This window comes from Sebastes fasciatus, chromosome 11 (genome assembly GCF_043250625.1).
Source record: "Sebastes fasciatus isolate fSebFas1 chromosome 11, fSebFas1.pri, whole genome shotgun sequence".
NCBI lineage: Eukaryota > Metazoa > Chordata > Actinopteri > Perciformes > Sebastidae > Sebastes > Sebastes fasciatus.
Genome location: NC_133805.1, coordinates 13593964 through 13664739, shown reverse-complemented (window position 1 = coordinate 13664739; position 70776 = coordinate 13593964). Strand labels below are relative to the sequence as shown.

Here is a 70776-nt window from a genome sequence, read left to right as displayed (position 1 = left end):
CACAAGCCAACATGACCATGGACATGAACACGGTGAGCAGTCTGCCTGCACCACATCAGTGTATCACAGTGATGATTGGTTCACATTTCTTACCTGAAAATGTGTCTTCAGATGGCATCAGTGTGTTTTGTCAAAGTACTCAGACTCCTTGACGTTGTGCACATTGTGTTGCAGTTATCGTGGAAAGTCTGAGTTGTATAGCAACATCAAAAATAAATATGACTAATGTTTTTTATTTGAAGTCATAACATTAGGGCTGTTAATCGATACAAATATTTAATCGCGATTAATCACATGATTGTCCATTGAACAATCACAATTAATCGCACACTTTTTATTTGTTCAAAATGTACCTTAAAGGGAGATTTGTAAAGTATTTAATATTCCCATTAACATGGGAGTGGGCAAATATGCTTGCTTTATGCAAATATATGTGTATATTTATTATTGGAAATCAATTACCAACACAAAACAATGACAAATATTGTCCAGAAACCCTCCCAGGTACTGCGTTTAGCATAAAAAATATGCTCAAATCATAACATGGCAAACTGCAGCCCAACAGGAAACAACAGCTGTCAGTGTGTCAGTGTGCTGACTTGACTATGACTTGCCCCAAACTGCATGTGATTATCATAAAGTGGGCATGTCTGTAAAGGGGAGACTCGTGGGTACCCACAGAACCCATTTACATTCATATATTTTGAGGTCAGAGGTTAAGGGACCCCTTTGAAAATGGCCATGACAGTTTTTCCTTGCCAAAATTTAGCGCAAGTTTGGAGCGTTATTTAGCCTCCTTCAGGACAAGCTAGTATGACATGTTTTTTTTAGTTTCATATGATGCCAGTATCGTCACTCTATCTTTAAAACTGAGCCCGCTACAACCTAAAAATCGCAAGTTTTATCTTTAAAGAAATTAGTGGCGTTAAAACGAATTTGCGTTAACTCGTTATTATTAACTTTGACAGAATTTTTACAAAGACAAAAGACCAAAACAAAAAGCATAACAAAATGTGCAGAACATCAAGGAGTCTAAATGCTTTTTGCGAGGCACTGCGCGTCCTTCAGATCTCGGCTCTCGCTGCCCTTCTTCTGCTGCAGTGGGAATGTGTTCGGATAACTGCAGAAACGAAGTGCCCTACATTCACTCGGTCTCAGTTATTGCAGTGTCGGGTCAAGTGAAACATTGCGAGGAGGAAACACAGCACGACACTAGCGTAGACCTAACTGTTCTGTTCATTTTAAAGATGATTTTTTTTAGGGCATTTATTGCCTTTTGTTAGTGTAGCTTGAGAATGACAGGAAAGGGGGTAGAGAGAGAGAGAGAGGGGATGAAACGCAGCAGATGGCCACAGGTCAGCAGCATCAAACCCGGGCTGCTGAGATGAGGTTTTGGATGTTTGCTTCCGTTTCTAAGCTGTAGATTTTAGGTCCGAAGCAAATCCAGTTACAGCAAAGAAAATGGAAAATCTTCTAGTGGATCATTCAGTTTATATCTGAATCCTGAGACCTTGAACTGCTTTATCACTTCTCTATCTCATGCTACCAATATTTTGATATCTTATCTCATAGATTAGGAACGTGGAGGTTTGAACTCCTGTTGAGTGATAAGAGATTATCAGTCTTGTTTGATAAACCTATAAATCTGAGTGACTTTATCTGTTATTTACTATGATATTATTTTCCTTTCACACAGTTATGGTCATGTATTGCTCGAGTCAAGTTGATATTGTGATCACAATAAATTTTTTTAGTATGTGCAAATATTCTTTTTGATTTTGTTGGATGAGCAGATTGAAAAGAGCAGATACGACAGAACTTAACAAAAGAGAGTCGCTTCTCTCTGATCCTCCCGTTTTTACAATATTCAGTCGCTTAGCTTTGGATTGCTGGCAGCATTTTTTCCTCTCCTAATTAATCCCCTGTAGCTTTCTCTGTTTCTCCCAGATCTGTTCCAGTATTATTAATGCATTGATGTGACATGTGGTACACGGTGTTCACTACTGTATTGGTTTTATTTCAGCACTAGATGTTAGGATGCTGGGTTACAACCATGAGTCAGTATTTTAGTGATTCCTCTGTCAGGGTACCTGGCTGCTTTTTATAACTTCCAGTCAAAAGGTAAACTGGATAATAACCCTACAAGCACCAGACATACATGGGTGTTTCTGCAACTACGGTCACTTTTGAGTCTCCCAAATTAAAAAAATATCAACCTCTATGAATTTAAATTTTAAGTACAAAAAAATGACATATAGTAGTTAAGATCTTAAGCTGTAATGTGTTTATTTCTTTATGATTTTCATCACTACCGCAACATTAGCCTACAATAATGTTCATTTTATACATTTTGCTTTTTAAATAAAAAAAAAATAAAAAAATTAGAATACAATAATAAAAAACATTAAATATTTTTAATTCATTCAAATTAATTTTCATCAAGCTTTGTTCATCATTGTAAATAAATAAATAATAAAACTTTTCCGCAACACCTCAAGCTGTTGCGGAAATGACAAATTGCTGATATTGCAGATAAATGGCAGCTAGCAAGGTCTGCTATGTTAATTTTGACTCATAGCATCTCATATACATGAATTCAATATTAATTTTGTTTTTTTATTTTATTTTATTTAACCTTTATTTAACCAGGTAGTAATCATTGAGATTAAGACTCTCTTTTTGCAAGAGATACCTGTGGAAGACAGCAGCATTTAAACATACATTAAAGTTTCAGACGCCACAACATAAAACAAATGCAAAATAAATACATAGCATAATATCATACAAAACACATTAAAATCAAGTTTTTGAATTTTGATTAATATTAAGTTATTTTTTTAAATGTCGTTCAAAATACACAATTACTAAGCTGTATGGTAATGACACAACGTAAATACTTCAGAAGAAAAGGGTGATCTTAACCTTGTTTTTCTTGATCTTGAGGGTCACCTATGTGGGCGGCCTAAACTTGCTAACTTCTGTTTCCATGGAAACTAGATTTGTTTGGATTTGTATAAAACTTCTACTATGGTATTTGTTCAGGTAAGGTCTCAGAAGTTTGGGACAGGCACATTTAGATGAAAAAAATCATATAAATGATTTGTAAACAACAAAAATGCTTTAATATGGTGTAAAGTAATATGTATGTGAAACAATAACATTTGAAATAATGATAATTTTACGTATCTCATTGAGAACCACAGTTGTGGGGCATGAAGAAAAAGTGGCGTTTGGACCCATAAAATGCTTCATAATTACATTATTTAGTAATTATTTTTATGTCAAGATGGGTAATAACACTGTGTATATTTATCAAGCATTGCACTGCTAATTTTAACATAAATCCAAAATGTCATTACTGGGACTTAAAAATGCCCGTAGTTGCAGAAACCTCCACATATAACAAAGCTCCATATCCAGTATACATTGACACACACAGACGCCAATAAAGAGCATCCTCCAATGTGAATAACTCCAACGTATCCTCTTGTATCAGGCCTCCTCCATCCATCAGTACCGCAGTAGGGTCGGATCCTCGGCCAATCAGTCTCCAACCTCCCCCGTCTCCAATCAAGGCTTCTCACCCGGAGGCTCGCCTCAAGTAAGGGCGTGTGAACCAGCGAGCTGCTGGCTCGCTCTGTATAAACGTCACCGTCCCCCTGCATCGTAGTCCTGTGGTTATCGTTGCCGAGTAGGACTCTGTGGCTGCCCCCCCTACAGCTGCTTGTATTGTGTTGACATTAGCAGATCTGGGCAAAGAAAAGTCTGTTTATTAATCAAAACAGGCTACTAGTAAATAGTTATTGATTTACTTACTTACTTTGCTTCTATAAATATAGAAGGGGAAAAAGGACAAAAATCTATCAGTATGCTGTACAGTAGACCTTTTTTCATAGCTGACATTTAAACGTGTCACAGCAGGAGATTCACAGGTGTTCTCTCTCAGTGGAACGCCATAATTATTGTTATTGTTAACACCTGTGGTTTCCATGCTATGACATAGCTAAACATTGGGCCTCATGCAGGAAGTGATATAGAACAAATTTCCTCTTATTATTGTTTGTATCCAGGATTTGTTCTTGTTTTGTTAGTTCCCATTGATTTTTGGGATTCACCAATGTTTCCTTAAAGTGTTTAAGGGGCATTACCTGTGTTAACACCCGCGCTTATATCGCGCTTAGGGGCGTTACTTATGCTAACACCTGCGCTTATATCGTGCTTAGGGGGCATTACGTTACCTAAGCTCGTAATAAACAATCAGCCACACGCCTCCAATTTATGATTAAGTGGGCATTATCATTCAGCACACCTGGGTAAGAGCAGATTTAGATGGTTAAGAACGTTCGATGCATTTGGAGTTGACTACTCCAAACGTTTTTTCTATTAACAGAAAATGATAAGAGAAATTAAAGAGAATGTCGCTGCATGAGGCCCAATGTCAAGTATTTCAGGAAACTCATATATCACAATATACTATTTTTCAAATGATGTGATAATATGATTACAGTACTAATAGCAGAAGCACTAGAAGTAGTCCCTGTTTTGCCCAGATCTGACCACCAGTCTCTCTAAACACTCAGTGTCATTGATGTGTTGTTATGTAGCTGTGTCCCTGACCTTCCTTCTCTGCTGCTTTTGTGGTATTTGCGTTGCATCTCCACTGTTTCCTCCCCAGTCTTGCTACAGTATAAGACTCCGTACCGGAGTTTGTTTTCTTTATGTTCATCAGATCTTTGTGTTTATTATGGTTTTTGCACCAGCATGGGGATTTAAGGTAACCCGGGAGGGGAGATGGTAATCCTACTCCCTCAAAAGGAGAAGCTGCTAATCATTCCCATGGTTGAATCTCAACAAACTGAACCTTGCCTGCAGGGTGGTGCTTTAAGATAAACACACCCAAGGTAAACATGGATCAGGGTTGTTAATATGTGTCAGACTCAGTGTAAGCATTTGAGATTTCAAACCCCGGCAACTCGTTTACTGCTAGTGTTTGTAGAAAACATTCCCTAAATTAAACCTTGAGTTAAGGTCGCATTTTCAATGAGCATTTGCTTCTGCTGTATTGTGACTTTGTGTGTGTTTGAGATACAGATAAAGAGAAAATTCTTTTTTTACATTTTTGTTCTGCTGTTTGCTTCCCCAGCTCAGTTGCGTCCTGCTGAAGTGGCTCACTCGTAGCGCCGAGGTTATCCACGGGCTAAACCACAGCTGACAGGCTGTGTGCTCTATTATCCCGCTCTGCCCTGTGGGGACATCTGCAGCACACACAGATAATTTGGTTTTGAACTAGGAGGAGCACGGGCTGAGAATATGATCCAATTACTTATACATTAAGAGGCCGCGATGAAATAGGAGAATTTCTGTCGCTGGTTCAATGAGGACATTCAAATGAGGAGGAACTTGAAGAGAATTAGCTTGTACTGGATGAGTCAGAGGAGGGAGAATCAAGTCACAAAGGGGATTATATTTTCAATGATTCCCTTTATTTCATGATGTGAATTTCTCTCCATTTGGTTCGTGTTAATTAAAACACCAAGGCCAGGAGGCAGCAGAGGAAGCTCATATGGAAGGAAGTAAGGCATCCCTGTCCGTCCTTATCTTTAGCTGACTGAGTTTTGACATTTAATAGTCACTGGTTAGTGACCTTTAGGATGATGGAATGATTCTTATTCATGTAATTAATCAATTTGTTTGCTTATTCGTTCATTGAGTCAGTCATTTATTTATTTAGTTATTACTCGCCAAAGACTTTTTTTGTGTGAGTGCAGGTTTTCAATAATTTCCATGTCATATTTTAGTGTTCTTGAGATAGGAGAATGCCGCCAAAGTGGCACTTGATTTGTAAGTATCTCTCTTTATGAAATATGCATGCATTATTTCTTGTGATAGTGGATGCCCACTGATATCACAGCAAAGTCTGTAAATACCGCAAGGTTTTTGCAAATATTGCAGGGACTGGTTTAGTTTTCATTTATTATTGAAACTACAAATACCTCAGTGGGTCGTCACATGTTTGGTGTCTCTGTGACTTAAAACGTCTGTTGAGAATGAAGAAGTTACTTCAGAATTAGGTGTTAATTACATGATTGTTATTACTGCTTCTTCTGTGTGTTGCCATCCCTTTCACATTGATGTTAATGTTTGAGTTACAGAATCATTAATGAGTGAGTGCACAGCTTTATCCTCTCTGCGATATATACACAAATATTATACCACGCATGTACAGAAGACGCATTAGCACACGGAAAATGACTGTGAGTTACTCAACCCAAAGATTTCCAGATGTTGTGAGGTGATATTAAGCATTGTTGTGTCTTTTTCATATTCCACATTTTATGTTAAATGTATAACGTCGGCAGCCTGGCTGAAGTACGTTCATCGTTGATGGTCCACACTAGGAGTTTTTATTTTTTTTATTTATTTTTTTAGTCTAAATAAACAGATTTGGTTTGTTGTTGCAGCATAACTCCATACTGGGCAGCGTGTTTGCAGACTTCTACGACCAGCAGCTCCCGTCCATTCAAGCCAGTGCTCTCTCACAACAGGTACAGACAAAAGCCTAAATGTCCATGTTTACTGTTTGCTCTCAACCTGCTCTTGCTTTACACGTTCGGTACAAACAGCAGCGACAGTTGTGATATTTCTCTCTGTTGTGGTCGCCAGTTGGAGCAGTTCAACATGATTGAAACCCCCATCAGCTCTGACAGCCTGTATAACCAGACCTCCACCCTCAACTACTCCCAGGCACTCATGATGGGTTTGACTGGTGGCCACTGCAGCCTTCAGGACTCGCAGCAGATGGGCTACAGTAGCCATGGCAACATCCCAAACATCATTCTCACAGGTGCTGCTGTTTCGACGTATCATGTAGCCCACTTAAGGCTTACAGCAAGTGGCACGCCGCTGCTTGTGTTAAAATCCCGCATCAGAATAAAGCTTGTGCTTCACGCTTGTATATCTTGATATAGTGACACTGTGGCAACAAAAACAAAACCTTATAAGATATGATTCATTGCAGGGCTGTTATAATACATTAGATTGCACCAGTATACCCAATAAACTGGCATTAAATTGCCTGTTGCTTATCTGCCACTCATGCAATGGGCGAATAATATATTTGAAGGTGGTGAGAACGCTTACATATCCCACGATGCATTCATGAGCTTTCTTTCAAGTAGGAAAGTTATTTTCCAAATCTATAGGACTGCACATGAACCGTCCTGAAAGAGCTTTCACTCAATCCACAATCAGCCGGAAGTCTATAAGAGCATAAAACACATTTTGGTGAGGGGAAAATTATCATGAGTGACAGTTACAGAAACAAAAAGCAACAATAAGCCTATTAAAATTGTATGCAACTGGATTTTTCAGCCCCACTGAGTCAGTTGTTTGTGAAAATTAGCAGTGTCTGTAGTTAACGGAAATGTGTGATTAAGATGTCAAGCGTCCTAAAAGAAAGTTCTTATCAAATCATAACCCAGACTTGTCAACATCCTGTCTCTTCTTGCTGCCATTGATTTCTTTTCTAAATTTAATCATCCCTCTCCCCTTTAAAAACCTCACAGAGATAAATATAATAATAACGTATGTTTTTTCTTTCTTCTGCTCAGTGAGCGGTGAGTCTCCCCCCGGCCTGCCCAAGGACCTTGGCTCGCTGTCCACAGACATCAGCTTCGATGTCGACTCCCAGTTCCCGCTGGACGATCTGAAAATCGACCCGCTGACGCTTGACGGCCTGCACATGCTTAATGACCCAGACATGATCCTCACTGACCCCGCCACAGAGGACGCGTTTCGCCTCGACCGGCTCTAACCACCCGCATGCTCATGCACAGGTGTGTGAATGCTGCTGCCCTGGGGGTGAGCGGAGGGGGGGGGGGGTTTGCATCTGAGAGGATAAAAACCAAGGGGAGCAGATTTCTGGAGTGTGCTGCTGGTCGAGACCTCGTCCGTGGCAGAGCATCGATTCCACACCAACCAACCCAATCAGACCCCACGAGAGAGCTTTTAATAGAAACATCATGCATTTCAATGTTTTTTGAAGACTGGAAACCGGAAAGATGGCTTACGACTGATGACACTCAAGTTTATGGTATGAATGATCTTCACGGTTCTGTCACCACTTTTTTTGGACACATTCAATTTTGATTTCCTTAGCTTTCATTCGAGGGTGCTTGATGAAAATATCACGAGGGCAGAAGGATGCTAGTCTCTTATTCTCAATGACTGACTAAACCCTTAACAATCTACAGTATACCTATCACACACCTGCTGACACAGAGTAGCTGGATGACTCAGAGGAAACACCTCCCTCCGTGCCGACCTGGTTGCTCTCAGTAGTACGTTCATTCTGGATATTAATTTAGTGCTATTCCCTGGGTAGTTTCTCATAGAAGCCAAAGTCAGGCCTGGTTTGATTTTTCCCAAATTTCCTCTAAAGTCTTGAGTGACAATGAGTCATTATTTTATTTTCAGGAGATGCTGAATTTTTGATTTTACCATAGTAAATAATCATCAGTTATGCATGAAATCACAGATCACTGTGCATACTTGTTTTGCCTTAATAGCTTGACATTTTGGTTTTCATGCAAAGATGACTATTATGTAAATGAGAAGAAAAAAATCAAGTCAGTTTTACTGTTTTCGAAGTGGTTTGGCCTACATTATTCACAGTTGCATTAGCTGTATTTTTGAGGTGTGCTGATTTTTATCCATCACTCCATCCACTGTCACTACTATATCATTTTTCATGCATCAGTCAAATCTAAAAATGGATTCATGAGTTCTTTGCTATGAATTAGATGTTTACAGGCTTGTTTATACTTTACATGTACAGAATGTGATTAGATTTTGCGTAATGGTATCTATGCAAAACTACAGCGATTGGTTTAGGACTGTAAAACGAAACGGATAAAAATGAACCCTTACGAAAGGAAGCCAACGTGCGAGGTTCTCATAGGATGCACAGCGATGGTGCCATGTTGTATTTCTTTTGATACTTTTGAAACATTTTCCTTTCAGACTGGTACGGTGTAGAGAGAGAAGAAGATGCTCGGTGTGTGTGCGTGTGTGCGTGTGTGTCGTACAGTAGAAACTCTCCTGGATTACTCCCAAAGATGTGACCTCAGTGTAGTTGAAATATATATATTTTTCCAGACAATTGAACTGCCTCTATACTAGAACAGCATCGTTGATGCAATGAGAATGTATTTCGGTCACATCTGTACAGTTGTGTTGTTGCCATCTTGTCATCCTCATTGCCTCTCATATCTAGCCTTTATGTACTGTAGGACCAAATGTTTTTCACCTGGTATTTTTTTTCTCTCCCTGCAAAGGAGATATGGCATACTGTTTTAAGTTTTATATATTTTGTTTCCTTGGCACTACAGTGACACTGAATATCCGTTTCCTCATCATGCTCGTCGTGTTGCCTGAGCCCTTTATCGATTTGTTCCATATCTCTCCGGGCTTTGGCTCTGCATTTATAAGGCTTCATGCATTTGCTCTTTAAAAAAAAAAAAAAAACTCTGTGTTTCTCAGTGAGTGTGTCCCGTCTCTCATATTGCACTTTATGCATTTATTTAAAACACTGATTTATGAGAGTTTATATACCAAACCCCCCTCTTGTGACTGTTATGTGCACTGGACCTGTTTGCCCTGTCCTTGATTAAAACTTGCCTTCTTGTTTAAAAAAAAAAAAAAAAGAAAGAAATATGAAAAAAAGCTAAATTAAATTGTAGTTATTTTTGAAAATAGTCTATTTAAAAGAGCTGTTTTTACTTAATCAGTGAGTATTTTGTTAGCTGTCTACTGTTACAGTTTTTCCAAAATTTTTGAAAACATTTGTATTTTGGGGACAGTGGTGATCATGTCGGTCATGTTCCTGTGCTGCAGCTCTTCCTGCTATTGATAGCAGCTTTGAGAACAAAATAAACTAGAAAACATGTATAATTAATCACTGATTAGCAAATGTTATTGTTAAAATATTGAAAGATATAAAGATACAGGTAGTGTGATTTCTCAGATGAGTATATTTGAAATTTGCACATTATCACAATATTGTGCCAGATGGGATCGACCAGTCCCTGAAAAGTATTTTATGGAATTTATATTGTAATTCAGTCCAGGTACAATTATTATTAAAATTCCCATAAAATGAATAGAAGACTTATAAATATCCCACACTATATCAAAAAGGCTATTCTGTAGCTGCAACATTATTTCTGTTAATGTGTGTCAAGGTCCTCCTGTGCCGGCATATTCCACCATTATTCTCACATAAAGTAATCAAAACTGTCGAATCAGTTAAAATGAAGCTGTTGAGCTTAAAGATTTTTTTTTTTTTTTTTATACTCTAATTTTTTGGATGCATCACGTTCCTTATATTTGATGCAGTGTTTTTTGCTTTTTTCCCCTATTTGAATAATGTTGTGACTGCATGAATATCTGGACATGTTTTCTGCTTTATGTTTTTTTATTTCCTTTAAAGGTTGGAGTCAGCTTTGTTTGTCGAAGTGTTTTTGTTCTTTCTTGTTTGGTAATATTGTCCTTTGTCTCTTTTTTAACTCAGCGTCATGTGTAGGCTATAATGTATCCGCTAAGTGAAGCCTAAAAGCATCAGAAATATGGTAATCAGCCTTTTATGCACATGTAGAAGCTGTTGTTTGGTACTATGTTTTACACTGCAATATACGGTATGTGCTTATTTTCTGTGCAACACCCACAGAGTTTTATTACGTCATGGTAAATCTAGACTAGCTTTGTATATCGCTGTACGGTAGGAACAATGTTTTTCGTGCTTTATGTGATATGATGTCAAAGTGAGAAAATGCACTGAGAAATACTGTGCTGCAATATGTCATTGTGGCTCGATATTCTCTGCTGGGCCTCAGACTTTATAGTGAGCCTGACATCTTTGTAGGTCCATTTTGTGTTTTGGTATTTCTTTTCAACTTTTTTTTGTGCTCATATAGATAGCTTTGACTCTGATGTGTCACCTGTTACTGCCACCTTTTTTATGCATCAACGTTCAGGTATCCACTGGTATTATACCAGTGTTTACAGAGTTTACAACAGAGCAATGTTTGTTTTTCTCTCCATAAAAAAAATGTTCGTTAAATACTGTATCTGGAATAACGGACTTCATATGAACCACTTGCAGTGTAGAATAGCAAATTTATTTTTGCTATTTTGATTTAACAGTGAATCAGTAATGTCATTTACGAAGACCATAATAATATATTCTATTTCATGAAGTTATATGAATTAATTACATTATATTTCCTTCATTCATAAGCATTTCAAGGCCCTAAAAGCACTTCATTTACAGATTTTTATTTTGCAGAAATTCCCCTTCCTATGAGTTTGCTATGAGCAGCTACATGCCATCAGAAGTTGTTTCCTTTTTAACAGAATAGGTACTATTTAGATTTTATTCAATTTAGTTTTATAGTAAGTCTGTCATCAGCACTGTATATTCTTCTCTCTTTAAGTTTTAAATCAACAGTTGAACCAGAAAGCCAAAGTTCAAAACAGCCATAAATGAGAGAATAGTTCTAACTGCTGAAACACACCCTCTCCCTTTGTTTTTCAAAATATTGTAATGGGGTACGAATTATGTCATATATATATAAACTATGAACGTATCAATGCATTGTTTACATTGAACATTATTACAGGAATTCTTGCAGCATAACTTAAAGAGATGCGACTGACATATCCTATCCACTACCTGGGGAATCTCTTTTTTTTTTTGCATGATGCTGAATTTCAAAAAACATCTCAGAAAAATACCTTAACAGGTTGTATTTTGCTTTAAATTAACTATTTAGTTTTGCCTTGTTTTATAAATCTGCTGTCAAACACTATTTTGTTGTTACTATATACAGTTCATATTGTCTGAGAAATAACATAGACATACAGTAAGAAATAAAATAAGAAATAGCAGATACAAATACTGTACAGTCAGGCTATATATATATACATATACATATGTATATATATATAGGGAGAGAGATATGTAGACACAACATGTTAAAACACAAATCAGGAGGATGAAACAGAGTCATATAGTCTTGTACAGTCACTCAGTGGGACATCTATGAATCCTTTGTGTGCATTTTGAGGACAGCCCGCTGCTGGTTCAAGCCTCATTACAATGGCAGCTAAATTGTTATATAATGTATTTTGTTTCTGATACTAATCCAAACACTGCACATGCATTTTACTGCTGTGAAGGGGCGCACTATGCTCCCATCCACCCGCAGCAACAGGAAACATTATGCTCATAGAATATGCAAAATCTAGCATTCTGCAGCACAGCTTGGCAAGTTGGTACTTTTTTGAGCTAACCCTTTAAAAATTACTGGTTCAAACCTTTTGTTCTTCAAAAAAATTGTGTGTTTTCTATTTTATCTGTCAAATCGGACCAAAAGAATCCAAGTTGGCTGTAAATGTGCGCTATATTTGAAGATGATATACGCTTCTGTTTGAACTGTACCTGATGTATTTTTCTTGTGTGAAGGCTTCTGTCTTTGTATCTTTGCATTATTATTTGTAAATTAAATGAAAATAAATATATCTGACTAAGCAAAGAGGGTTTCTTTAATCTTGTTTTTGTCATTGGGTTGACTACGAAAAGCACTAGAAAACAATGAACTAAAGCAGTAGTTACATGATGATTACAACCCCCATAACTGGCATAACTTAGACTTTCACACCCACTCAAGCTTCACGCCCAGCATTTTGCTGTGCCTCTCCCACTCTGTCCACACTAACAGTTTTAATGAGTTGACACTGGACATTTTGCATGTGGGATGGGTATGACAAAAGTAGTGACCAAGACGACTGCTGGTAAGATTTCTGTCTTTTCTACACTGAGGTTCGTGATTATGGTATGACGGTTATCATTTATTGGCTTATACCAGGAATTCTCAACCTTTTGTAACTTGAGGCCCACTTCTGATTAATAAACAATTTCCGAGGACCACCTTCCCAAATAAATGACAAACTGGGCTATAAATATGTGTTATGCCACTGTCAGGTGTAATGACCCACATAAATAATCAGTTACCCTCAGCCATCACTGCCTGCCATTATGAATCCAATGTATTCAGGGTCATATTTCCTCACCACACGCTGTGGAGCTTACTGGAGCAGGGTTGTCTCCCACATCACTTTATTGCTTCAAAAACAGCTCCATTTTGTGTCACTGCATCCGAGAATGTCATGTCTGTAAAGGGGAGACTTGTGGGTACCCACAGAACCCATTTTTATTCACATATCTTGAGGTCAGAGGTCAATGGACCCCTTTGAAAATGGCTTTGCCAAAATTTAGCGTAACTTTGGAGCGTTATTTAGCGCTCTTCCCAACAAGCCAGCGTGACATGGTTACCAAAGGATTCCTTTGTCTTTTTTAGTTTCATATGATACCAGTATCGAAACTCTAGCTTTAAAACTGAGCCTGCTACAACCTCTGAAAGACAGAATAGCAGCCGTCAGATTTTGAAGAAGTTAATCTAACCATCTGAAGTACCTCTGCGGCCCACCAGTGGGCCCCGGCCCATTGGTTGAGAATAGCTGGTTTATACCATGGCTGTCAAGAAGCTTAATATGTCTCTCCCCATTCTGTTTTCCTAATACCAGTAACAGACAATGACTTCTAACTTAGCATCCATCCATTATCTGTAACCGCTTATCCTATTCAGGGTCACGGGGGGGCTGGAGTCGATCCCAGCTGACATTGGGCAAAGGCGGGCTGCACCCTGGACAGGTCGCCAGACTATCAAAGGGCTGACACATAGAGACAGACAACCATTCACACTCACATTCACACCTGTACGGGCAATTTAGAGTCAACAATCAACCAACCTGCATGTCGTTGGATTGTGGGAGAAAACCCACGCTAACATGGGGAGAACAAGAATCATCTTGGTCATACTCTCTGCATTTTGGTGACTCAAATTTAAAGGCCAAGTTCCCGGGCGTCTTCACCATCTCTGATGCCCTCAAATGGCTCAATAGTGTCTTACAACCAATCTGGTCCAATGATGCAGCATCTGCTCTTTTAGTAGCTGTTGTTCCCTCTTTTGGAAACTGAAGGACTCCATCTGCTGGTGGAATGCTGCAATATAAAGTAATCAATGTTGATCATTCATAATGGGTTGCATATTGTAGTAAAAACACCTATATCACACTTTTATTTGAATGTCTGCCTCAAAAGTGACATTTGGTAATGTTGTAAATGTAATAGGGATGTATGATAGTTGAGAGATTTTGCAAGCTGTGTGTATTTTACTTTACTTTATCTTTGGTTATCTAAATTTGATTTCTCCTTACTTGTCTATTTATTTAATTATTTCTTACTATCATTCATTATTATTAATAATATGAATTATTATTATTTTTTATTTTTTTTTATTTATTTAGTTTTATTTTAGTTCAGTTTTCCCTTTTGTCGTCTTCTCCCTGTCCTGGTATGTGTCCAACATTTTGTTGTTTGTTGTTGCTTAGGGCATTTTTATTATCATAAACACTCCCCCATCCATCCCACCCACCCTATCTCCATGGCAGAATAAATGATACAAACAATAAAGATACTAAGCAGCAGCACAGTACAAAGAGGTAGGTTTGTCAGGACAATAGAACAAATTAAAATAAAATAGAATAAAATAAAATAAAATAAAATATAATATAATAAAGCAAAAATAAAATAAAATAGAATAAAACAAGATAAAATTAAATTAAATTAAATAAAATAAAATAAAATAAAATTAAATTAAATTAAATTAAATAAAATTAAATTAAATTAAATTAAATTAAATTAAATTAAATATAATATAATTAAATTAAATAAAAATTAAAATTAAATAAAATAAAAAAAATAATAATCACTGCTATCATTTTCTGCCTTTTTCCTGCTTTAGATCATTGTATATTAAATACCTTTGTGACGGACCTTTTCCTTCCCATTTGACATTTATAGACTAAATGCTAATATAATATCCCTAATATATATATATATCTATAGATATAGATATATTTATATATCTATATCTATAGATATAGATATATAATTATATTGCTTATGACATTTTTTTCAAATTATCATTATTTTCATTTAGGGCTAATTTTATAGGCTGCTTAATACTTGGTTACGCACCACCAATATATGATATAGCGCATTAACAAAGAAGCAGTGGAGTCCACCCTTTAACACACATCCCTGGGTATCTCCAGTTCCTTTAACACACATCCATGAGGGTATACCCTGGAGGAGTGTAGGTGGACGTTCAGTTCAGGGATGTTTACTTGGTTACGTGCAACAGACGTCAAAGCGCATCCATCGTCTCCCAGCATGCAGCAGGAGGCCGTTGAGAGCATCCAGCAGCTGGTAGTGAGTTACTAGAGCGCCCAGCAGGCAGCAGCCGACCGGTCAACACAGAACAACACATCCAACCACCAACCACTCCATGTGAGGAGGACACACTGAGCCGTCTAACCTCACACACGGGCGACAAGACACAACATGCTGTTCGGCCGCCTGACGTGTTGAAAGACCATTGTCAACCCTCCATCTCCATCCTCTCCTGGATCGCAGCACCGAACAGGCGATGACAACAACGGTCTCAGCAAGCCCGCAGCAGATGAGGGACCGGCTGCTGCAGGCCGTCGACAGCAACAGCAATGTGAGTCTGGAGCTAGTAGCCGGCTAGGAAGCTAACTAGCGAGCTAACATTAGCGTGTTTACCTGCAAAACTCAACAAGGCAGTTCACCTAACAGCTGTCAGTGTCATTATGTTTAAAAGATGCGTGACTTAGTTGACAACCACTGAGCGGAACGACTGTGGAGAGATGCTCGAGAGAGCTCTTTGATTCTGACAGCTATGCTAAGCTAAGTTAGCAGCTAGCTCTGGTTAAACAGAGCTGGTTTATGTAGCATGCTAGCTGCTAGCCTAGCCGTGAAGCTAAAGCGGGTTTAGAGTGTTTAATGTCTAAAAGGGGATATAAAACAAACATGTAATCTACTTATGTTACTCTATATTGTGTTATATGTTCTACTACCTGATCTTTTTTTTCGTTTTAAACCGTTTCACGACATTAATGTCTTGTTATTTAAGTGTGGGAGGTAGCTAGCTAGCTAACGTTAGCTTGTTTACCTGCAAAACTCAACAAGTCAGTTCACACAAACAGCTGTCACTTTAAATATGTTTAAAAAACATGCCTGAGTTAGTTGACAACACTTGTACGGAATGACTGAAGAGATGCTTGAGAGAGCTCTTTGATTTTGACAGCTATGCTAAGCTAAGTTAGCAGCTAGCTCTGGTTAAACAGCAACCTGGCGTTATGTAGCATGCTAGCTGCTAGCCTAGCTGTGAAGCTAAAGCAGGTTTACAGTGTAACGAGTAGAAGGAATAAATAACCCTACTTATTTCACTCTAAAGTGTTTATATGTTGTACTAGGTGATGGTTGTTTCGTTGTAAACCGTCTCAAGACATTACTTTATTGTTATTTAAGTGTTTAGGTAGCTAAGCTAACTCTTAGCTTCAGTAGCTAACTCTTAGCTTCAGTAGCTAACTCTTAGCTTCAGTAGCTAGGAACTAGTCGAACCCTTTACTTAAGTTAGTTAAAAGCTAACGGTTAGCTAAATTAGCTTAACACAGGTAAGCTAAGTCTGCTAAGAGACTCAACTGTTGGTTGACTTTCTCGACAAGCAAAGAAACTTTGGCTTTGTGCTTCACGTTTTTGCTCCACTGCTCCACTTTGGTGAACATGTTTGCAGTGGTGAGGGTTTCTGGAGTTGACATTTTGCCATGTCAACGTTATTTTTCGATGTGAAGCCAAGCTAATGTGTCTGAAGCTAACTCACAAGCTAACTTAACCCCCCCATACTCTCTCACTCACACGTTGCAGGCAGCACGATTCAACAGCGTTTTCTAGCCATAACATTAATATAGGAGGCTTGGTTATTAATCATGTGAGTACCAGTCATGTGAATTGTCTTCTAATATATGTATTCTGTTCCTAATCTTCTATTTAAATGGTTCATATTTTGTTATACTTTGTTAAGCTCTTTTTTTTTTACTGTGTTAGCTGACAATAACCTGATATTTTCAGGTGGAATTTCATTTCATTCTCACTGTGCTATATCATTTTCCACTTTGTTAATACTCTGTTTATTGTCAATACTGTATATACTGCTCCTACTTTTTATTCTTCCTTCTATTTAAATGGTTCATATTTTGTTACTCTTTTTCTTTTTACTGTGTTAACTGATGCATCTTGTTTTTTGCACTATCCCCTTTGCTGCTGTACACTGCACATTTCCCCACTGCGGGACTAATAAAGGAATGTCTTGTCTCGTCTTGATAAATCTTCTTCTATATATCAGGATATCTGATTACAATTTAAGTTAAACACTGACTTTCACTGGTTACCACTAAATAATCACTTTGTGTTTGAGCAACAATGCAGGTGAAGTAATACAAAATGTCTGTTTGTCCCTCGCAGATATGCAATATGGTGGCTGTATTGGAGGTAATTACCTGTCTTGAAAAGTATCCTATCACCAAAGAAGCACTTGAGGTAAGATTTTTATGTGAGCTACTACTTTATGTAGAAATGATGTTGCTCAGTTTGTTTCTAACTCTCACACATTATTTTATGCAGGATACTCGACTAGGAAAATTGATCAATGATGTAAGGAAGAAGACCAAGAATGAAGACCTTGCGAAGCGTGCTAAGAAACTCTTAAGGACCTGGCAAAAGCTGATTGAGCCTGGGCCGGCTGTGGCTGCCAGCGCCCCTGGGTCCACCAATGGCAGTTCTCATCCCTGCAGAACAGATGCCTCTCCTCCTGACATGTCTGTGTCAGGGAAGGGTGTCCCTGAAGTCAAAATCAGAAACGATGTTCACAACACATACTCGCCAAAAGCTGAGAAATCCGGCAGCCGCAAACGGCGAGCAGAGCTCAGAGACAGTGGAGTGCACTTACCAGAAAAAATCTCCAAGATGTCTTCGTTTGATAACTCTGTTTCCCCACCACCCACCAATGGGATTGCAGGCAGTCCTGATGCCCTGCCTGACCAGCAAGTCGTCCCGTCTCCTGACCGATCTCGGATAGAGCACCTTGATAATGATAAAATCAACAGAATTCCGGTTAATGCCGTCAAGCCTCGCCCCAGCTCCCCTGGAGTGGCCAAACCACCTAGCACTTCCTCTATGATCAAGGTTGCTGTGATGCAGCAACAGACCAGATTGGATGAAGGAGGAGGAGGGGGGTACTATCAAGCCAAAAGTCCCCGTGGCCTCACCACCAGTCCAAGGAGCATGAAGCAAGACACAGTGACCAAGCGCTCTTCAGCATATGCACCGAAAGCAACACCTATCCCAAGCCCTTCCTCTAGAGATTCCCCGTTGTCTTTGTCCCAGCCTGTATCCAATCCAGCCCAAACATCTTACGCTGACAAGCTGCCACATTCTTCTCAAAGGTCTTCAATGCACTGGGCCAGTTCGTCAGAAGTCCCCTCTCATTGCCCACCACAAGACATATCTTCAACACTGGAATCCCCATCAGTCTCCCCTTCACCCTCTCACCCCAAACACAACTCAAAACAACACAGACCGACATCTGAGGGAGCCACGTCTGTGTCTGATGACACTGACGGGACAAAGGTTCCCAGGAAGTACAGGCCAAGAGACTACTCTGTCAACCTAGATGGCCAGAAAATAGAGGACACGACTAAACCTGTACGATTAAAAGAACGCAGATTAACATTTGACCCTGTCACTGGTCAGATCAAACCTCTGGTACATAAAGAACCTTCTCAAACAGAGGAAGCCCCCACTCCTGACCCCGCTGAGTCTAGGCAGAGAACTGAAAGCACTGTACAACAGCCTGCTGTCCCAGCCCTAACCCCAGTTCCAGCCCCAATCCCAGCCCTGGCCCCAGCCCCAGCCCCAGGTCCCAGCCCTAACCCTTTCCACCAAACAAACTGGAAGGAGCTGTCCAGAAATGAAATCATCCAGTCCTACTTGAACCTTCAGAGTAATGTGCTCACCTCCTCTGGGGTCCATGCCCCTAGTGCACACTTTTTCATGTCTCAGTATCTGAAAAGGGAAGAACAGGAGATCAAGGACTCGCGGAAGATACATGTTCTGCAGACGGACAGCTCAGTAGGGGATTTACCGGGCTTGAGCCGGGAGGTGACAGACGGGGACCTGGACAGGGTACACACACAGCATTGGCCGGGGGTGAACGGTTGTTATGACACCAAGGGCACCTGGTATGATTGGACAGAGTGCATATCATTGGACCCTCATGGGGATGAAAGCAAATTGAACATCCTGCCATATGTTTGCCTAGACTGAGGGGTTTGGGAAGGTTGCTGTCCTTTTCCACTCCTTTCCTTGTTTCCCCGCAGAGACGAGATACTTTGTGATTTTGTTTGTCCACTGTGAGTTAGGCAAAAGCCAGGCCTGCTAAACTCCCGCCCCCATGCCTTTTCCTCGTTCTGTGATGATCTAATGAGATTTTGGTATAAAAAGAGTAAAGAGTAAAGATTAAAAGAATAGTTAAGTTTGTAATACCAAGGGCTGTTTCTGTTTTATTTTTCAAACTGAAAGCCACAGGAATGAGGAGGCCCTTGTTGCAGAGTGCTGCTACTAACACTGAAGGCAAGAAAGAGAGGACAGAATTATCCCAGACAACTGGAAATGGTGTTATGATGTGAATTTTTGATGTTCTGGATCATACCTCTATTTCAGGCTCACTGGGACGATACCGTTTTCTTTTTTTTACCTTCTGTTTTCTAATGAGGAATTACAATCTAGGGTTAAATTTGAGGAAAGTCTGGGGTTTAGCCGTCCTGTCCAGACCGCCATGTTGGTGCCCAGAAAGGTGTTGATAGAGTTCATCTAGCACAGGTAGAGCCGAACATGTCCAGAGTATGAACGCTGGATCATATTTGGCAGTTACAAGAAGCTTTATGTGAGATATAAAGAGTAAATTATAAATTTCTTATCATGTATACATCTATTTATTTTGACCAGTTCACTTATGGGACGTTCATTCAAACAGACGTTCAACGTTAAAGGGGCATACAAATGTTGTTGTTTTTTGCGTGGTCTTTCTTTAAGACTGGCCAATGCATTTGGTCATTAACATTCCATACTACACCCTTCAGCTACTTTCACTCTCTCTGTTCTCATCACATCGCTCCTGTACTCCCATCTCAAGTCTCAAGAGGAAATTTATTCAGAAAAATCATTTGGTTTCAAAATGGTTTTCATCAAAATAGTGTGGTGCTAATTTAAAATGAATTCAACTCAAGTGGAAAAACTCACGCCTCACTCGAATTCTCTCCAAAGCTTAAAATATTAAAGAATGTGAAATCGGATGGTGCTGATCCATAATTGCATTTTAGAGACAAAAATAAGGAAATGTTTGAATACTGGGACTCACTTTGTTTCTTTTCCTTTAGATATTGTTTGCCTTCTGTAATTCCATCACAATATTGTTCAGAGTTAAACAGCCTTAGTGAATGTACAGGATTGACACCTCTTATGTGCTTGTTCATAAGTTGACAACTTGTTGCTCTCTTCATCCCTGACTTAAATCAAATGTGAATAGTGACTGACGCTCAAAACAATCTATTTGCCCACAGTTTATTCAGAGTTTAAGACGCATTAGCTGCTTATGAGAGTTTAGGATGCTGTTTGAGGAGCATTTCTTTACATTTTCCAATACAGCAAACATAAAAGGGAGAGAAAGAGAGAGAGCCGTGTGCATCAGATATTCTCGGCATTTCCCATGTGACAACTAATACTTAATTTTGATTTCCCTTTACACACATCAGTCATTACAACTTTTTCTCACATGACTTAAATTAAGATTGGCTTCTGCGCAGCCTCTGCCCATTCATTCTTTCAGTCATTCATCCCTACCAATGTGCCTTGGTAAATCTGGATTTGCTTTCCGCAGAAAACACGCCTGTCCGTGGAGCTGGGCGTCTGTGCGAGAATTGCATACCCCACGACCCGACATGACGCTGGTATATGCACCGTTTCTGTTACTTTTTGTACACACTGATCTAGAGAGGGTGAAGCTGCAGACAATGAGAAAACTGCACAACAACGCAGCTGGCAATAAAGGAAAAGTGCTACAACTGGTTGATAAGAATCTGTTTTCTGGAGTTTTGACTGGGGGCATCTTTATTTGTTCAGTGTTTAACATCTCTCAATTGTTTGAAAAATAAAAGGATCTGAATCTTCAGCTCAGTCCACTGACTTGTGGGTCTTTTACGGTGCCGTTGTGTTCGACAAACTTGAATAATTTGAAACCAAACGTTCAGTCTGAGCTCTGTTTAACTTTTGCCTTTTGTTTCGAGCTTCAGTGTTCAGGTTGCTTTATGCTGTAATTTGTTGTACTTGCGCAGTTCAACCATGTGGAGGTGCACATTGTCCATTTGTCTCCTTTGTCTGCATCAGTGTGGGATGGTATGAGTAATTTCAGTTCAGTGGGAAGTACTTGATCAGACTTTACGTTTTTCAAGGCCCACAAAGAATATATGGCCCTCTATTTTTAAATAAAAGAATCATACTGAAGATTTAGTTTGTCATCCATCGGTGGAAACCTTGAATTGTCAACTCAAACAGTAAAGAAATGGCCTTGTGTGGACAAAAGTGACTTATTAGATGCAACAAAGATTGCATATCGGGTCCCTACATGTTTGATAGACTCTGGTATTATAACTATTATAGCTACGTCACTCTGTGCTCACGGATACTAGGATGAGTAACTGCCTCCCACCCCCTTGGGTGTGTTTTCTCTCAGACTCTGACTCAGTCCTCTGCACACCTGCATGATGTAATGGCACATGTGTCCTCTGAAATACAGCTGTATTTATGAGGAGAGACACCTGAGGTTACGTCATCATGAGTTTCCAAACTGTTACATCTTGTCTTGTTAGAATCTGATGAGTAGGACAGGAACCACTACGTCAGGCTGAGGTTGCACAATCCCATGAAATCAAAATTATGTCATTGGTTGATATTAGGGATTATTTTCATTATTTATTAATGTGCTGATGATTTTCTCGATCAATTGGTTTGTCTACAAGATGTCAGAAAATAGCTCCATATGTCTTTTTTTTTTAATGTAACCAACAGTACTAGAGCTGCAACGATTAATCGATTAATTGTCAACTATTAAATTAATCCCTAACTATTTTGATAATAGATTTATTGGTTTGAGTCAATTTTAAAGGGGAAAAAAAATCAATGATCTGATTACAGCTTCTTAAATGTGATTTTGTTTCTGCTTTCTTTACTCCTCTATGGTAGTAAACTGAATATCTTTCAGTTGTGGACAAAACAAGACATTTGAGGACGTCACCTTGAGCTTTGGGAAACACCGATTGTCATTTTTCACCATTTTCTGACATTTTATAGATCAAAGAACTAAATGATTAATTGAGAAAATATTCAAAAGATTAATCGACAATGAAAATAATCATTGCAGCCCAAAACCCAAATGTATTAAATTTACTATCATATATGACAAAGAAAAGCATTAAAACCTCATGTTTGAGAATCTAAAAAACAGCAAATGTTAGGCTTTTCTGCTTGAAAAATGGCTGAAAAGATTAATTATTGATTTGTCTGTCAATCAATTAATCGACTAATCATTTCAGCTCTGGTAATATAGACACACTTTTGTTCGCAGATCGACCACAAGAAATGCTTCTCATCATTTGATCACTCTGTAGAGCAGCGGTTTGTAGACAACGCGGGACATCTGCGAGTGCTTTGATAGATTTATAGGACACCCTTTCAGTGGTTAATTCTAGGTTCATTTTTAGCATGAAACCTCTCAGTCAGAAGCTCTGCAACCTCTAACATACTTTTGCTCGAGATGACACCCAACTCAGTTTCCAACACAAATGAATTCAGGTAAGAAGAAGTAAAGTAAATGTACCATGGAACCAGACTAGCTGAAACAAATGTCCATTTTGAAGGCAACTAGCTGCATCTTTGGCCAATGTCATTTTCCTGACTGCCTAAGAGTCAATAGCTCTATCTTTATCAACAGCCCTATTGTCCTTAACTTGATTATGGCTGGTCTGGAAAAACAACTTGGTATGTGACACAGTGAGTAGGCTTCGTTTTAGAAAATATATGTTGGTGCAACTGTCTTTATTATGTGATGATACAATGTATACGTTTCCTCCAGATGTCTCAGGAACAATCAATAATGACATGTTGCATTCAGGCTGAGGTGTAACTTAAAACATTTAACACTTAAACCTGCAGTAGGCAGAAAGTTTTTTGCATCATGGGCAAAAGTTCCATAATTACCTTTCAGCATTTTATAATTCAAGTGTTCTGAGAGAAAACTAGACTTCTGCACCTCCTCATGGCTCTGTTTTCAGGCTTTAACAAATCTAGACGGTGACGGGAGACTTTGGCCAATCACAGGTCATTTCAGAGAGAGAGAGCGTTCCTATTGGCTGTGCTCTGGCGTGTGGGCTGTGCTTGGTAGTTCCTCAACTGATCTCAACATGGCTGCCGGATCACAAACTTTCTCATTTAACAGCCAGACAGTACACTACAAGATGTTTCTGAAAACATTTGAGGCGAGAAATATTACAGAATATTGATTCATATTTGTCACTGTTTGTACGGTCAGGATATTACGATGGAGTATTAGGGACACATTGAGGGATAAAAATAAATCTGAGTTTTCGAGAATGAAGTCATAACTTTACGGGAGAAAGGATATTTCCTCCTCCACAAAAGAGGTAGTTTCCTCTCGGTCCGTGTGGTTCTTTCTTCGAAATAAACACAGTTTCTTGCACAATCTTTTCAAGGTCCTGATACTGATGATAATGTGGAGCTGATGTGCCAAAAGATGAAGTATTTCATTATTTGTGAAACCTATACTAAAGTATGACTTCACAAGATGCTCCACATTCCTCATTTTCACACAGGCGGCACGCTGCTCTATTTCCCCTCTAAAATAACATGAAAATGTACTACTTTATAATAATATGACTTTGTTCTCATAATATTACCACTTTTTTTTCTCGTAAACTTCTGACTTTATTCTCATATTACTACGACTTTTTTCTCGTAAACTTATGACTTTATTCTCATAATATTACACCTTTTTTTCATAAACTTTTGACTTTATTCTCATAATATTAAAAAAAAATTCTTGTAAACTTCTGACTTTATTCTCATAATATTATTACTTTTTTTCTCGTAAACTTCTGACTTTATTCTCACATTACTAAGACTTTTTTATCTTAAAGTTATGACTTTATTCTCATAATATTATGACTTTTTTCCTCATAAACTTCTCACTTTATTTACATATCAGGACTTTTTTTCTCGTAAATTTCTAACTTTATTCTTATAATATAATCTCTCAAGCTTTTCATGGACAGAAACGTGGTTTCACTTTCTTCATGGTGCAGGCCATACTTGCTGTTTCAATGTGAAACTAAAAGAAGAGAAAGAAAAAGCCCCTGTGACCCCAGAAAGAAATCCCCTGGCCTCTCCAACTCTCAGTGCGGTTAAATTATACACTGTGTCATTAATATATAAAGATGCTTCTTCTTTGAGGTATTTATTTATTTTGTCTTATCTTTTATTTGATTTGTCTTCTTTGTTAGATAAGTGAAATACATGAAATGTCATCTCTCTTTCTTTGAAATTCTGACTAAACATTTCATTGTATAATTGAATTACTAATATTGTTAGTCTGTCTGTATGTGTATATATGTATATATGTTTATATGTCAAATTAAATAAAAATATTGTTTTAAAAAAAAATGTAGAGTGAACTGTTGTAAATCAGTTATTACTCTGGAGCAGATTTTACACATCGTGGCGTGTGAAGGGAAGCTGTGTCTGTTATCTAAAGCCCTCATAGCACCGACATTACGTCATCTCAGTAGCTCATAAACTTCTTTCTTTTCAACAGTGACTCAAAGAAAGTGCGACAACTCGTCTGGTCGGCTGCCCGTCTGGTATGCAGGGTGATGGTGAGACCAGAAACCAGGGTGGGTCCTGGTTCAGGTTCACTCCCACCATTCAAGGAATTCGGGAAGTTTCCTTCCATATAAGGAGTTTTTGATGTCAATCGCGATCTGAGGAAAAGAAGGAGAAAGGTGGAGTCTAGGATCGATTAACGAAGCGTATCACCAAAGAGTATACAAGGAGAAGCAAGAGGAGTCCTGTCTGCGTATTTCCTTGGTTGCTGAAAGTTCCCTCGTCTGGAAGTCAATGGGTTTTCTTTTAATTTTTAGTTAGAGGTCTGAAATAAGGTCTGTGGTAAACACAAGCGTAAGAGATTTTAAAGTTTTATTCTATGACATAAAATACATCAGTAAATATCTCACAGTAAATATCTCACTTTTGAAGCCTTTATGTCATAGGCGCAGTTTGAACATTAAAGGTCCCATATTGTAAAAAGTGAGATTTTCATGTCTTTTATATTATAAAGCAGGTTCAAGTGGTATATAAATACTGTTAAACTTTCAAAATGCTCAATATACGGAGACATACACACAGCCCGTATTCAGAAATTGTGCGTTTGAAACAAGCCGTTAGGATTTCTGTCCATTTGTGAGGTCACAAATATACAATATATAGATCATTACAGTTTTAAACATAAAAATTCTAAATGTGTCCCAGTTTATTTCCTGTTGCAGTGTATGTAAATAACATCAGCTGACAGGAAGTAAACATGGACCCAAGCTGTTGCCTAGCAACACAATTCTGTTGCAATTCTGTTGAAATGCACTAAAACGGAGCGTTTCAGACAGAGGGTAAATACAGGTATATTCATACAGACAGAATGAGGAAAATAAAGTTTTTTTTTAACATTACAGCATGTAAACATGTTCTAGTAGAAACACAAAATACAAGTATGAACCTGAAAATGAGTACGATATGGGACCTTTAAGTATAGTTGACACGAAAAATTTAAAGTTACAAGCTAAAAATGAAATACAAAAATGAAATAAATGTTCTATAACTTCAACTTTAGTTGACAAGAATAATTTAAGTTAAAAGCTAAAAATGCATGCAAAAAAATCCCAAATAAATTCATACATATATATGAAGTGGTCAAGGTAGGTAGGTAAGGTTGCTTGTTTTGGGCTCTTTTGGGGGGAAGAGTTGCTTCTTTTGGGCTTGTTTCTATTGACCTGGTTGCTTGTTTCTATTGACCTGGTTGCTTGTTTTTATTGACCTTGTTGCTTGTTTCTATTGACCTGGTAGCTTGTTTCTCTGGCATCACTGCACATGGGTCGTTTTGGCGCCCTTGTGTTGCTCTGGTGAAACCATCAGCAGTGAACTATCTTGACTCTCTCATCGCCGCTCTTCGCTCTGAACCGTGGGAGCGCTCTAATTGGAGGCCGTGAAAGAGAAAGGAAGTATTTAGTTCACTCCGAGGAGGTTTCATTGGAAGAGAAAGTCGCAGATTATCTAGAACAGCGTTTCTCCTCAAATAGAGCTGTCTATAGTTTTTGTTTTACCCTAATAGAAGAAAAAAAAACACAACTCTTTGACACAATGTCTTTTAACAGAGTGAATGGCTACGGATTAACAGCGGAAATAAAAAACAAGGTAGGTGTAAATATATATATATATTTTAATAATCATATCATACACAAAGTAACTTTTTCTTTCCATCATGCACTCTCTCGTTGTGCTACTTTTCCTCGGAGCGTCACCTGGCCTCCATTTTGACACGCAGGTACTCAAGAGGTGGATGGAAAAACGATACAAAGAGAAATTAAAAGTTGTTTTTTATACAGGATAAACGGACTTTATATTAGTTGAGTGTGAATACTTTGCAAAAGTGTGTATTCATGTTGAGTTTTACAACTTGAGAAGCAGACTTATTGATTTCCCCCGTGCAGGAGACAAAGTTAAAATCAGACTATGGGCGTTGTCCCTCTTGGCAAAGAAGTGTGTCGTTGTGGCAACTTTGTTATCCTCGTTTCCAGCATGATCTATTCCCACAGACAGGGCAGCTGGATGCCCGGCGTTGTGACCTGCATTAGCACTTAATGTAATTCCTATTAGTCCCTGGATTATTGGATGTCATGCATCCACTTTATTCCCCCTCTCCTGTCTCTTTTTATTGCTTCTTTTTGTAACAATAGTTTCCTACTTCCCCCATTCCCTTTGTGGTGTCCTTCTCTTTTGATAAAAACGTTACCATCAGTGCAAGAAAGGTTTTCTCTTTTAGTTTTTGCATTAAAAAGTCCTTTGAGTTGACTAAAGTGACACAAACCAAACAGTCTCTAAAGTGACCTCCACTCTGTGGTAATGTGTAACTTCGTTGAGTGCGTCCTTGATGAGGAAAAGCACCTTGTTTATTTGGGCCACCCGGATCCACTTAAAATGCCAGGGCTGATGCTGGAGATTACTCTCCTGACCTCGTTTATTGTGCATAACCATGGGAGCTTCCCCTTTTAAAAAAAGAAAAAGTGTCATTACTATTAAATACTTTCCATATCTTGGTTATCTTTTTCCTGCCTGCTTTGTCCCCCTTTCTTAATGGAACAATAGTCTGAGTTGCAGCTAATCTTGTGTTTCTTTAACTCACCTTCAACTGATTTTTTTTTTTTCCCCTCATAATCTGCATTCCTTGTCTGTGCCCTTGTATGGGAGAGAAAGGGTCACGTCCATCTACAGAACAACATGTGCTGGGACGTAAAGAAAACATGTAGATTTCCTCTGTCTGCTACCAGTGATGATGTCCTTGAAGGGGATGGCGGGTGGGTGGGTGGTGAGGGGGAGAGATGCTGACTTGAGTGGTATTTCCTGCCATCGGTGACGTAGCCTCCTCTGTGAAATGTGAAGCATACGCTCCTCCTAGCCCCCCTTTAACTTTTTCTTAAAACTCATAGAAAATCAGATTTTTTAAGAGGGCTCCAGACTAACTTTTTTACATTGGTTGAACTTGTGCACCTTACTTTTTCATTTAGGTGCACCCACAATTTTTCGCCATGTCTTTTGGCACCGCAATAATACATATTAAGCGTTACCTTTTTGTCAGTTCTCATAGACATTGGCATAATGTAAATGATTAGAAACAGGATTAAAGGTGCAGATAAAGATAAGTCCGCTCGGTCACATGACTCGGTCACGGGGTCCGGGCGTCACGGTTTGCGCGATCGTCGCGGTTTGCGTGACCGTCACGGTCTGGGTCTCATTCACATGAACGGAGGAAGGAAAATAACTCTGGATTCAGCTGTTAGTGCATTTTACAGCTTTTAGGCCCTAATGATTTAAATAAGGGCTATTAAAGTGTTCATACTGGGGAGTTGATTCACTTTACAAAAAAAGTATCTGCTGAGTTACAGACGTCTCTTTCCCAATGTAAGTCTGTGGGCAAAAGTCTTTTTGGGCCCAATGGCATCACACGCGTCGGACACAGAAGTTGTAGTACTGACCATTTGGCCACTATGAAAATTGGGATCAACGACCTGCGCTCTTCCTGGGGGCTTGAGACAGACCTGCTAAATGTCAGGCGCACTGGTGCGATCAATGAAAATGTTTGGTCGCACTTGACATATTTTTGGTTGCATGTGGAACCAGAATGGCAATAAGCAGCGTATTCATTCATTGCATCAACACACACAGTTGTGTCTTATATCCAGCCGCTGCGGGGTAAATTCCTCACGTTCAGCCCGTCTCTGTAAATTACATCTGTAGGAATCTTTGTGGGCAATTAAATGGCTCGTGTTTTTTTTCAATATGGGGATGAAATGTAATTAGAAGACAGACATTCCTTAAGAGTACAACCAGCTGTGAGCCGAGTGCAGCCAGCTTCTATGTGTAGGTTAGACTGTGGTCCAGCTTCTCATGGCCCTCCGGACACAGAAAGAGACATTGTTGGCTGATTGTGGGTTTGCACGGAGCTCAGTCAACACGTTATCGTTTACAGGCGGCGAAGAAGTCTATACCTGTTTTAGTCCCACTTTTCTCTCATTTCTGCTTTCCAGTTGGTTGCACAAGCGGACGTTGTTTACATGACTACAATGCTCTTCCTGAATGGCCTCTTTCAGAGCCAGATTTTCTCACACTTCAGTCATCAACCAAAAAAAAGCTTGTAAATCAAAGTCACACCTCGACAGTGACGCCCTTCACAAGAAAGTCAATCTTTGTGCCATGTTAAGCCCCTTTAAAACTCTCCACTCCCTCCCACTCTCAGCTACTGCCTTCCTGTGTTTCAGGGGAGAATTTAGCAGTTCAACAAACAGGATGTCCGTGCGTGTGTGTGTGTGTGTGTGTGTGTGAGGTCATGTCAGTGTCGCCTTATTTATGAAGGCTAAATGAGACAAAACCCCCTCTGTAGACGCAGCATACTACACTGAGGCAAAGTGAAATTCAAGGCTGACCATGAAACATGATCACATGCAGTCATAATAAACTATTGGGGAGTTAACATATTGCGGCTCAGTTATCTTTATGAAATTCTTCTTAAATGGCGTGTGTGTCTGCAAGTGGGAGGCCATCAGAGACAGGAAGGTATTTTTTTCATCTGGTAACAAAGAAGAAGTCTGTGACAAACTATGAATGCATTTACTGTTTAACAAATCACCTACTGGCTGATGATGATTGCCGCCAGTGGAACATATGTGACCTTTTGACCTCTCCCCCCCAACCAGATCGCACAGAAGTACGACGCTCAGAAAGAGGAGGAGCTGAGGGTCTGGATCGAGGACGTGACCGGCGCTTCCATCGGGCCCGACTTCCAGAAAGGCCTGAAGAATGGAATCATTTTGTGCACGTAAGCAGAGATGTCCGTTACACCACGAGGGCCTCGATCGTTTGTTTTATTATGTACAGTTATTCGGAAAACTTACAGTATTTCCTCTTTTTTTTTTTGTCTCACAGCCTTATCAACAAACTCTCCCCAGGCTCTGTGAAAAAGACCAACAACTCAACGCTGAATTGGCATCAGGTGAGTTAGTTATGCCACATGATTTTTAACCAATCAAGGGTGCGACAAAACAAATATATTTTGATGACAACGGTGCATTGACACTAATGATAGTCATCAAACGGCTCTCTTGTGCTTTGAGAGCGTTTCCAACCAGTTAGGATGTCGGCACGCATCAATCATGCTAGGTCACGGTGATACTTGCATGTTGGCAGCTTCTTCTGCTTTTGCAGCGCACTGCTCAGAGCAATCTCTGAAACTGGTTTCTGTACTGACATGCAGCCACTCACAGTAAACATACTCCCTCATTTGAGACGGGCTGAATGTTGCAAACACAAACTGTTTTTACAGCTACAGGACTGCTTCCTATTGATAAGAAACTTTAAAATGATATGCAAACAGAGATATACTTGCACCTCCGTCATTCTAAAAGCAGCACACACGTTGTTGATGATTTTTGTTTTTATTGGTTTTTAGATGGATAACCTGACGAGCTTCATCTCAGCCATCACGAGGTACGGCCTGAAGCATCACGACATCTTCGAAGCCAACGACCTGTTTGAGAACGGCAACATGACGCAGGTCCAGACGACGCTGCTCGCACTCGCCAGCATGGTGAGTCTTGAAAATCTAACGGTGGGAGTAATGTTCTCCTTTCATCTCTGTCATAGAGAGTTAAATTATTGTTCTTATGGTGAATGATTGGATTTTGACAACCGTCTATCTGTTCTCTCAGGCAAAGACCAAAGGCTGCCAGTCGCGGGTGGACATCGGGGTGAAGTACGCTGAGAAGCACGAGCGGATGTTTGATGAAGAGAAGATGAAGGCTGGACAGTGCGTCATTGGCCTACAGGTATAGTTATGGAGATATATTTTGGAGATTCCTGGGTGAGCAGCAGGGTTTAGATTAGATTTTCCTTTATTTATATATATATATATATATATTTTTTTTTTTATTATTTCAAACATGTAAAAATATATTTATATAAAGAATATTATATAGAATATAAGAAAACAAAACCATACCCAACAAACTCTCAATAACACTGTAATTCAATATTGCATGTCCAAAAAAATGGTGAGAGTTGGCAGCAGTTTCAAATCTGAAACTCTCCAACTATGATCAAACCAGGAAAAAGTGAACGCTTCGTACATTTTCTTTGCCGCTAAAGTCTCCATACCTAGCACATTACTACAAGTCAGCATGTCACATGATTGACGTTTATGTTGGTACAGGTCAGACAGTGAAACTCAAGGCTGTGTTCGACAAAATAATCAGATGTGACGGGACAAAATATTCCCAGGTTGTCAATAAAGGAAAAAAGTATGACATGACTGTGAAATATTAATCCATAAAATCAGTTATTAATTTGATATTTTTGGCTGAATCTGACAGCTGCTCGGAAAGCCGAGCTCACTACGGCTTGTGTCGAAACTATTGCGAAACCAGACTTTGTCATGATCTTATGTCAAGCATAACATACTTCAGTATAAATGCTGCTCATTGTTCCAACTCTGTTTTGTTATTTTCCGGTTGACATGAGAGCTACCTACACGGTGATGAAAACTTACAATACAACATTTGTGTATGTGTAGTCATACCTGACAGCTGACTGAAACTTTAAAGTACATGTTTACCTAGTGTCACTCACATTCTTGTTGAGATTACGCAACACGTTACCACGGTTTGTTGTTATACAAGGTCAGCTGCAAGTGCAGAGCTGCAAGTGGTTTCAAGCAGAGACGGTTCAGAAAGGAGACCTTTCTCTGTCTCCGCAACACATTCCTGCGAGATCTGGCAACTAATGTTCGCGAACGCCCTAGCTAACTAATTTTATTAATGCTAAATATGGCTGTGTAAATATCTAATGTTAGCAAAAGAAAATATAAATACAATGTGCAAATATAACTCAATTTGCCTTCATCAATTCACACGACGTTCACAATACTTACAAATGAGGATGGGGGAGAGGTGAGCACGCTATGACCGAGACAGGAAGTGTATACCATTTCAAACCATTGGTGGAGCTTAAAATGCATCATCTTTGTTATAGAGCATCTTTGTTTAAAGCAACATGTCCATTTATTGTGGTGCTTCTGTCTTTTTTTTAGATGGGAACCAACAAGTGCGCCAGTCAGGCAGGTATGAACGCATACGGCACCAGGAGGCACTTATACGACCCCAAAGTTCAAATCCAGCCACCAATGGACAACACAACCATCAGCCTGCAGATGGGAACCAACAAGGGGGCGAGCCAGGTACTGCAACATATTCACAACTTCTCATGAAATCATAATTATAGGACTCCAGTGGCATTAAGCCTCAGGGCATTGATGTCCTTCCACTGCTATAAACTAGTGCCATGTTTACACTTGTTGGAAGCTGCAAACTCCTGGATTGTCTTCAGCAATGTGACACTTGATCTGCTATCAGTGAACTCAGCATGTTGTTTAGACGTGTTTAACGCCTATACAGGGAAAAAAACTGTTCTTGTTGATTCTTATTTTCTCTGTCCCCCCCCGTCTCGACCGCAGGCTGGGATGACGGCTCCAGGGACAAGGCGCGCCATTTACGACAACAAGCTGGGCACGGACAAGTGTGACAACAGCACCATGTCTCTACAGATGGGCTACAGCCAGGGCGCCAACCAGAGCGGCCAGAACTTCGGCCTGGGACGGCAGATCTACGACTCCAAGTACTGTCCTAAAGCCGAGGAGGTTCCAGAGGAACAAAACGGGGCAGCCGTCGCCCGGGACTACATCCCAGATTTCCAAGACGAGGGTTACCAAGGTTACCAGGAAGAAGAGCAGGTGTACCAAGAGGAAGGGACAGATTACTAGAAGGAAGGAAGGCTGCTGAGGAAGGGAAGGAGGTTGTCTGAAGGACACAGAACAGAAAGAAAAACCCTCAAGGCTCACAGGATGTTGCACCCTTTTTCTTTGGTCATATCCTTTTTTTTAGTATTGTATGAATTTGTTTTGTTACCCTGATTAGTGCGAAACCAATGTTACACATATCATGATGAACTGTATTTCTGTGATTTTTTTTTTTTTTTGTGTGCATTTAAAGTGACCATAAAAGCCAATATTTTTTGGCTTAGCTAGTTTTCTATCCCAGGGATTTCTTTTAAATGTGCCAAAGCCCTACTATTACTTCTTTTTTTTGCTGACTCATTAGTTCCATTAAGGGAGATCCCCATGGTTTTTGTAAGGGGAACATGAAACTAAAAGTGAAACATTAGGGAGTTTTTTTTAAAACCATTTTTTAAGAACTTGTATTGATCAAAACACCGATGCTTGTGTTTTATCTGTAATCGCTGTATCATCTGTGTAAGCAACATAATTCCTGTGAATGTACATTTGTTTGTTACTTCAGTATCGTCTTCATGCCCTCAGTATTGGTCATTGACTTACAGCAGTGAGCACTTTTGGTTGTTCAGACAGATGAAGGAGCAAAATAGTTTTTAGAACAAACTAACCTTTTCATATTCTGTTTCTTTTCATTTCACTTTTTTTTTAATGGTAGAAATATTTCCTTTGTTTGTATAACCAGTCCGACTGGAGTTGAGCTTGTTTTCTTTGGACTAAAGATGGCGGGGGAGAGGATACAATAACACAAGTGAAGTTTTGAACATTCCAAGCAAGAATACTGGATCTGTTTTTTTGTCACGCGTAATGTGTAAGTTAATCAGTCTTAAATATTGGTTGATATGCAAACCAATCATACAATTTATATTTGATCATTTAAAGATTATTATTTATGCATATTTGGGATTTGAATGGGGACCGTTTTGTACCTTGACTCTGAATAACATTTGATATTGGCCTATACTTTTTACTCTGGAATAATCTTTATGCCAGTATTAAAAAGAAATGTCTGCATTGAGAAGTATTTTTTTTTTTGTGAATACGGTGTAATAAAGATTTGCATTCCTTATCATGTGTTCTTTTGGTTTGTAAAAATAATACTAATGTAATGTTTGCCACAAAGGATTTATTCACTTAATCTGCAGTCATTGTTTAGGCCTCGGATAATAAAGGTAATGCACAAAAATCAGTTAGTAGCTGCATAAAAAATTATGAGATGACAAACTAGTTGACCAGAGATGATATCTGTTACACAAAACAGGAAGGGTCCACAAGTTTCACTATCACTGCAGAACTACACACTACTGCATAATACCTCCTTACTAAATAGACATACGATATGTTTTTAAAGGGTTGGTTAAAAGGAAAAAAGAGCCTCACTTACAGTCTAGTGGTCTCCAGCCATACACATAGTTTTGGTTATAATTGTCAAGGTTCTGAGATCTTGAGATTAGAATAAATACTTTAAAAAATCCACTTTGTATCCCTTGTATTAAGATGGAGGCAGGTAGGATGTCTCAAAAGCAGGGTAAATAAAACCAAAAGTGTCTGAATTACTTGAAATCAGTAGAGGAAGTGAGAAAATACTGTATGTGTTTTTGTGTGGGTAAACTGACCCTTTAAGTTCCTATAACAACTTCATCGTGGTTGATAAAGTGAAGTTACAGGAATCAATCCTTTAAAGCAAAGGCTAATATATTGAAAACTTTTACTTAAGTAATAGTAGCAATAATGAAAGAAATCCTGCAAAACAAATAAAAGTCCAACTTTCACATTTCATTTTAACCATGTGATTAAAAAACTTCATAGATATCCCAAAATGTTCTTAAATTTAATGAGGATAAAGTACCAAATAGTACATGTGTTTTAGGAGCTATTACATTTGTTTTTACAAGTAAAACTTTATTCTGCACTGTAAGTACAGATACAGGCATTGGGTAAATGTATTAAAAATAGATTGTTAATCTGAAATGTGGTGTCTCTCAAAATGGAAAAACCAAAGTAAGGACCCAGTACTTGAGTAAATGAATACTTAGTCACAGTGGTGGAGGAAATATTCACTTTTTAAGTACAAGTAGCAATACAACAATGTAAAAATACTCCATTACGAGTAAAAGTACTGCATTCAAGTAAAGTAAAAGTAAAGAAGTATTAACAAAATGTAGTTAAATCAAAAGTCAAATTTGTAATATATTGGAGAGATCTTTGAATGAGTCTGGAGGGGAAATGTATCTTTAGTGGAAATGCTAATGGGAAGGTAAATGTAGGTGTTTCCCACCAGTTTAATCTTTAACAATGTATTTTATTTATAGTTTATCATATGTTTTTATGTAAAATTATAATCTGAAAATCTATCAAATAAATGTGTGCCATAAAAAGTTGCTACTATATTTCCCTCTAAAATGTAGTGAATAGAAGTATAAAGTAGCATCAAATGGAAATACTAAGAACAATTGTGAAGAAGTACTCAGTAAAAGTCAAAAATACCACAGTCAAATAAAAAATTCCTGAATTCAAAATGTTACTTAAGTAGAAATACAGAAGTATTTTCAGCAAAATGAACTTAAAGTATCAAAAGTAATACTAATTATGCAGAATGGCTTCTTCCACAGTGTTATAATATTATAGAATATTATATGATCACAAACAAATACATGTGAGAGTATTTAAATGTTGTAGTTCCTCAATGTTGAGCCAATTGTATATACTTTGTATACTACTGGGTAAATAAGTAGCATAGTACTGCATCATATTATATGAACATATCATGATTTTATACGTAAAAAGTAACTATAAGTGTCAAATAAATGTAGTAATGTAGTAAAAAGTACAATATTTCCCTCTGAAATGTAGTATAAAAGTTAAAGATGGAAATACTCAGGTAAAGTACAAGTATGACAAAATAGTTCTTAAGTACATTACTTGAGTAAATGTACTCCATCACTGATTAAGTACAAGTAGCCTACCTCCAAATTGTAGGCTTCACAAGTAGGCCATAGCCAAGTACTTGAGTAAAACTTTGTTTTCCACCTCTGATCCTTTCATTAGTTAGTATACATGTCAAAAAATACAATCACATACATTTTCTTTTAAAGCTCTGCATGGTTTGACACCAAGCTACATCACTGAGCTCCTTACACCCTATGTGCCACCGCGCAACCTGAGGTCCTCTGACTTGGCTCTACTGGTTGTACCCAGGTCTAGGCTGGTGACTAAGGGTGACAGGGCCTTTGCCATCAATGCCCCTATACTGTGGAACAGCCTACCTCGGGACCTCAGGTTAGCTAGCTCTACTACCAATTTTAAATCTCTTTTAAAAACCTATTTTTATTTTAAAAAAGCTTTTTAACTCCGTAAGGCAACAGCTTGGCGCACCTTTTTCCCCACACTTTATATTGTCCTCTTTTGGCTCATGTGTAGTAACATATTGTTTTGATACCACTGGTTACGGGTTTTAGTTTTATCATTATTTGGTCTTTATGTTTTGTTCTTTTATTGTTGTTTTTATTTTGTCTGTATTTCATTGTATCTGTGCAAACACTTTGAAACTATGTTTAGAAAGGTGCTATACAAATAAAGATTATTATTGTAATTATTATAATTATTATTATTTTCTGTTGAGTTTTTCCTCTTTTCTTCCTCTTGATATGTAAAACTAATACTGTGCAGCTACATTATGACTCTACACGATAATAATAAAAAAGGGACACGTTGGTAAGTAACCTGACACTGTACAGAATGAAACCAGAGTTATTATACAACAGCATCACCTGCTGTTCACAATGGTGAACCACCACCGGAAGTCACCACCCGGATGTTTGATCTCAAATCCCGCGATATCAGGCCTAACGAGACTTCAGCCCGTTCTTTTCCTCCCGGAACTTCAGGCAAGATGGTAGGTGTTCAACCGATCGTGAAGCTTGTCAAAATGCAATCTATGTGCATCTGAACTGTAAAGTCACTGATTAGGATAACTGTCAATATCATCCGACAGTTACACATATTCACTGACTATCTAGTAGAAAATCGTTGCTCAAAATGCCACATAAATGTGTGTTTAAAGGCACTGAATTAGCCGTTTGTTGCTAAGCTAACCCGGTGGTTCAGCGTATCCTAGTAGCTAAACATGACATAACTTTAATGCATTGTAGGTTCCTGCGCGGGTTAATAGTCCCGTAACTGTTAACCAGTGACATTGAATTAATGTGAAAGCATTTGAACAACAGTAATTGTACAAGCTTCACACTTATTTTGGATTGTCTCTTCCAGGCGGATACCGAGATCAAGAAGAAGCGTACCTTCAGGAAGTTCACCTACAGAGGTGTGGACCTGGACCAGCTTCTGGACATGTCCTAGTAAGTGAAACACAACACACTGGGGTTGAACAGCTGATGCTGCATGGTGGTCATCTGGAGCTACCAGTACTACCTGTATTTGGCTTGTAAACTGACATCCTCCTTCATAGGGATGTCACAGTACCACAGATCTAGTAGATGGATAGATAGATAGATAGAAACTTTAATGATCCCGAGGGAAATTCAGGTTTCCAGCATCACAGTTCCATAGTGCAAAACATGTTAATAAAAAGGCAGTAAAAAAGTTAGTAGTGCAAAGTACAAAAAAAATATACCAGATATAAAAATACAAGGAGATGAAGAAAAACTGTTAAAAGTGAATATAGTGCAGGGTAACAGCTGTGATACAGGACTATTAAAAAAGTGAAAATAGTGCAGAAGAGACTGTTAAAAATGAGTGTAGTGCAGGGTAACTCCAGTAGCTTAGTCTAAAGTGCACTGTGTGCATTCTGTCCTGCAGATCGTCCTCCTTTGTCCCCCCCTCCCTAGAGAGGTAGTAGTCGATACCAATACCAGTGAATTTATACGATTCTCGATATTAATTCGACACCACGGTAAAAAAAACCCAATAAATCCCATGTATTTAAACACGCACTCCTTTTATTAAAACATTTGAACATTACAAAAGACAGTTGCATGTAGCCTTCGAGTATTTAACACAAACAATATTGTCTGGAAGTCTGTCTTTGAGGTGTTTTGCTAAATTGTAATAAAGGATTTCCTCCTTTGGAAAGAAAAGTACGACGGCACCGTTACTGCACCGCATACTGGTTTTTGCGAAACTATTATTATTCCTTGTAAATCCGCCTCGAACGCAAAGTACTTCCATACTTGACTCTTGCTATTTGTTTTCTCAGCGAGTTGAGGCGGCGGTAGCGCTGCAGCAGCTGCCATCTTTCACGTCTTGTGTTGTTGTTTTTTTCCCGTGCTGCTGTTACGGCGTTCTTACACTTGTAAGCGTATACTGCCCCCGTTAGATCCGGAAAAATCGCATCTCCAGTACCTCCGCTCTGGTACCAAATGACCATTACAGGCATAATGGTACCGAAGAAAACGAGTACCGTCACATTTTTAGAATTTTGGTACTGAAGTATCGGTTCTCGTTACATCCATACTCCTAAACAATGTAAATCTTAGCTTTCAATCCAATGATAAAGTCCCATGCTCAGCCCCTAAAAGAATGTTTTGTTGTCGCTCCAATATGAGTTATAATATTGAGATTTACAGTCCATCACAATAAATGATTTATAAATTTGGAGCTCAACGGTAATAATGAGATTGAAGCTGACTGGACATTACACTGAAACAGAAAACACAGGCTCCAACTTAATTGAATGTGAGACGACCGAACGGTTATTTCAAAAATGGCCAGGGGCCTCATTGACGATACCATCCTCTTTCCCTGTGTAGTGAGCAGCTGATGCAGCTCTACTGTGCCCGTCAGAGGAGGAGGCTTAACCGTGGCCTGCGCCGCAAGCAGCAGTCCCTCCTGAAGCGCCTGCGCAAGGCGAAGAAAGAGGCTCCCCCCATGGAGAAACCAGAGGTGGTGAAGACCCATCTGAGGGACATGGTCATCCTGCCTGAGATGGTCGGGTCCATGGTTGGAGTGTACAATGGCAAGACTTTCAACCAGGTTGAAATCAAGGTGAGATGTGCTATAGGTCAGGTGGGAGGGAGAGCATATTTGTACATTTTGAACCCCCAGCTTTCTTGAACCTCCTGTCCATCACCAAGACCTATGGAAAGGAGGCTGGGTCAAGGGTGGACATGGGTCTTGGACATGGGTCTTGGGGGTATGGAGTATAACACATGCGCAGCGTAACTGAAGCTGCGGTCGTGCGGTGCAATTGGCTCAATTTCGGCGAGTGCGGGCAACATTTTACTGCGCATGTGTTATACCCCCGGATACATGACACGTGACCCAGCCTCCTTTCCATAGGCCTTGTCCATCACTTTACCATGCTCCGGTGAAGGAATATCACATGCAGGTCCAACAAAAGTTGACATTTGGGGCTAATGTAGAACATCATAGGCATGAATTTTGGCAACAATAAGGTGGGGGTGTATTGCATTTGTGTATCTAGAGCATGGTAAATGAACGATGGTTCCATTATACACATAGAACCGTCCATAAATGAACGATGGTTCCATTATACATATAGAACTGTCCATAAATGAACGATGGTTCTATTTTACATATACAACCGTCCGTAAATGAACGATGGTTCTATTATACATACAGAACCGTCCGTAAATGAACGATGGTCTCGTTGTACATACAGAACCGTCCGTAAATGAACGATGGTTCCATTATACATTCAGAACCGTCCGTAAATGAACGATGGTTCCTTTACACATACAGAAGCTTACATGAACGATGGTTCTATTATACATGCAGAAACTTAAATGAACGATGGTTCCATTACACATACAGATCCGTGGTTGAAGACTTGCTGCAAGTTATATGGGTTGTAAGGATAAATCTGTACTGGAACATTTCTGCATCACATACAGCAGATGATATGACGCTGAAAAAATATTTTGGACAATTGGCATGCCTCTATACGATTCAGTTATACCTACTTGACTTATCCACTACCTGAAGAAAATATCCATCCACGCTCCGAGTACAAGACAAGTCTGAAATCTCGACCAAAGAATTGCAGTGTGTAATATGTGTACGACCTTAAAATATACCTGTTATAACATCAAATTTGTTTCGAAGGAGGCAGGATAACGGTGCTGATTAAAACATTGCCTACAGGACCTGTTGGCAACTGACACTACTTCCAGAGTACACTAACTCCTAGCTCCTCCATTCAAAAGCACCAATTAAAGCTTCTAGTTCTAAATAGTCACTTTCTTACTACATACTGTACATGCAGCTATAAGTGAACCTAAGGCATTTATCTGGTTACCTGGTTACTAACATGTTTCTCTTCTCCACAGCCTGAGATGTGCGGCCATTACTTGGGCGAGTTCTCCATCACCTACAAGCCAGTCAAGCACGGTCGCCCCGGTATTGGAGCTACACACTCTTCTCGGTTCATCCCACTGAAGTAGAATGGCTGTATTCTTTGTATAAATAAAAAAACTGGTTGCGCCACAAAACTGGTCTGGTTTGCTTTCTTTATATTTAAAAAAAAAAATGAAGATGAATAAAACCGCTTTTACACAGGGTATATCTTCAAGCTTTTTATCCTTTCTTTTTTATTACCTTTTTCGGGTGTCTTACTAACAGTGTGGTCAAGATAACTGAAAGAATACACAGAATGGCTTTTGCTCTGTTGGTATTGTCAAAGATGTGATTGGGGAAACCTGAATAATTACATCAGGTAACACGATTGTTTTAACTCACTATGGGATATCAAATTATTTTATTTCATAAAGAATATGTTAAATGATACACTGTACAGATGCACACCAGTGGATTGAACACATTGCTTTAATTGGAAAATACTGTAAATCTGTAATAACTAGTACATTACCTGTCATGCTTTTCAATTTTTCTCTTCATTAGTCAAAGGTTAATCTGGGTGGATTTTTACATGTTAAATGGTAATATATAATAAATATATTACTATAATATATATATACATATAATAAATGGTTAAAATAAATAACTAGATAATGAACAGTCCTGCCACATGCCGCGCAGCACTGACCATCACTGACGCCTCCTCAGAGCGGGCAGTGCGACCCTGAAAGAGTACCGGTGTTGTACTCCTCCCGGGGGCTTCTAAGGTTCCTCCTCTTCCACCAACTGGAAGTGAAGCTAGCGTTACATGTTTGTGTGTGGCCGCTGTGGGCCATGGATACAACCTCTAGCAGTTGCACAATCTGTTTATTGTCACCAAGCTAATAAAAACCTACAACTTGGTTAAAGAAAAACAGTGGCCCAATTGGTAAGTAGTCTTCTTAAATTTAAGCTTGTTCCCGTAGAGACGGTCGACAAAAGCGTGTTGTCACAGAAAAAACAGCCAGCGGTAGTTAACGGCTCGCTAGCTTCTGAGCTAGGTAGCAAGCTAACGGTAGCTAACGGCTCGCTAGCTTCTGAGCTAGGTAGCAAGCTAACGGTAGCTAACGGCTCGCTAGCTTCTGAGCTAGGTAGCAAGCTAATGGTAGCTAACGGCTCGCTAGCTTCTAAGCTAGGTATTAAGCTAACGATAGCTAACGGCTAGGTAGCAAGCTAACGATAGCTAACGGCTAGGTAGCAAGCTAAAGGTAGCTTTTCCTTTATATATATTTTTTAAATTGTATTAAACAAATTCAAATTTACAAACAACATGGCTCATAGATCATTGCATTCAAGTAAAAGGACAAGGTGCATACAGAACAAGAACAAATACAATATGTAAAATTATACATGAAAATAATAAATTAAATTAAGGCCTATTTACCTGTAATTCATATTAATAATAATAATAAATTAAACTAAAGGCTATAGGGCTGTACCTGTAATTCATATTATTAATAATAATAATAATAATAATAATAAATTAAACTAAAGGCTATAGGGCTGTACCTGTAATTCATATTAATAATAATAATAATAATAATAAATTAAACTAAAGGCTATAGGGCTGTATCTGTAATTCATATTAATAATAATAATAATAATAATAATAAATTAAACTAAGGGCCATGGGGCTGTACCTGTAATTCATATTAATAATAATAATAAATAAAATTGAGGGCTATAGGGCTGTATACCTGTAATTCATATTAATAATAATAATAATAAATTAAATTAAGGGCTATAGGGCTGTATACCTGTAATTCATATTCTTCTATTATACTAAGAAGTTTCAATGCATTTTTGTTTTTCATGACTTTAAGTGCTTTTATGTAAGAAATAAACTCAGAATGAAACACATTAAACCTATAGATTTCACTTTCATATACTTGGATTTGTGCAAATAAAATTTTCCAAGAATAAGAATGTTATTCACCAGAAAGTCATCTTTGTTATTGTCTATGACAATACGTCCATAAACAATGTCCTTTTGAGAGAAATTTCCCAGATGAGAAACTTTTGGGAAAAGCTAGTCATGTATATCATAAAGCCATAAAGCTCCAGAATACATACAATGAAAAGATAAATGATCAGTAGTTTCAGTATCATCACAAAATACACAGTTATTGGTTTCAATTCCAATAACAAATCACTGGATGGATGGTGATACACTCCATTTAATATTTTAAAATGGATTTATTTTGCTTTGGGAGTTAAGGGGGATTTTAGATATTTAGTTCATAACATGTGAATAGTTTCTTTCTGATAGATTTGTAAAATTGAGTTTCTGTAATATACTATAGGGTATGAGATGTGATTAAACATATTTCTAATTGTTTAGTTTGGGATTTTGATTTCACTAACTAAAAGTTGAGGTGTGATAGGAGTAGGATTTGTTAAAATTCCTCTAAATCAAGCTTATAATAGAGATGGGGATGGCTTTAGTTATGGATTTAAATATGTCACGATTAAATGATATCTAAGACAGAAATTATCATATGACATGATACAGCCACTTCTATCAACTAAGTGAGTCATCGACCAAATTCCTTTATCCATCCAGTCCTTGTTAAGCTAACGGTAGCTAGCGAGCTAGGTAGCTAACAGCTAGGTAGCTGGCGAGCTAACGGTAGCTAACAAGCTAACGGTTGTTAGCTTCAACAGCGAAAATGACAGAAGAGATCTGTCATGTCAAAAATGTAGCTAAGTAAAGATATTTTAATACAATATAAACATAGACACGGCTTTATTAACTGCTATTTTCTAATAACTTTTATGTTTTTATCATTAACTGTCAATTGTAAGTAACGTTAGTACCGTTTAAAACTGTTAACAAATGAATTTGCCGGTTTCTCCCGGTGTGAGTGAGTTGTTGAAATCCGAGAACAAAGATCTATTGTAGGCTCGCTAACTGTTCACATTTAACGGTAATGGTGTTTTACTTTTATTTCATCTGTGTGTGTTCCCTACTCTTTAACATTAGATTGCTATATAGACTATTGAGTAACCCTCTGAGGAGCAAAATAAATAGGGCCTTTTCCATCCATATAACGGAACAAGTTGCAGTGTAAATTCTTTAAATTTTAACTTATTTTGTTTATTTATTTTGCACAATTTAAGACTACACTATATAACAAAACAAATAAATGAATAATATACAGTGCAGAAAGAGGCAAAAAACCCACTGGGCTTATCTGAAGCCTCCACCTATTGAGACAAGATTAATATAAAGAAATAATATGACTACATAATAGTGATAACAAACAATTAGGACAAGATATATATATAATAACAATAACAATACAGTCAATATATCACATAGATCTATTGTAGGCTCGCTAACTGTTCACATTTAATGGTACCGGTGTTTTACTTTATTTCATCTGACTTGTTCCCCACTATTAAAATTAGATTGCTATATAGACTATTGAGTAACCCGCTGAGGAGCAAAATAGATAGGGCCTTTTCCATCCATATAACGGTACAAGTTGTAGTGTAATTCTTTTCAATTTTAACATATTTTGTTTATTTTGTTTATTTATTTTGCACAATTTAAGACTATACAACATAACAAATAATTGATTAATATACAGTGCAGGAAGAGGCAAAAAAAACAAACACTGGGCTTATCTAAAGCCTCCACCCAGAGACAAGATTAATATAAAGAAATAATATGACTACATAATAGTGATAACAAACAATTAGGACAATATATATATATATATATATAATAACAACAATAACAATACAGTAAATATATAAAAAAAAAGACAAGTGTGTGTGTGTTGCGTGGAAGTGTATGGTTAGTGTTTGTGAGGAGAATATTGATTTAAATATCCTTAAATATATTTTACATCATACCACTGAGGCCACGTTAAGTTAAAGATTAATGTTCAGGGGAGGATTTTTAGCGGAATACAACCAGTATAAGACGATCTTCTTGTACAAGTAGTCTACATTTTGGTTAATCTCCATTCATAAATACACTTCGCTCAGTCCACTCCTCATACAAATATCCCCAGTAGGTACCAGGTGACAGCTTAACCTGTGATACTGGTTATTGTTGAAATGACTCTTTAGCAGGTAGAGGCAGGGTCTGAATTTAATTTTTTTCCTCACCTACCACTGTGGCAGGTCACTGGACATTTCTACCGGCCACTAAATGTTTTTGTCTGCCTCTTCTGAAATCTAGGTAGAATGCTTTAGAATTGTAAACATTGAATCATTACCAGACAGTATAAATATGGAATATATCATGCAACTTTAATCCCTGACTATTTTAAACTTAGGAATTGCTTTTTAAAATGATATTTCGTAATATAAGGAAACATATCACCCATGGTGGCAGGTGACCTGACATTTCTACCTGCCACAGCCAACATTTACCCTGTATTTGGCAGGTGACAGGTGCTAATTTCATTTCCTGGGTAGAGGTATTATGCTGTATGGTGTATTTGTTGTGAGCTCTGTGTTTCTTAAACACCACAGTGTCAGACCAGTCTGCCAAAACTTCCTAACACTAACATAAGAAAGGCACAGTTATTTAGAGAATATATGTTTTTTCCCCACTGCTGCTTGCTCATACTAATCTCTTACCCAACACAGAAGGATAAAGGAAGGAATGTGGGGTATTCCCTGTACTATGGCTATATGGCTCCATGTTTTTGAGTCAATATACTTTAAAGTCTTCATGAATGATTTATATGTTTCCTCTTCTCCTTGAGGTACATAGTGTTGTAGTCTGAAGACTGATACAGAACAACTGTAAAACTATCCCACAGTCATGAATAGGGGTGTAAGAAGAGTATCGCAATATTATGTTGTGTGATACTGTATTGATTTTCCAAAACAGTGATGATTTTAAATTAACGTCTTAAAAATCCAACCGCCTTCCATTGGGCCCATCCGCTATTTGATCTTTTGGAGGTTGTAGCGGGCTCAGTTTTAAAGCTAGAGTGAAGTTACTGGCATCATATGACTAGATGCTATCTAGAAAACCCAAGGAATCCATTGGTACCAAGCATGACATACTAGCTTGTCTAAATAATGCTCCAAAGTTACGCTAAATTTTGGCGAGGAAAAACTGGCATTGTGATTTTCACAGGCGTCCCTTGATCTCTGATCTCAAGATATGTGTATGAAAATGGGTTCTATGGGTGCCCACGAGTCTCCCCTTTACAGCTTTTATGATAATCACATGCAGTTTAGGGCAAAAACTGTGCAGTTATTTGCATGCAGTATAAATGTTTCATTTTTGCATATTCTAAAATGGTTTATTTATGGTGTGTTCTTTATATTATGACAGTTTTCCTAAAAAAATAATTAAAAAAATTGCAATATATTTCCTTGCTTACAGTATTGCAATATATCACAATATATTGAATCATTGCCCCTGTATCATGATACGTATTGCCAGATTCTTGCCAATACACAGCCCTAGTCATGAATGTCTTATCAGTCAAGAAAGGAGACTGGCGCAGACAAAAGTATATTCATAATCATACCTAGATAGTACCCCTGTTAACTCTATTTGTTATAGTCTATTTTGAATGAGCTTAGTTCTATACTTTGTTCATAGGTTGCAGAATCGGAGTGAGGTGTGTTGACCGGTGAATGCATAGAGTCAAGAAGGTAAAACTCTGTGACAATAAAGAGGGTATCTGGAAAAGGTACAGTATAAGGTTAATGTTATATCTCCTTTATCTACTTGTGATGCTTAGGAAAATGGATGAATAAACAATTTAACCGATTCTATTAAAGGAATGCATAAGTGCAGGTGTGTCTGGGTTTCTGCACCTCTTACCATTTCTTTCTTATGTCAACATCCAGCTGTGTGACAGTGAGCATGACGGCTGTGGACGGCCTTTCGGACAGCACAGAGGTGGTGGAGATGGAGGACGTCCCATCTCAGTTCTTTGTGGAGAAATACTCTTGGGAGGGCCTCCGTGATATTATCCACTGTAGCAGGAAGTACTCAGGCATGATCGCCAACAAGGCTCCCCATGACTTCCAGTTCGTGCAGAAGAAGGATGAAAATGGGCCTCACTCTCACCGCTTGTACTACCTCGGTAAGCTGATTTATGCTTGCTGATGCGGCCCCCTGCATCAGTTTATGATATGTAGTTTCTGCATACCACTCCTTTGTACTCCTTACACTAGACCTCAGTCATGTTTTCTTCCTGCAGAATATGATTGCCTCATGATAGTAAAACAATCACTGTGTCAAATTTCTCCTTTTCCAGTTAGCACAAGCTTTTTTATTTGTTGTTGTTGAAATTGCCTTGTCTATGTGCTTACCAGGAATGCCTTATGGAAGCAGAGAGAACTCATTACTCTACTCAGAAATCCCCAAGAAGATCCGGAAAGAGGCCCTCTTAGTGTTGTCATGGAAACAGATGCTGGATCACTTCCAGGTGAATTCCCCCTCTCTTCCCGTTCCTGCAGTGCCAGTACCAAACAGCATAGCGGGATGTGTCTCACAGTAGTTTTTTTTTCTTTTCTTTAAAGCAAGTGTCACTTTGAGATAAGCAGTCCTTGAAGGTGTGGTAGTATCGTTGGCTTTAGAAACCCGAGATATGTTCTGAAACTGGAAAGATTAAGCATCCATGGTATTAACTATGAGAAGAATGCTTGCACTCCATTGTACGGTTATTTGATCGGGGGGATAGGTCAGTTGAATGTGGTTCTGTCAGATATATTTCATAGTGATGATACTGTATATACTAGCACACTAAAACGTATATACCGCGCAAACTCGTATATAAAAAACACTTCCTTATTCTAATATTGTGCATCGGATTTCCTGTTGTATCCTTAAGGCTACACCGCACCAGGGGGCCTACTCTCGAGAGGAGGAGTTGCTGAGAGAGCGTAAACGTCTCGGAGCCTTTGGTATCACCTCCTATGACTATCACGCCCAGACGGGCCTGTTCCTCTTTCAGGCCAGCAATAGCCTCTTCTACTGTCAGGATGGAGGCAGCAATGGCTTCATCGTGAGTACACTGCTGTTTTTTGTCTTTAATTTGGAGCTCTTAGATTCTAGGAGGACATATTTAATTCAGAACACGGTAAAAGTCTGCAAGTACAAAATTCCACAGTGCAGCTGTGTGGTGTGTGTTAATGGTAAATGGACTTGCATCTATATAGCGCTTTTCTAGTCTTCCGACCACTCATAGAGCTTTACACTACATGTCAGCATTCACCCATTCACACACGCATTCAGACACTGATGACAGAGACTGCCATACAAGGTACCAACCTGTCCACCAGGATCTAATCTAAATACTCATTCACAAACCGAGGACATGCTCACATGTACCTAAAAAGGCACGCGTGGCTGGCTTGGTGATGTCAACAAAGCACAAAGAAGCTCAGAACAACACACACAGATGGATAGAGCGACTTCATTCTCTGCTCAGGTAGACACTACTCCTCTATATCTTTGCATAGCAAATAGTTGTTTGCTGCTATATTAATGCTCTGGATATCATACAGAGCACCTTGTAAGCAGTCAACAGCAATTCAAAAACAGGAAGGATGTTATTAAGCATCTGTTAGGTAGAGATGTGCTGCTGCTGTGAATCAATTAATGATTATTTTGTATTTATAATAATAATAATCTATATTACTACTGATGTGCTAGTGGCATCATGCTCACCATGCAATGCAACCGATGTCATGGGATGAAAGAAGATTAAAAGACCATATCACTTTTTCTATTGATCAGGGCTTTGTGGTTTTTACACCAGGTTGTTGATCTTTGTGCATTGGCCTTGGATACAAATGACAGCTCTGCTATAAACCATAGCTCCAAGAAGCACATGATGAAATGTTTTTTAAGGCTGTCACAGAGATACAGAATACGTTTTGTGGCAATCTATTAACCTATAGTGTGTGGCAAACATTTAGTTTTGTTTCTGTTTGTCACTGTTAGTGATATTAGTGGTCCACTGTTTGCATTTGGTTTGAATCTGGGATACAGCTCAAGATTGTTTTGAGTGCATCTTCAAATATGACCCCATTTGCATTTTTCCACCGTTTTGTAATTTTTTTCTCAAGCAGGCAGGGTGAGTTCTAATGTGCTACCCCTAAATATTACTCTGTATTTGATTCAGAGTTTAACGGATGTGCGTTGGTTGTACCTCATCCTCTTCATTGGTTCGAAGAGATACAATTTGAGTGAACAAACTGGATTAAAAATAGCTTTTACATATTAATCTTGTTGTTTTCACATCTTGAATATCTTTGTGTGCATAGCATGCGTTTATATGCAAGTAAGGTTGTTGAAAAGAGATGGGAGGAGCTGATACTTTGAAAAGTGAACATGTCTGTCGATTTGTACTTATAGCTGTCATTTGGTTTTATATTTCAAGAACACAACTATTATGTGAACTATCTATGAATCTTTTCATTTAAGACAATGCTTGCATCAAACAGTTATCTGCTATATCTTTTCATCCAAAAGTCACTCCTCTGTCTGCCTTGGACTAAGACTGTGTATGTTGGTTTTAGCAGTCTGCTCCTGTAAAGCCTGTGGAGATCAAGACCCAGTGCTCAGGGACCCGCATGGACCCCAAGATCTGCCCCGGAGACCCCGACTTCATAGCCTTCATCAACAATAACGACCTGTGGATAGCCCACATTAAGACTGGCGAGGAGAGGAGACTCACTTTCTGCCACAAAGGTCCGAATGCAATAAAATGTCTTCAAATATCCTCTTTAATTTACAATAGAACTGTGAAAAAAACATATTTAATTAATTTTGATACTAGATAATTTCAATTTTCCTTGTATTTTCATCTCGTACTACAACATGGGAAGTAAATAACACTGAGATGCCTTATTCTATCTTATCTTTTCAGAGGAAAGTGCACACTATTATATCATCTGTATGTTTAGCATTATACCAATAATACTACATGGATGTAAGCTTTTTTCCTAACATATTAAATTTTTTTCCAGGTGTGGATAATGTTAAGGAGGACCCCAAGTCTGCAGGTGTAGCAACATTTGTCATCCAAGAAGAGTTTGACCGTTTCACTGGTTACTGGTGGAGTCCCTCAGCAGTGGAAGGTATTTGTTATGCCTTACATTACAAGTTTTACCTCCCTCTGTAATATTAGTTATTTCTGAGTTTGCATACACTATTTTATGTATACACTTGCCTCAAATTAATATTTTTTTCTCCCCCTATCAGACGCTAATGGAGGTAAAACAGTGTACCTGCTGTATGAAGAGGTGGATGAGACGGAAGTAGAGATTATTCATGTTCCATCTCCAGCACTGGAAGAGCGGAAAGCAGATGCATACAGATATCCCCGAACAGGTCAGTGCTGCCTATACACTGTACACACACACAGGCTTGGATTAGTGAAATGTTTTGTGAATTGTCTATTTCTATATATTTTACATATTTCTTTATTTACAGGTAGCAAAAATCCCCAAGCTACTCTTAAACTGGCAGAGATCAAGACAGACCATCAAGGAAGAGTAAGTCTTTCACTACCGGTTTTTGTCTTTCTTCTTCTCCAAAGTGATAGTTAGATGTTCCTAATATGTGTTTATGGTTGTACTTAACAGATTGTGAGCACGCAAGATAAAGAATTGGTCGTCCCCTTCAACTCCTTGTTTCCCGGGACAGAATACATCGCCAGAGTAGGATGGACGAGTGACGGCAAATAGTGAGTGTTACACTCAAAACTTTTTTATTTTTAAAAAAATGTTTTATTTAGTGAAGCAAGACAAAACAGGTGAAATTTGACAATTCTAACAAAATGAGAAAAATAAATAACGGATGTTGGTGGAGGGAGGGGGTGTTATTGACAGTGAAGGGCAGTCTGTTGTGTATGGTTCTAGTGTGTGTGTACAGTTGTGTGCATTTGTATGTATGCAGTGTGGGGGGGTGTAGGGTGTTTGTTTGTTTGTTGGTTTGTATTTAAAGAGGAGAAAGAAAAACTTTGACTCCGTTGACTCAATGATGTTGTCATTCTTAAAATAAGCCACCAGAAGGTATACAGCTTGTTATTGGGACTAGTATTGCGACATAAATTGAGATTGGGAAACGGTTTATGTAATCGAACTGTCACGGTACAGGGGTCACGCTCTGTTGAACGCAGAATACACGGTATATAGATTCATGTAATGTTGAAACTATTAGCCATAGGTCGTTAGCAACATATGCTGAGGTTAGCATAACAAGCTGATTGGTGTGCGAGTCAGTAACACTATTGCGAGCGCAAAGGAAACGCTAGAGCTGGAAGACCCGCCTGCAGGTTCCCCGTTAGCAACGGAAAGAGAGTTGTGTAAAAGACAAGGACGGTGTGTCGCTGTTGCTCTACAGTTGTAGGGGGTGTGAATGGAAACACATCCAACATGCTAACACACATTCAACTTGCATCACCCAGATGTGCCGATCACCAGGATGGTGCACTCTTTTTAGTTGTGTCTGCTCTGTGTCCCCCTAGTGGCTGGGCAGTGCTTCTGGACCGCAGTCAGAGAAAACTACAGCTGGTGCTGCTGCCTCCAGACCTCTTCATCCCTGTCACAGATGACCCAGCTCAGAGACAGGAGAGTCTGGAGGCCGTGCCCAGTAACACACAGCCATACATAATCTATGAAGAGACCACGGACGTCTGGATTAATGTAGGTCTTTCCACATGGTACACTCTTTGGTTACCTTAAAGCTAATGTCTGTTTCTAATGGACTAATTGTTGTGGTTGTGACTTGCTGTAAGGGTTCAGTAACCGACTGTTCTTCTCTCTTCACAGGTTCATGATATATTCTATCCCTTTATTCAAACGACAGAAGATGAGTTTACTTTCATTTGGGTAAATGAGTCTAAAACAGGTTTCAGCCATCTGTATAAAACCACATCCCTGTTACAACCGGGCTGCTACCATTGGACGGAGGACCACCAAAACACAGAGAGTAAGACACTAGGAGATGCTTCTGCGTCTATTTAAAATGATGCTATCAGATAATCACAGTTTACGTCAGAGTGTTCGGCATGTCGAGGAGCTTGTTGATTCTGTTATCTGTTTTCTGCAGGAGACTTCAAATGTGCAATCAAAGAGGAGGTTACATTGACCAGTGGAGAATGGGAAGTGCTGGCAAGACATGGTTCCAAGGTTAGACAAAGTCCGTCAGTGTTGAATATAGATATACAGTAGATTCACACCTATAAAAGATGCAGGTGTTTAGAGTGCATTCAGAAAGTATTTGGACGGTTGCATATATTGTGACTCTGTAATCCAACTCATTGACTTAAGGGCTTAAGGTCCTGACTAATAGCTTTAATTTGAGGGTGTTTACATCTACATCTGATGAAGGACTTGTGCTCAGGATCATTGTGCTGCTGCACAGAGCTCAACACTCTTTGAACGGCTCTGGTTCCAGAAGTGAATTTCCCGTTCATTTACTCCACTGACATTTTAGAAAATCCTTATATGAAGAGTTTTAAGCATGGAATCAAGCCAACCAGCTACGAGATGAATCGTGACCATAAAACATTTGGTTCAGAGCAAAAAAACATTGTATCACTACCGGAACCTCAGTGTTGAGCTCTATTGTCCTAAAATAGGGGTACTATGTATAAAAAAAGTCCTAAAAATGATACATTGCTCATCCAGTTTGGATCTGAACACCCTCAAACACTTCAAACTGAAAGACACCAAGTTAACCTTGAACAAAATCATTTAAATCCAGTGTGCTGAGCTGCAGTAACACATAAGTAATACAGCTGATATGAAGATATTTTAGTGGCTCCATCATCTCTTTATAGTACCTCACAGTATCATGCCTCGGCCTCACTGCTATTGTCTTTTTCCTTTCATGTTTCTTTTTTTGTTAGATCTGGGTGAACGAGGCATCAAAGCTGGTGTACTTCCAGGGCACCAGAGACACTCCTCTGGAGCACCACCTCTACGTGGTCAGCTATGACTCACCTGGAGATGTGGTCAGACTAACCAAGCCTGGATTCTCTCATAGCTGCTCTGTTAGTCAGGTAAGACCTGTCTAGCGGCTGGTGGTTACAGTGCTCTCCCTCAATACTGGACCAATTTCAAACATTGTTGTCCCCATTAGTCAGTTAGACATAAAAACATGGGAATATAGGGTCCAGGTTAAAAAATATTGAAGTTACCCTTTAAGAACAATGAAAGCTAAATTATCTTTTGAAACCTGAGGAAAGCTGTCAAAGCCAGGAATCCTTTGGGTAGTCTGCAGTTTATGGGATAAATGTTCTCTGGCTGTTAGCAGTATTTTGCACCGACAGTAGCTCATGTTGGGCTTTTCAACACAGATCCTTGTAGTATGCGGTGTAGCATTTCAATTGCATCCCCTCCTCCATCAGCCTTTCCGTTCCTGCATTGTCAGTTCTATTTAGTACATAATTCTTTATATTTATTATCTTTTGCACCTCTCTGTTCTCTCATTCTGCAGAACTTTGACTTTTTCGTCAGCCACTACAGTAACGTGAGCACGCCTCCATGTGTTCACGTCTACAAACTGACCAGCTCAGAAGGTGACCCGCTACACATGGTACCTGAGTTCTGGGCCAGCATGATGGAATCACCAGGTAAACAGGATGTGATGCAACCAACCACCATACAGCAGTTTCCTGATTAATTCAATATGCAGAGTTAGTGCTTACATTATTGGGCTCGCTAAGTTTTTATTGGAGAGCAGCGTGGCCAAGTTTGAAGGTTGCCCAACTATCTGTGGTTTTATTTTTGGAACAATCAATAGAGCCGAGTCTGTAGGGGAAAGTTGAGGTCTGGCGTTGATTAGATCAAGGACAGCCAGTTCGATCCACAGCGGCGTTTGAGCAATGTGGTGCTCAAACACATTTTGGTCATCATGAGCGATTTGTGTCAGAGTTGATTGTCGTTAAAGATTCATTAAAAGTACCAGGAGTGACGAGGCAATTCGTTACTGTCTTGTTTAAAGAATGTTTCTGCTTTGGTACAGGGTTCCCACGGATCCTTAAAAAGTCTTAAAAGGCATTGGATTCATTAATCTAAAAATAAGTCTTCAAAAGTCTTTTGTCTGAAAAATTGTGAAAACTGTGAAACTGAACGTCACGCAGGTCAGGATATACTAGCTAGCGACGACATGGGGAAGTGAAATTTCAATGAAAATTGGCTATTCAACCAAGATTTTGCAGCATTGCTGCAACAGGTACCAGGCAATTTTTGCAAGGAACGGTGTATTTTTTATGGAAGGTTTTTCCAATTAGGCACGATAAGAATCAACCCAAAGTAATTCGTCTTTTTTTTTCTTACAATTTGGTTATTGTAATGTTGGTCTTATATTTCATTCTGACTGGCATTAAAAAAAGCCTTTAAAAAGTCTTAAATCGTTCTTGTCTTAAGCTGTAGGAACCCTGTGGTAGAAGTGTAGGGGCCACAGAATAACTGCCACCCTTACGCCGGGGCCACACAGCGCGCATCATGCTCGCGTGACGGCAGCGTCACGTCGTGGCCGCGTCATGCCCACCTAGGGTGTTCACACTAGACGCGAGTTACCCACGTCTCGGGAGCGTCCCGGAGCTACCTGTCAGCTGTGTTTTTGCTGTTGCTGACAGCCCTTTCTTTCTACATAGAGTTTGCCTTTTAATGGCCATTTAACTTCATAATAAATGTGATTTATATTTATTTAAGACAAAAAAGGGTAAGAACTGTGTGGTAATTTGTAAATATTATTAAAAACAAGCAAATAAATTCATACATAAATATTAATATATAGCCCATATAAATCCCTCTTTTCTGTCAGTGAAGAGGGATTTATATATATATAAATCCCTCTTCACTGACAATGAGGAGGGATTTCTATGGGCTATATATATATATATATATATATATATATATATATATATATATATATATATATATAAATCCCTCTTCATTGACAGTGAAGAGGGATTTCTGTGGGCTATATATTAATACAAAAAAATAAATAAATACATTAGTAGTAAGAGAGAGCCTACAGCAATCCCTCTTCACTTTGACTGGCACAGTTTTAAACAACATTTCCAGGGGGTTTCGGGTTCCTGTTCTACAGCATTCCAGGTTGCGGCTTTTATCGAAAACGACTTAATTTACATCTGGGGCGGGACAGCAATTTACATTATAAATGCTGATGTTCCGACATCTCAGGCAACTTGGAGCTTTTCACCACCTTGTTGCTGAACTGCGCCTTGATGGAGAAAAACACCTGAAGTATTTCAGAATGATAAATATAAGTAAAGTGGGTTTTTTTTATTATTATAAAACAAAGCAAAATAAACAGTTTCGTTATTTGTTAACCTTTAGAAAACGAAAATTATTATTAAATATCTTTAAAAAAATTAAATAACACCTCTAAAAGAAAGAACAATAAAGTTACGTGGTGTTTGTTGAGAGAGAGAGAGAGAGAGAGAGAGAGAGCGAGAGAGCGAGAGAGCGAGAGAGAGAGAGCGAGAGAGAGAGAGAGAGAGAGAGAGAGAGAGAGCATCGGAAAAATACTGCCAACTATCACCTGATGTTCTTATAACCTATTAACCCAGTCTATTATATGTATAGCATATGTAGGGTTTCTGCTATGACTACTACAGTGTTTACATAATTAAAAGCCTGTACTATATTAACTTGATGGAAACCTGCAAGCAGACAACTGCTTTATTTAGAGTATTTCAGAATAAAAGCATTGTGTTAATGAATGAATGATTCTGTGCACTAAAAACGCTAGAGGACTTTTATTTTGAAATCTAGATAGGAAGTGTAAAATATTGATGGTCAGTGACATATTCTACAGATGTCTAGACATGGAAACTGTAGTAATCTTGCTCATATACTGTCAATAGATCACCTTCACTGTCTGTTGCTGCTGGGAGACGCAGCCGAGAGGTAAGCGGCAAGCGTGAAAAATAGGCGAGCCTTCTATTCTATAAAATAGACGCACGTCTGACGTGCGTCTGACGTGCATCTCATGCGGGCAGTGTGTCCACTCTAACCTGTTAACATGGACGCCGAAATAAAAAACAACACGCGACGTTGCCGTCACGCGAGCATGATGCGCGCTGTGTGGCCCCGGCGTTAGACAGGGTTTCCCCCCCATATCCATTAACTACCCATTAAATATCTGCTGTAAAGGAAAACTAAACCTTCACTAACCCCAGTACTGCAAAATGACATATTGCAGTATTGGTTCCAGAGTACCATTAACACAATCATCACAATCTAATGCCAAATCTGTTATTTGGGTTGTGTATTTGTGCTGTATAAATACTAGTGTTTTTTTTACTAAATACAATCCTCTGCACTTTTAATACAATTTGCGAGCTTTAGTGTGTAGTTTTGCAGACCCGTTGCTTTCAAGTTCCACTAGGAGTTGACCCACAATCCCTGATAGTTTTGAAACATGCTAACCTAATGACCACATGTGTTAACATGTCTTCCAGGTTGCCCGGGAGATTATAATCCGCCTGAGATTTTTGACTTTCCGGGGAAGTCGGGCTTCCAGCTTCACGGGATGGTATACAAGCCTCACAACCTGACACCTGGCAGGAAACACCCGACCGTTCTCTTTGTGTATGGAGGCCCACAGGTACGTGGATATATATTCAGTTTAATCTGGGTCTGTGATGTAATTGTGTTCACAAAATGTTACTTTAAACCTGTATTACTGTGTAAATTAATACATTTTGTGTGTGTATTCAGGTGCAGCTGGTGAACAACTCTTTCAAGGGGATGAAGTACCTCCGTCTGAACACGCTGGCCTCTCTAGGCTATGCCGTGGTCGTCATTGATGGGAGGGGTTCCTGTCAGCGGGGCCTCGAATTTGAAGGAGCACTGAAAAACAAAATGGTAAAGTAAGAGTCAGATAACTGAATTAATTCAGTCGGTGAACATCATTTTAATTTAACATGATTGAATGCCATAAAATGGCAGGTTAAATAACACTCGTAATTTGCATTTGTCTCTCCAGGGTCAGGTGGAAATTGAAGACCAGGTGGAGGGGCTGCAGTATGTGTCGGAGAAGTTTAACTTTGTGGACCTGAGCCGTGTCGCCATTCACGGCTGGTCCTACGGCGGTTTCCTCTCCCTCATGGGCCTCATCCAGCGACCCAATATCTTCAAGGTTAGGAGGCTTTTTTTGTTCTTCAGCTCTTCTTTTATCCTTCAACCACACACTCACACACTCACACACTCTACCAGTCAGTATTCTCTCTGCTGTTGAGGAGGAAATAAGAAAGCCTACCATAGTGATGGCTTGTACCACTATGTAATTCACTTCAAACTGATTTAATTGCTTAATTCCTGAAGTACACGCTGAACTTGTGATGTAGTTGCAGCTTACATCCACAGGGTGTCTGTGTTGTACAATGTGCTGGCTAATAACCGTCATTCAGTTAGGATTTCTGCAGGTGCATCCTGTGCTAGAGGGATTGAAAGCTTCATTTTTGTACCATTTACCAAATGTATATCCAACTGAGCCATAACATCAGAATATACTGAGAATTACACAGTAAATCTAAGCCATCACCTTCCTCCTGTACCTTATTTTTTAGTTTCTCTCTGTGCTAAATGACACTTTTCCACAGTAAAATCATTTTTTTATTATTATTTATTGTACATTCTTCTCCATCTGACTACATTGTGCTTCCCTGCCAGTTGGCTATTGCGGGCGCCCCGGTGACTGTGTGGATGGCGTACGACACGGGCTACACAGAGCGTTACATGGATGTGCCTGAGAACAACCAGCAGGGCTACGAGGAAGGATCCGTGGCGCTGCACGTGGACAAGCTGCCCAGCGAGTCAGTACACACACTTATACACTTTTTGAGTTTAGTGCTTGAAACGTCAAAATATTTCAGATGCTATTGAAATTGAACCATACTGCATGTCCCGTGTAATTGCATAGATATTCATGTTCCATGATGACACCTATTTCCTGTCAAGTCAGGCTTTATATTCTTTGAAAGTCCCTGACTGCGTAATTGACAATTTAGGCTTTCTGTTTTACACATGGGGATTTTCACCAAATATTTGTGTCATTCTGATCCTTGACCTAAAATGTGACTTATGAACTGAACCTTTTGAACTGAAAGCAATGCTTTAAGAAAATGTCTCCATGCCTGTGTGGCTAGTATTTTGTTTAAGCCCTTTCAGGTATGTACACGTTGGTGATATGTTCTTTCCATTGCAACTTAACTACTTAGTTTTATAGCAGTAGTTATTAAAATCTAGAAAGGTGAAATTAAGATTTGAAGTGACAGGCTAAGTGCCAGTAAGCCTCAGTTTTTAGGCACTGAGGAAACCCTGAGGGTCTGACAAACGGCATGTTGGAGCACTTCTCTTGGATGCAGTTAATGAAGCCCTGCAGCATTTCACCTCAAAATTCAAAATTCTTTGAATCCATGAAGACTTTTCCTGTTTTAAATCACGAAGGAGTCTTTCGCTTTCGAGCAATGTGTGTTTTTGCCTGTCTTACAACTATATGGAAGAATATCATATTGTAACCATGTAATCCTTGTCATTCCAGGCCCAACCGTTTGCTGATTCTCCATGGATTTCTAGACGAGAACGTGCACTTTTTTCACACCAATTTCCTAGTGTCACAGATAATCCGTGCTGGGAAGCCCTATCAGCTTCAGGTTAGCGTCACAATTACACCCACTTAAGTTGTAAAGTTGCCATATGAAATCTCTCCATACTAGGTTGACATAATTTACATAACATGTAAGAGATAATGTACAGCGAGCCGGTCATTGTTGTGAAAGAAACCTCCGACAGTGTGAAAGGGTTTCTTTCACAACAATGACCGGCTCCCTGTACATTATCCCGCTTATTTAATGGCTACTTCTTAAGAAATCAATAATCTGACACAAAAATGGTCCTGTGATTGACTAATCAGAATCGAGTATTCAACCAGGCCGTGTAATAAATCATTGTGATCTCTGAGTCTGCAGTACAAAAATGCACAAAACCAACAGCAAATGTATTTGGTATAATGGTTTAGACCACTCTAATATTTAATGGTAGTAAAATACAGCACATGAGTCAATTTCAGGGTTATATATGACTGCAGGACACAAAGGAGGTCTGTTAGGCACCAAATAAATATTTTTTTTATTTTTTTTTCTCTTTTTATGGAAACATTTTGATCTGTAAGATCTTCCTCAGGCAAGTGTGAGAGAGAAAAGGAGGCAGTAGTCAATTTAAATGATTATCACCTGCTGGTCAGCAAACAGCCAGGAAAAACAAAACACATAACAAGATGGCAATCACATCTCCAGGAAATAGAGAAAGAAAAATATATAGAATTCAATGTTAAAAGGTTACAAACAGTGGTGGGCAGAGTTGCAGAAAACTGTGCTAACGTAAAAGTACAGTTACTTTGCAAAAAAAGTACTCAAGTAGAAGTAAAAGTACTCATCAAAATAATTACTTGAGTAAGAGTACAGAAGTATTTACTGAGAAAAAGGTACTTGAGTAGCGAGTAACTTAAATATAAGAAATTTAAAAAACACTGGCATGCTATCGTCTTTTCCCCTCAAGTCTTTTAATTTGATGTGGATATGACATGTCTAGCATTATTTCAACCACAGGTGGTCTTCCTCAGGTCAAGTTAAAGAAGAACATACACCTGTATTTATTTGTGATGAAATGACAAGTCATCATCTCCTGATTGGATAACCTGCCACATATATACCAGATAATATTCCCAGTCCGTATCTCTCAAGTGTGATCACAAAATATGATGTTAAATGTAAATGATGTTAATGATGCCTGCTGCAGCTTCAGCCGCGCTGCTTAGAACGGAGACATGCGGAGGCGTCGTTGCAGTAGGATAACCAGCAGACCTGGGACCAGCTGACCACCTGCCTCTTAACAGATCATTAATGCATAAAATAATAAATAAATAAAAGTAGCACGATGAATGTTTCCAAATGTAACAGAGTAAAAGTAAAGATTTTTTCTCTAACAATCTACTCGAGGAATAATAAAACTGCTTTAAAACTACTCTGACAAGTACAATTTACTCAAAAAAGTTACTTGAGTTCATGTAATTGACACTTGTGGCAGATTTTACAGGATATATACATGACGCACACATCAGTCTATAATTTGTTTTTATTATCTTTCCAGGTATACCCCAACGAGCGACACAGTATTCGCTGCCCTGAGTCTGGAGAGCACTACGAGATAATGCTGCTGCACTTTCTACAACAATACCTCTGAAATGAGACGACCGGGGAGAAGTGACGCCTAGTTTCCTCTGTCCTCCTTTACCCTCTCCAGCTCACCCACCTATCTTTACTCTCCCTGACCTCTCTACCCCCCCCCCCGACCCTCGTCTCCAACTGTTCACCCTTCAACATCGAGAGACTGTCAAGACACTTTGCAGCCACTCTCTCCTACGAATTAGTCACCCAACTTCTCCACTATACTTCCCTCTTTCGCTCTCTCTGTCTCTTGTTCTGTTACCCACTTGCTCGCTCTGTCTGCTCCATGCCCTCCCTCTCTCACTGTGTACAGTCTGGGGTATGGTTTACGAGCACAGAGATATGGTGTCTCACCCTGAAAAGCTGAACAAAGACGAGGAGAAATATTTGCAGGCTGTGTCACATTGACTCATCGCTCACCCACGTCCTCATCTCTGCAACCATGATGGGTTTTATTTGCCAAATGTTATCGTGATGTCCCCCCCCCCCCCCCCGCGCCACCTGTTTTATTCACTCGAGTCAGTGGTAGGAACGGGGATTACACTTCACGGAAATCTATAACGCATATTTGCAGACATGAGCTCACACACTATACATATGTAAAATACAGTTTGTCTCATACACACACACACACTCACAAGAACACTCACATAGAACTGCAATATCCATACACACTGTGAGTCCGTACCTTGCAGTCTGTGCAACGATGAAGAAAGGAAGAAAACCTCTGTCCACTTGTTTTAAGCGTGTTTAAAATCAAATATTTTATGGATTTTTATCCTTTTTTTTTTTTTTTTTTATGAGTGCTGACGTGAGCTGGCGGCTCGTTGATATTTTTGCGCCGTTCTCTCCCCTCACATTACATTGCTCGAGATGTCTGCTTGCCTTCTTAACACATAATTTATATTTGCCAAAGTACCTCTTGACTCTTGATCATGCTGGTATTTCCTTTTTTTACTGCAATAAAGACAACAGGAGGGTGAGCACTGGAGTCTTACAACAGCTTTGTACCACCGGAATACAAATTTGTACATGATAATGAATAAATGTATGAATCAATCACATGCTCTCTTTCATTGCCGTCTTCTTATTCACGCAGTTACAAGTACATGTTCTGTTTCATGTTTTGCAGGCTCTTTTATTAGGAAATGTGTTTCCTTATATTGATATTCCACTCTAACCCCTTAATTATACCCTTCACCTCCTGTCCTCCTATTCACACCAGCAGCACGTGACCAAAGCTCCACCGCTGCTGCAACAACGAGGGCTTTCAAGCACTCCTTGCACAAGTGAAGCAGCAGATGCTTGACGGCCCTTTTGCGCCCATCCTTTGTTGCCATGGTAACCTTTTAATAATCTGGTACTCCTCATAGGTGAGCGATGAGTATCTGATAACACCACAGAGATCAATGAATGGGAATCTGCTGTCCTTAAATCACCATGAATGAACCATCAAGAATGAGCGTATTTCCCCAAATTAACATTACAAAATGTGGAAAATATGGGATACTAAACTGCTATGCTCTACATTTTTTCTCTGCAGGTAACAAGTGGTGTCCCCATGTGTTAAAATCCCCCTACTGTGTGGCAGCCAGGCAGTGACTTTCACCGGCTTCACCACCGATCCGCTGAAGGGAGTCAGTTCAGAGCACACTCCCATCAGATCAGCTGTTACAGAGGTTGATCCCGAGCGAGTTGTCCGTGCTCGGAGGATCAGTAGGGATGACGCACCTTAACAGTAAGCCTGACAAGGAAGCAGAAAGTGGTGCAGTGAAAAATCAAAGCTGACACCTCGAAGCTCCTGAAGTTTGCCTCCACGTAATAATGATTAAGCTGCTAAAAAGATACAAGAGCTCTGCCACGTGTGGCTTAATGAAATGGGTTAGTTCTGCTGTGTGGGTTTGGGACCACAGGTTGTTTCCTACGAAAGTCTTCCTCTCCAGACAGGTTTGGTGAGATTGGTAAACAAAATTGCATAGTCAGTTGAACTGAGAGGATTATATATAAATCTAAAAATTAAATGCATTTTGAATTGATTGGATAGGGATGGAAATCAAAGACAAATCTTGATTTTTTTTTTTACATGGAAAAAAATATGCTGTGAATAATGAACAATATGAAATGCCCTCTCAGTTAAACCACAAATTAAACTTATATATTTTTTTGTGGAATAGTTTTTTTTTCCACCAGTAATAACAAACAAAACTGGCAACTGCAGCATTTGATATGACGAAATGTTAAATAAAAAAAGTCACCTGAATATGAGCCTGTTCCCTTATCTTGACTCAACTTGTTGTCATATCTTTCACAACGTTGTGTTTTATTACACGGCTTTGTTGAATACGAGAGCTGTCAATCAATTCAAATATTTAATCCCGATTAATCGCATGATGGTCCATACTTAATCACGAATAATTGCAAATTAATCACGCATTTTTGTCTGTTCAAAATGGACAGGGAGATTTTTTAAAGTATCTAATGCTCTTATCAATATGGGACAAAATGTTTTAACGAATTTGCGTTACCATGTTATTATTGCTTTAGCTTTGACAGCCCTATTGAATACTCAATTCTGATTGGACAATTATGGCATTCTACGGTCTGTTTATTCTTTATAGCAGACCGCTGGTATGTATAACAGACTGTTGCTAAGGACGCAGCTCTGATCTCTGATTCTGGAGGACCATTTTTGCGTCAAATTATTGATTTAAGTAAGTAGCCGTGCAATATGTGGGATAATGCACAGCAAGCAGGTCATTGTTGTGAAATAAACCCCTCCGCGTCGGGGTCCTGCATCACCCTGTCTGGGTTTATTTCACAACAATGACCTGCTCGCTGTACATTATCCCTTACATATTTGTTTCTGTGTATCGGCAAGAATCTGGCGATACGATATATCATGATACAGGGGTTACACTACGATACTGGGATATATTGCGATACTGTAAGCAAGGCGATATATTGTGATTTTTAAAAAAAAATTATTTTAGGAAAACTCGTAGTATGAAGAACACACCACCATATGCGTAAAGTCTTTAACATCCAACATCATAGCATTACTCTTTGTGCAATCTGAGCCACTGTCAGCCACAAATCTTTGCACGTAAACTATAAATTAAAAATCACTAGTGCGTTTGAGAATCGATACAGTATCACGAAACATATTGCGATACTCAAGTGAATCAATATTTTTTGTAAATATCTGTGAGTTTTTGTTTTATTTCTGTTTTATGCTAGTATTCTACCTTTAGTTGTATTTGTTGCGAACTTGTGGATACTCTCAAAGTGGCACATAATAGACGGACAAACAGCAATATTAGTTTAAATCAATTTTATTGGCTCACTATGGCCCCCAAAAAGGTTAAAGTCTCTTAAAAAAACAGTTTTACATCTGGTAAACACGACAAAGACAATATAAATTACAAACAGGCAGCACCAGAAATATATATATATACATATATATCATATATAATGATTCTTTAGCATTTAAATAAGGAAAGGGAACATCTACAATAGCAAACTCTCAAGTCACGAGGACAACAGATCACAACAAATCAGTCACAGTTCTGAAAAGACAGATGACATTCCTTCATACACTATGTACAAAACCATGCCTCTCGTATTAAAATAAGTCAATATGACTTAACATCATCAAAGTCTCCACAGAAAAATTAACATCGGTGAAGAAATATGCTTAATTTGATTCAAAATTGCAGACAGAAAACATATTGTACAAAAGGCTGGAATGGTTTTCAATGCCCCACGAACATCAGTCTGAACACAGTTACTAGTTTACAGTGATTTATAACTTTACATAATGCTTTTGAACACCAATCTCATGCTCATGTGGAAAATGACTCTTTGTTTTAATTAAGTCAGGATTTGGTCCGCACCATTGGGTTTAAATAATCGGCCTGCGTTCCACGCCGATCTGTTATTGAGCTTACGCTGCTGTTTACTTGCCACAAAATCACATTCAAACCCAACAACAGCTCACATACACAGTTGACACCACATGTCGGGTGATGCGTCTCTACTTGTTGGAGATCCTTTGTGGCTTACGGCACAGTGGACGGGCCGGGACTCGCCCTGTGATTTTCTCCTGACTAGGGGCCCCTGCTTCGTGCCAACAGAAGGGATCGTTTTGCATATGAAACTTATGAGAAACTTTCCACTGCACGTTTTATTTGTGTCTCTTTTTCCATCTGTTGGCTCTAGGTGCCGGGGAGGAATCTCGGAGAACAGAGCGGTGGAAACCTGGAACTCATTTAACGTGAGTTCTTTTTGCTTCTATTTTGAGGGCCTTTGGCTCTGGTTTAAAGTCTTCCTTGCAGGGAGACAACCAGAGAAACCTCATCAATTAAGCACCAAGAAAAGAAAGAATCCAAAAATGTACTTCTTCCTCCTCTTTCTCTTTGTCTCAACATTTTCTTTCTGTCTGTTTCTATTCTTTAGGACTTGTTTACGACGGCAGCGGGGGCGATCATCATCGTGCTGGACTTCAGAGGGTAGTAGCGGCCCTTCCAGGTCTTCCAGAAGATGCTCTGCTTCCTCTGGTGCCGCTGTTTGGGAGGAGGGCTCTGGAAGTATCTACCGTTCAGGTTGGAGCGACCGCAGTTGCTGAACCACCAGCCACCTAGCGAGACAAAAGAAAAGATCAGGTTAGGTGAGCGCTATCCCATATTGGAAACTGGAAAACAAACGGGCATTCATCATTGTCATTTGTAACTTACCAGAGAGGTGCTTGGCGCAGTTGGTGTCGTTTTTCCGGTCGTTGTCTTGGTCGCTGGTGGAAAACGGCAGGCCGGAGGCGGCGTCAGTCCCCAGGGATCTCTCCAAGGGGCTTAATTCGCCACTTTTCTGAATCTTAAGCGAGTACTTGGTTTCCTCTCCGCCAAGTTGGAAGGGGAGGCGGACAGTTGCAACGTCACTACCCCAGTCAGCGAGCTTCATGTTGAGGATGTAGCCGCCATCTTTAGCGATGGAGTGGATCTTTTCTAACCCCAACCAGAACTCGCCTAGAGGAGCAGCAGAAGAAGAAGAGAAATGGTGAGTGAACACATTGACTTCTGCTACTGTGTTGACTTCTGTTTGCCTTTGATCCGTTTTAATCTTATCAGCGATAAGATGCTTTTGGGGGACAGATCCTGCTCTCTTGATGCAGTGGTTGTAAAAGACAGTAATGCTGTGCGAACTAATCTGACCCTGGCAAGGCCGGCGAGCACCTGTCCAGTTAGTGAGAGTGAGATCAAAGTCAAAAGAACATTTACCATTCAGGCCGCCAAAGCCTTCCTTGTAGGCCTGCCATTGCTGGTCAAAGTCCACTGAGCCATCTTGGCGCCTTTGGATCACCGTCCATCCGCCATCTGGACAGAAAGACAGAAACAGATTGATCAGTAAACGTTCTCAAAAAACAGCAGCTTCTTGTGCAGTTTGGAGACTTTGAAGCGTTTTAAGTCAGTGACTGATTGTCTAAGTAGTTAGCAATGGTTGGCAAACCTGCTGGGAAAAACGTTTCTCTCCACTTACCAGTTTTCATCTCACAGAAGACTTTAAAGGGCTCTGCGTTTACTGGCTGGATGGTGTAGACGCCGCTTGTGGTGTCTCCTCTCAGGAACAGCTCATGACAGTCTGATGCCATCTCTACAAGAGAAAGAGGAGGGGAAAAAACAATGTTAAGGCAACCAGCTCCGTACAGTGTGATCACCTTTCCACTATGGACGCTGGCCATGCTGTTTCACACATGACACATTTAACAGATGAGTTTCGCTTCACCTTTCGAACTCTGGCAAAGAAAGTTGTTTGTAAAAAAATGTGAGGCTGAAAGGTCGCTGGGCCGCTGCCAAATTCTAACTGAAATCTGAGCTTGTTTACAGCATTGATAAGTAGGTCACTCACACTCTCGGCGGCATGTTTCTCTGCACTGTGAGAACAGCGCGTCTGCAGATACGACTATCGTTCCGAGTGGGCTTATCAGTAAGTCTGGGGATGTAAGTATGTATTCGCAGATAGAGCCTTTGACCTAACAAGAGGGAGAGAACTTGTATCTCGGTTATAAATATGACCTTTCTCCCAGTTCCCAAGCAGACTTCCCTCTCTACGGCTGCACACTACTACCCTTTTTACATTCCTCAACTCCCTTCTCCCCGTCACCGATCCCACCCCCCTCCTCCTCTCTGGCATGTCACACCTCCCTCACGTGCACAGCAGCCAGTCGGTGATGCAGCAGTGCATGGTAGGTGCATAGTCGGTGCATGCATGGGGAGTGATCAGAGGGTGGAGAAGGGGGGTATAGGGGCTGTTGCTGTAAAGCGACATCGGAGAAGGCAGTAACACAATGCCGGGGTTCTCCGGAGCCAATTGGAGCTGTCATGTGCCTAATGAGGCACAGGGTCAATAGCACCTCTCCAGTAATCCTTTCTTATCAGGGATGACATCATCATGTGGTGCTATGGAATATCTTTAAACAACAAAAAATTGCTCTGATATTTGGCCCGCATACTGTTTCAATGTGATAACCACAAAACCTCATTTGTGTGTAATGACCTTTCCTCTAGAGGCCTGAACTCTTGGTGGCGGCCAGTCGTGGCTGTAGTCCGCCTCGGGGTCAGGGGTTCTCCTGAACTTTGGCACACTTCTTATTCATCACAATGCAGGAGGACGTGGGGGTTTGTGTGCAGGGATGGGGGAGGAGAGGAGAGGATGACTGAAGAGGAGGAGGAGGAGGAGGAGGAGGAGGAGGAGGAGGTATGTCTGACTCCCTGACAGATCTAGGGGAAAGGTTGCTCATTCCTAAGGGATGTACAAATGTTTTACATAAAAAGGTGGGAGTCTTAAGAAAAGGGGGGAGGAGGCGAGTGTCTTCAAAACAGTAGAGGATATCTGTACAAAGTTCACCTTTAAATATAGACCGCCTTTTCCCATTTCCCCCTTGTTTGCCATCTTTTTTTTTTCTTGGCTCGGGCACAAGGACAGTAATCTGAGGAACATTGCATGCTAGATCTTTTCCAGGTCGTTTCCAGCAGCGCACACACACCACAGAAGCTAACAGTGTGAGTAATCCTGCTGAGCTGTGTGACCTGACTGAACGCTCTCAGAGACCAGTGAACTTTACCCCAGTTGAAACCATCCATCCATCCATCCATCCATCTGCAACCGCTTATCCCGTTAGGGGTCGCGGGGGGGCTGGAGCCGATCCCAGCCGACATTGGGCGAAGGCAGGGTACACCCTGGACAGGTCGCCAGTCCATCGCAGGGCTGACACATAGAGACAGACAACCATTCACGCTCACACTCACACCTACGGGCAATTTAGAGTCCACAATTAACCTAACCTGCATGTCTTTGGACTGTGGGAGGAAACCGGAGTACCCGGAGAAAACCCACGCTAACACGGGGAGAACATGCAAACTCCACACAAAAGGGTCCCAAGCCGGATTTGAACCTGCAACCCTCTAGCTGTGAGGCGCCAGTGCTAACCACTGCACCACCGTGCAGCCCCCAGTTGAAACCGTGCCACAGAAAACTTGTTCCTTTCCTCATTCCTCAAATCCTGCTGATGTCAGAGCTCTGAAGGGTTATTGTGATTTGCACTGGCTGACTGGTCTCAACTGTTGCCTCAGCCATGTTCACCTTTCACCTAGTTCTCATCTATGGCGTCAGAATCAGAGGGTTAACTTTAAATTTAATTCCAGTTTTATGAATCTGTATTATTCAGCATTTTCCTCCCATCATCCCGTAACCGTCCTCTTTGAAGGCTAAACCAGACTTTTTAAGTGAGACCAAAGTGTGGTGGGTAAGAAAGCTGAATGAATCCAGACAAGTACAGTCTGAATGAAAGCATCCATTATGTCTGCTGGTCCAGTCACAGATCAGATGAGATGGGAACAACAGCTGCTTGGCGTGGCTGCACACTGAGGGCATCATTTACTGTATGAAGTGGCATTGACTAAACTGAGTTTCATTTCCTCCTTTTTTGAGTTTCAAATAAGGCTATAAATAAAAGAGAATGATATATATTTTAATTTAAAGGTGCAGTATGATGCCTAATTTATATTTTTAAATAACTTTTTTTTACTCATTTAATTGTGCAAATGTTATCCTGTATTAGCTGAATAATGCCGTTAGGATCTCCCATGCAGGCTCAAAGGTTGATATTTTTGGCGTCCCGCCGAGCGGAGAAGCGCATCCCAAATTGATTAGATTCCTTGATTGTAATTGCTAGTGATTTTAAGCTCCTTTTATAGCCGTACTAAACAGATGGCCCGCCACATTTGGCGTCACAGTCGACTTAAGACAGTGTCAGGAGGGGATTTTGGGCGCTTTTTTCTTGGCTTTACTTACCGACTGGTGAGTCGCGTTGCTCGGCGACGCCACTTTCCAGATCAGTGTTGCTGCTCCGCGTGGACACTCTCTGTCGAGACTGTTGGACCTGCACAAAAAAAGTTACGAACCAATGATGAGATTGCAGAAGATATGACAAAATAAAAAATAAAAATTCCTCTAATGTGGAATGCAGAAACGTGCGTTTTTTGCATCCTCACCTGACTCTGCAGCGTCCTGATGCGCACATTCTGCTTGTCGAGCTTCTCCTGCTGGAGTCTGATCCTCTCCATCAGATCGTCGATGCGTTTGTTCTGAGCCTCCAGCATCAGCTGACAGACAAATGACACACACACTTTCTTTTAGAATTTCATCAACTTTATTCCACACAGCGCCTGTGCGTAAAATGTGCCCAAACGTGCCCAACTTGCAGGGTTTCATTGAAACCCCCATGAGACACATTTCCACCCCTCAATGACAAGCATTTGTCCTTTCCAACCGACTGTGCTGTGGTTATGTAACTCGCCCACGGTGAAGGATTTTCCATCCCACTATAATACTGCATTGTAAAAAGGGGACCTAAAAAGAAAGCGCAACTCTCATAAGCTGCTTCCACTGTGCCATATGGCTGAATACTCTACAGGTTGTGAAATGTTCCAGCTGTGAATAATTATACACACATTCTTGCAGCTGATGCGTGCAGATTTCTTTGTCTGGCAGCCTTTTAGTGCTTCACTGCACGTACTGCACGTTCGTCCTCCTCCCTGCCATGCAGGCTTGTTAACCAACCACCCCCCTCCTCCTCTCCACTCTGCTACACCCACCACCCACCCACTGTTTGCCCTTTGTGCATTTTGATTTAGTGCCTTTGAGCTTCCATAAAAGCCAACAGCCCGTGCATACTGTACAGACACTCACTTGGCTTCAGTCCCTTTAACCATCTGCTGCAGCAAAATCACATTTTGTACTTTCTAGGGCTTTATGGTAATGTCTTTAAGTGGTGTTTTGCATACTCATTTTTCTCCCAAACTAACTAATGTCACTCCTCTTTATCTCAACATGCTCCTGCCTACATCATCTTCAGAAATCAAAGCCAGAAACAGTTGCATTCTCACCTGGATGTTGCGAGCATCACTGTTGTTCTTGGCGCCAGCGTTGGTGTCAAGCAGCACGGCGTCTCCCTGCAGCATGCTGTCCACCCTCTCCTCCAGCCGGCTCATCCTCTCGCTCATCGTCCTCCTCTCCTGCTGCATCTCCTCCGCCTTCTCCCTCAGCTCGGCGGTGACATTGAGCAGCCGCCCCTCTCTGTCCTCCAGGCCGTGGGCTCGAGCCTTCAGGGCCTCCCCCTCCACTCGCAGCTTCTGGCCCTCCTTCCCCAGGTCGGTCACCGTGCGGTTGAAGACCTTCAGCTTGGTGGAAATGTCCCTCATCTGGACTTTGGTTTTGTCCACATGTTCCTTCAGCCCCTGACCCAGCTGCAGCAGGCCATGAGCAATGACATTCACATCATCCCACGCCGCGTACTGTACACGCTTCTCCTTGGCTGAACTGCTGGAGGATGAACCCCCTTTCTTCTCCAGAGGGAAACCTGTGGCCATGAGCACCACCAGGCAGAGAGTCAGAGTTGCCAGTGTTGTCTTCATTGCTGCCGTTCTCCAAAAACTGTTGAGATTCTGCTTTAAATGTTGTATATTTTCCTGTTGCAGAAGTGTGCAGCGTCCTGTCCTGTTCTGTTCTTTCTTTGAGGTTGGATTTGTGAGCTCAGGCTCCTGGCTGAGCAGTCAGAGCACCACTGTTATATAGTTTCACAGCCCTCAACTCTGAGCCATGAGCAGCCTGTCATTGGCCAGCCGCGGAGAGGGAGGGGTGCAGTCACTCTCAGGTTTCTGTCCCTCCTCCACCTCTCTCTGTTAACTATTCATGTCAGAGGCGGAGGAGGGACTCATACTACAACAAAAAGATTGGCTTTCATCTCTGCACCGTGGGAGACAGGGACTACATTATCTACTGGAGGAAAACAGTTGATATCCCCAGCAGTGACACAAATGTGTTCCTTTATTGTGACGTATTACTGGGTGTAATAGTGATTCTGAAGAAGTGAGCTGATCTATTCATCAGCACAGGAACACCCTGAAATTGGTTGATAGTGATATCAGAACCCCCATTAAGCTCATACAATAGAGAGTGTGCCTGTGTGGTTATAATAGTCAGTCCAAAACATATAAAAAAAACATCTGCAGAAATCTTGCAACCTTGTTTAACAGTCCATTTTTAAATATCAGGAAACTAGCCTGATTTGAACTGAAGTGTTCAACATACACATACACACAAACACTGATGCCAATGAAAGATGAAGCCCAGACCGTCATAGAGCAGACTCATCATCACTGTATGAGGGGAGAATTTGAGCCTCTTCTTCAGGCCATTTAATTCACACAGTCATGAAGGGAAGATCTCTATGTGTATATATGTATGTATATGTATGTATTCCATGTCCTGTAACCTCAAATTCAGTGTCATTCAGTGTATGGAGGGGCATTAGGAAAAGAAGTAATTTGTAAGTTTGTTATAATTCAAATCTGTACAGTATTATCAAGGAAACTGCACATTAAATCTGAGATCTTTTCCTCACAAGACTGAGAAAGAATTCAGAGGAACATGAATCGATCTGCACAACAAGAAAGACATAGTGGTCAATTTCTTCACATAAATGGCCAACATTTTAATAAACATAAGGGAAAATATGTATCATGATACAGGGGTAACGATTCATTATATTGCGATCATTTTAAATTTTAAATTGAATTTTAAGGAAAACTGTCATAATATAAAGAACACACCAAAAATAAACCATTTTAGAATATGCAAAAATGACACATTTATACTCCATGCAAAAAACATGCATGGTTTTTGCCCTAAACTGCATGTTATTATCATAAAGTGGGCATGTCTGTAAAGGGGAGACTCGTTGGTACCTACAGAACCCATTTTCATTCACATATCTTGAGGTCAGAGGTCAAGGGACCCCTTTGAAAATCGTTATG

At 39.7% G+C, this 70776-nt stretch overlaps 6 protein-coding genes across 15 annotated transcripts in view; 5 read left to right on the top strand and 1 right to left on the bottom strand.

The window, feature by feature from the left end:
- The window catches only part of crtc1a (CREB regulated transcription coactivator 1a), a 26861-nt gene extending 17137 nt beyond the window's left edge, over nt 1-9724 (top strand). For 3 of the 6 annotated variants that reach the window (XM_074650830.1, XM_074650827.1, XM_074650828.1), the window contains exons 11-15: nt 1-32; nt 3497-3601; nt 6462-6545; nt 6664-6844; nt 7611-9708. The exon at nt 1-32 is cut by the window's left edge. In XM_074650830.1, coding sequence (XP_074506931.1) covers nt 1-32; nt 3497-3601; nt 6462-6545; nt 6664-6844; nt 7611-7813 — 605 coding nt within the window. In that variant the 3' untranslated portion in view covers nt 7814-9708. Of the gene's footprint in view, nt 33-3496; nt 3602-6461; nt 6546-6663; nt 6845-7610 lie in introns of all 6 variants that reach the window. The other 3 variants (XM_074650833.1, XM_074650832.1, XM_074650831.1) reach the window with 2 other exon arrangements.
- A 5542-nt stretch (nt 9725-15266) lies between these two features.
- crsp7 (cofactor required for Sp1 transcriptional activation, subunit 7) lies at nt 15267-21277 on the top strand. Of its 2 annotated transcripts, none has more exons than XM_074650855.1 (3): nt 15267-15686; nt 17510-17584; nt 17669-21277. In XM_074650855.1, the coding sequence occupies exons 1-3, from the start codon at nt 15612-15614 to the stop codon at nt 19367-19369; spliced, it is 1851 nt and encodes a 616-aa protein (XP_074506956.1). In that variant the 5' UTR covers nt 15267-15611; the 3' UTR covers nt 19370-21277. The 2 variants fall into 2 exon arrangements, with proteins under 2 accessions (XP_074506956.1, XP_074506957.1); XM_074650856.1 differs by lacking the exon at nt 15267-15686 and adding an exon at nt 16700-16976.
- A 5169-nt stretch (nt 21278-26446) lies between these two features.
- Nucleotides 26447-33903, top strand: cnn2 (calponin 2). The gene is made up of 7 exons (XM_074650865.1): nt 26447-26635; nt 29692-29813; nt 29921-29987; nt 30444-30581; nt 30703-30819; nt 32079-32225; nt 32502-33903. The coding sequence occupies exons 1-7, from the start codon at nt 26582-26584 to the stop codon at nt 32805-32807; spliced, it is 951 nt and encodes a 316-aa protein (XP_074506966.1). The 5' UTR covers nt 26447-26581; the 3' UTR covers nt 32808-33903.
- A 2700-nt stretch (nt 33904-36603) lies between these two features.
- rps15 (ribosomal protein S15) lies at nt 36604-40300 on the top strand. The gene is made up of 4 exons (XM_074650868.1): nt 36604-36729; nt 37104-37189; nt 38600-38834; nt 40139-40300. The coding sequence occupies exons 1-4, from the start codon at nt 36649-36651 to the stop codon at nt 40250-40252; spliced, it is 516 nt and encodes a 171-aa protein (XP_074506969.1). The 5' UTR covers nt 36604-36648; the 3' UTR covers nt 40253-40300.
- A 618-nt stretch (nt 40301-40918) lies between these two features.
- On the top strand, nt 40919-60474 carry LOC141776961 (dipeptidyl peptidase 9-like). 4 transcript variants are annotated; one of them, XM_074650849.1, is made up of 21 exons: nt 40919-41094; nt 45784-45874; nt 46035-46273; nt 46506-46618; nt 47024-47197; nt 48717-48888; nt 49167-49277; nt 49402-49530; nt 49633-49694; nt 49785-49885; nt 50669-50846; nt 50973-51132; nt 51253-51332; nt 52055-52207; nt 52645-52780; nt 55643-55788; nt 55902-56048; nt 56170-56322; nt 56856-56998; nt 57727-57838; nt 59334-60474. In XM_074650849.1, exons 2-21 carry the CDS (start codon nt 45819-45821, stop codon nt 59424-59426), a joined length of 2658 nt encoding a protein of 885 aa, XP_074506950.1. In that variant the 5' UTR covers nt 40919-41094; nt 45784-45818; the 3' UTR covers nt 59427-60474. The 4 variants fall into 4 exon arrangements, with proteins under 4 accessions (XP_074506950.1, XP_074506952.1, XP_074506953.1 ...); XM_074650851.1 differs by having other exon boundaries at nt 40920-41094; nt 48720-48888; XM_074650852.1 differs by lacking the exon at nt 40919-41094 and adding an exon at nt 42846-43005 and having other exon boundaries at nt 48720-48888.
- Nucleotides 60475-62726: 2252 nt separating this feature from the next.
- Nucleotides 62727-69375, bottom strand: angptl4 (angiopoietin-like 4). The gene is made up of 7 exons (XM_074650858.1): nt 68848-69375; nt 67954-68064; nt 67754-67841; nt 64940-65053; nt 64681-64776; nt 64144-64428; nt 62727-64046 (listed from the first exon to the last, which is right to left on the bottom strand). Exons 1-7 carry the CDS (start codon nt 69373-69375, stop codon nt 63862-63864), a joined length of 1407 nt encoding a protein of 468 aa, XP_074506959.1. The 3' UTR covers nt 62727-63861.
- Nucleotides 69376-70776: the final 1401 nt, after the last annotated feature.

Bases quoted from the DNA above. Each gene is read 5' to 3' on its own strand.
- crsp7 (XM_074650855.1), top strand. From the start codon at position 15,612: ATGACAACAACGGTCTCAGCAAGCCCGCAGCAGATGAGGGACCGGCTG. The intron at 15,687-17,509 runs GTGAGTCTGGAG...TGTCCCTCGCAG, and splicing joins CCGTCGACAGCAACAGCAAT to ATATGCAATATGGTGGCTGT. The intron at 17,585-17,668 runs GTAAGATTTTTA...TATTTTATGCAG, and splicing joins TCACCAAAGAAGCACTTGAG to GATACTCGACTAGGAAAATT.
- cnn2 (XM_074650865.1), top strand. From the start codon at position 26,582: ATGTCTTTTAACAGAGTGAATGGCTACGGATTAACAGCGGAAATAAAA. The intron at 30,820-32,078 runs GTATAGTTATGG...TCTTTTTTTTAG, and splicing joins AGTGCGTCATTGGCCTACAG to ATGGGAACCAACAAGTGCGC. The intron at 32,226-32,501 runs GTACTGCAACAT...TCTCGACCGCAG, and splicing joins CCAACAAGGGGGCGAGCCAG to GCTGGGATGACGGCTCCAGG.
- rps15 (XM_074650868.1), top strand. From the start codon at position 36,649: ATGTTTGATCTCAAATCCCGCGATATCAGGCCTAACGAGACTTCAGCC. The intron at 37,190-38,599 runs GTAAGTGAAACA...TTCCCTGTGTAG, and splicing joins CAGCTTCTGGACATGTCCTA to TGAGCAGCTGATGCAGCTCT. The intron at 38,835-40,138 runs GTGAGATGTGCT...TCTTCTCCACAG, and splicing joins TCAACCAGGTTGAAATCAAG to CCTGAGATGTGCGGCCATTA.
- LOC141776961 (XM_074650849.1), top strand. From the start codon at position 45,819: ATGCATAGAGTCAAGAAGGTAAAACTCTGTGACAATAAAGAGGGTATC. The intron at 52,781-55,642 runs GTAAACAGGATG...CATGTCTTCCAG, and splicing joins CAGCATGATGGAATCACCAG to GTTGCCCGGGAGATTATAAT. The intron at 56,999-57,726 runs GTCAGTACACAC...TTGTCATTCCAG, and splicing joins GTGGACAAGCTGCCCAGCGA to GCCCAACCGTTTGCTGATTC.
- angptl4 (XM_074650858.1), bottom strand. From the start codon at position 69,375: ATGAAGACAACACTGGCAACTCTGACTCTCTGCCTGGTGGTGCTCATG. The intron at 67,842-67,953 runs GTGAGGATGCAA...TTTTTTGTGCAG, and splicing joins TCAGGACGCTGCAGAGTCAG to GTCCAACAGTCTCGACAGAG. The intron at 64,777-64,939 runs GTAAGTGGAGAG...CTTTCTGTCCAG, and splicing joins CTTCTGTGAGATGAAAACTG to ATGGCGGATGGACGGTGATC.